This window comes from Onychostoma macrolepis, chromosome 15 (genome assembly GCF_012432095.1).
Source record: "Onychostoma macrolepis isolate SWU-2019 chromosome 15, ASM1243209v1, whole genome shotgun sequence".
NCBI lineage: Eukaryota > Metazoa > Chordata > Actinopteri > Cypriniformes > Cyprinidae > Onychostoma > Onychostoma macrolepis.
Genome location: NC_081169.1, coordinates 28,877,275 through 28,945,597, shown reverse-complemented (window position 1 = coordinate 28,945,597; position 68,323 = coordinate 28,877,275). Strand labels below are relative to the sequence as shown.

The window sequence follows — 68,323 nt, the reverse complement described above, 5'->3', positions numbered from 1 at the left end:
TCAGTATCGCATACAATGAAGATTTATAGTGGCCACGTCTCCTGAAAGCATAAAAAAGAAGTCTGTATGCCTGTGATACTCAACCATTTTGGGCCAGCGCCCCTACCTGTTATCCAGGTCCCTTACCGGCCCTCATCAGATCTAATTGTCTTCACTGAATATTAAAGTTGATAATTATTTTGTGTTTATAATGATGACTATTATATTTACAGTACTGTTCAAATGATGGGGGCCATTACGATATTAAGAAATTGATACTTTAATTCAAGGATCCATTAAATTGCTAAAAAAACAAAGCAAAACTGTAAATTACTTGACCATAATAACATTTATTTACAGAGTTTTACTTCAACAAAGTATCTGAAGTAGAAAGATGGAAACATATGCCCCTCATTGCCAAAATAGATACTATTTTAGTGATGTCCTAACTTATATCCTTATTATAGTCATGAGTCCATTTCAAATCTTGCTTTTTTTTTGGTATTATAATATAATAATAAGAAATGTTTCTTGAGCGGCAATAAGCCTGATTTCTGAAGGATCGTGTGACACTGAAAGCTGGAGTAGCTAATGAAGCTTTAGCATGACAGGATAAATACATTTTAAAATATTTTCAAATAGAAACTAGTTCTTTCAAATAGCATATTTACTGTATTTGTTAACAAATAAATTTGTTGTTTGAACAGAAGAGATTTCTTTCAAAACTGTTAAAAAAAAATCTTACTGAATCCCTTTTGAATGGACTTGTATATTATTATATTTATAATATATATTTTAAAAGCATGTATAGCTCATATATAACAGCCTACATTAATCCATATATAATTTTAGAAACATGACAATGAAGCTCTTATCTACATCATGTCTACACTTTGTTATAAATGAGAGTGGTGTATGAAAATTTCCAATGTTGTTATTTTTCTAATTTTTCATATTTATTTATGCAGTAAATTCCACATTATATTCATTATTCCACAATTATATTCATGTTACTGTCTTTTGTTACTCATATACTCAAGTATTATTCATTTATTCTCTTTTTTATTATTAATTCTATTTATACTCAAATTCCATTTATGTAGTATTTTCCTCTTGATTTGACATGTAAAGTTACTTCTCATTATGATATGTTTGGACAGGATGTTGGAAACTTATGTTTTGCTAAATTTGTCTTTTAGTTTCTCGTGATACTAGATGTTCTTTTCCAAGAGCTGGTTTTTACAAGATGATATTTGAACATTGCATAACTGATGTAAAACCACAACCCATGTCTTTATTTTTATCTGACTTCTACCTACTGCATTTCACAGGTCATGCCAACGTGCGCTTCTGTACTTAATTCAACTCAGGTAGGGGAAATATTTGACAATACGTAGATAATGACATAATGGATATATATATATATATATATACATACAGTCATGGCCAAAAATATCAGCACCCTTGGTAAATATGATCAAAGAAGGCTGTGAAAATTAATCTGCATGGTTAATCCTTTTGATATTTTATTTTAAAAATTCACAAAAATCTTAACCTTTCATTGGATAATAAGAATTTTAAATGGGGGGAAAAATCATTATGAAATAAATGTTTTTCTCAAATACACGTTGGATACAATTATTGGCACCCCTAGAAATTCTTATGAGTAAAATATCTCTGAAGTATATTCCCATTCATATTCACAATTTTGAGCACTCCAGGGTGATTATGAACATGAAATTATCCAGCCATGGCTTCCTGTTTCACAGAAATATAAATAGGAGGGAAAACAAAGCCCAAATTCCCTTAATCATCCATCACAATGAGAAAAACCAAAGAATATATTTCTGATGTGCAGCAAAAGATAATTGAGCTTCACAAATTAGTGAAGTGACTTTAAAAAAAGAGCTAGAGCAGTGAAAATTCCCATTTCCACCATCAGGACAATAATTAAGAATTTACAATCAACATAAAATGTTAGGAAACTGTCTGGAAGAGGACGTGTGTCTATATCGTCCTAATGCACGGTGAGGAGGAGAGTTTGAGTGGCTAAAGACTCTCCAAGGACCACAGCTGGAGAATTGCAGAAAATCTCTGGGTCAGAAAACCTTTTAAAAAAAACAGTGCTGTCAAACAGCATCTACATCACCACATGCTGTTTGGGAGGGTTTCAAAAAGTATTCAATAAAAGTGTGCCGTTAATTGTGGCCAATGTGTATTAGAGAAAAACATTTATTTCATAATGATATTTCCCCCGAGTTTAAATTCTTATTATCCAATGAAAGGTTAGATTTTGGTGAATTTTAATAAAATGATGAATTTAGATGACGTCAGTGTTATTTCAGTGTTAACAAAGAAAAGTTTTTAAAAGTTTTTATTAGTTTTTATTGTTATATTTTCTATTTTTGTTTTAAGGTTTTTTATATACTGGCAGAAATGAGCTTTCACAGAAATGAGATGAGAGGCAACAGGAAAATCTGAGAAAAGTTAGAATTGTGAAATATAAACCCACAACTTCAAGAAAAACTTACAATTGCAAAAAAAGACAGAATTAGGAGATATAAACTTGCATTTGCAAGAAAACAGAATTACAAAGAGATGATGTCAGTGTTAACTATAGTTGTAATATTTTAAATTCGTTTTTGTTTATTTTCTCTTTTCATTTTTTTGTTTTTGTATATATATTTAATTTTGTATTCATTTTTTGCAAGGTAGACAAGAAAATCTGAGAAAAGTCATAATTATGAAATATAAACTCGCAGTTGCAAGAAAAAAAGTCAGAATTGGTAGCTATAAACTTGCAATTCTGAGTAAAAAAGTCAGAAGGATTAAAAATTGCAGTTACTTTTTTTTTTTAATTCAGTGGTGGAAATAAGCTACCACAGAAATGAGATGAGAGGAGATAAGAAAATCATACCAAAAGCTATGCCGTTAATGTTGCATGTGAACTGGAGCGTGCATCCTGAGCGGATATGATATAAAACCACACGCGTAGAGGCCAGTGAACGGCTCTGAAACAGATCAGACCTGCATAACTACAGATAAACAGATGTCAACATTCATTAAGCTGAATGGCATATCTGACCTACATTGATTTAGTTTTATGTTTCTTAAATCACTTCACACTAGAAAGGAGATGTCAGTCTTAAACATTAGGGTTTTTATTAGTTTATTTGTTGCATTTTATGTTTTCATTTAAATTTTTTTTTTTTTTTAGTTTTTTTTTTTTTGTATTAGTCCTTTTATTAATTTTTATATGTCTATTTAGTTTTTATTCATTTTTTCTTTGTCAGTTTAAGTCGTCTACTGCTCCTGTCTCTCACGGTGTTCCTCAGGGTTCTGTTCTTGGGCCTTTACTCTTTATCATCTATATGCTCCCTTTAGGTAACATTATCCGTCATCACGGCTTCAACTTCCATTGCTATGCAGATGACACCCAACATATCAGTTCTCAACACAACTCTCCTTTTCCCACCAACTCCATATCAGCTTGTATTAATGATATAAATGCTTGGATGACCAGTAACTTTCTCAAACTTAGCACTAATAAAACAGATCGTTTGGTGGATGAGCGTTTTGTATCTCTGCCCCCACACTCTGGTACTCTATTCCCAAACACATTTGTGATCTTTCTTCATTATAGGATTTCAGTACCCATCTTAAAACATATCTTTTCCTTTCTTGTTTCTCTGATCTCTGACTGTATGATCTGATTCATGCCATGGATTTCTTGTTTATCTGTATTTAACATGGCTGTCTGCCATGTTCATCTGTTTTGATATTGTAAACCGACCTTGTGTTTGCAGAAAGGCGCTATATAAAATAAACTTATTATTATTATTAACCAACATAAGAGAACTGTGAAAATCTGAAGGTGATGTTACACTCTTGAAATATTAACTTTTGGGAAAAGTTTGGAAATACCTGCTCTACACAAGTACGTGAACACAGATGCAAATTTGCATACTATGCAAGCATGTGTCAGTGTTATTATCGTTAACTAAAACTATTATTATTTACTATTTTATTGTTTGAAAACTGAAAATAAATTAAATGCAAATGGTATAAAAAATTAAAATGACAAAAGCACATAACAAAAAATGACAAATAAATATAACTGATATTTAAAAACAAATTCTAAATAATACTAAAAAATATAATTGTATATAAATTATACTATATGATATTGATTTTGTATATAATGATACAACAGCATGAAATGCTGATCAGATACTGTCATGCAGAACAAGTTAAACTGTTTGATGACTTACTTGTGTATTACTTGTGTAGAGTGTGTTTCTGCATGTGTGTGTGAGTGTATTATGTGTATCTGTGTGTAGCTATAACAGATACGCTGAAGTTTGTGGTGCTGGTTGTGAGTCTGTGCAGCGCTGGCTCTGCATTTTAGTTCACAAAAATGGTTTTGAGTAGTTTTAGATTTTAGATTACAATACTGGGAATTCCCAAACTTTTTTTTTTTTTTGTCAGCCAAACTCCTTTCAGCTAAAATATTCACGGGAAGTCCCTTTGAGATTTTAGGTTAATATTTCAATAATTTACCAACATATTGCATATTCACCATTCTCTGATGTCCGTTAGTGATCAAATAACATGCAGTTAAACACATTAAAAATACATCATATTTTATGTCATGTTGATGGTTTTTATTTTAAAGTTATCTATTTTAATGTTATGATTATGATTTATTAGCTTCTTATCGACTCTTAAACCCTCTGCAGTTCCCTCAAGAGCCCACAGGGGGCGTGAAACCCTGTTCTAGTGGGTTTGGATTGTAGTGCATTATCTAGCACACTAGATAAGTGGTTCCCAAACCTGGTCCTGGAGGCACCTCAGCACTGCACGTTTTGCATGTCTCCTTAATCAAACACACCTGATTCAGGTCACCAGCTCATTAGTAGAGATAGTCCATGGGCCAAGCCAGAATTTGGTACCACCTAAGGTGGCAAAATCTCTTTGGTACCAGTTTGTTTGTAGAGTCCATATAAGTACTTTGAAACATGGTAACCATTTCAAATGAGTAGCTTTACTAATCTTTTGGGACAATCATTATTTTAGCCATTATCGTCCTACAGTATCTGCACAGCAGGTTTGTATGAAGTCTATTGTAAGAGGTAGCCATGCATCCTATATGTTGATTTTTTCAGGACAGTCAGGGCTATCCAGATCTGACATAATTTGACATGATATTTGTTGTATACATTTTATATTAGCCTTCATATTAAATAAAACAATTTTTGGCATCTATTAAATTGTTATATTTGTATATCTATCTCAAAATATATTGATGTTAGGGGGGATATCTTTTCAGATAAGGATAGACAAGACTGTCTGTAATCTGGTGATATCAGAACCATGATGGTGGGACAATCCATGACCTAGCAATTTGAAAAAATATGTATGAACTGTATATGAAATAGTATATTATGCAACAACGCCTGGTGCTAGTTTCAAAACCAGATTACTCCACCATACTTTGTTGTAATGATAAGCCACTAGCATCATCTGAAAAGGTAAGTCCTGCTGTTTATTTTGATATGTGTTACCCTTGGAGGCCACAAGCACTTTGCAACTTATTCAGCTATGACTCAGCTGTGTGAAAATGAGTAAAGAAATGACCGATGATTGCAACTTTGTTTAATTTGATGCATTTTCAAATCAAGATTACTCCGACCATCTTTGTTCTATAAGCAAGGTACTAGTGTCACTGTGAAGCAGAAGGTCCACTCTTTCATTTGATACCTGTTTTATACGATAACAACTTCGTGAATAATTAAAAAAAGATTGAGTGTGTGGAGATGCAGAGATGGAAGTAGTGCAAGACGGCTGAAATTTCATGTGATTTCGAAATTTCACGTTCGATTACTTCACAATACTTTGTTGCACAGACTAACACATAACATAATTGGAAACGGCTAGTCCTGATGCTATTTTTAACACGTCATATTTAAATGTTCCTTGTTCTTGATATACCGGTATTTCTGTTATTTTCAATGTGCGTCACAGAATAGAGAAGTATGGCAGAACAAAGTGCAAGTGTTACAGTCAGAGTGTTTAATACACTGTTCGGATGATGATGACTAACCTTGTGGCACCTATGAATATACAGGTGCATCTCAATAAATTATAATGTTGTGGAAAAGTTCATTTATTTCAGTAATTCAACTCAAATTGTGAAACTCGTGTATTAAATAAATTCAATGCACACAGACTGAAGTAGTTTAATTCTTTGGTTCTTTTAATTGTGATGATTTTGGCTCACATTTAACAAAATTCAACAAATCTCAACAAATTAGAATACTTCATAAGACCAATAAAAAAAATATTTTAAGTGAATTGTTGGCATTCTGGAAAGTATGTTCATTTACTGTATGTGTACTCAATACTTGGTAGGGGCTCCTTTTGCCTGAATTACTGCAGCAATGCGGCGTGGCATGGAGGTGATCAGTTTGTGGCACTGCTGAGGTGTTACGAGAGCCCAGGTTGCTCTGATAGTGGCCTTCAGGTCATCTGCATTGTTGGGTCTGGTGTCTCTCATCTTCCTCTTGACAATACCCCACAGATTCTCTATGGGGTTCAGGTCAGGCGAGTTTGCTGGCCAATCAAGCACAGTAACACTATGGTCATTGAACCAGCTTTTGGTACGTTTGGCAGTGTGGGCAGGTGCCAAGTCCTGCTGGAAAATGAAATCAGCATCTCCATAAAGCTTGTCAACAGAAGGAAGCATGAAGTGCTCTAAAATTTCCTGGTAGATGGCTGCGTTGACTGTGGACTTCAGAAAACACAGTGGACCAACACCAGCAGATGACATGGCAGCCCAAATCATCACTGACTGTGGAAACTTCACACTGGACTTCAAGCAATGTGGATTCTGTGCCTCTCCACTCTTCCTCCAGACTCTGGGACCTTGATTTCCAAATGAAACGTAAAATTTACTTTCATCTGAAAAGAGGACTTTGGACCGCTGAGCAACAGTCCAGTTCTTTTTCTCCACAGCCCAGTTAAGATGCTTCTGACGTTGTCTCTGCTTCAGAAGTGGCTTGGTAGCCCTTTTCCTGAAGACGTCTGAGCGAGGATACTGATGTCATGAAACTAGTTGAATATGATGATGATGATGATGATGATGAATAAACAGAAACAGTTTGCAATGACCAAATAAGCTTATGAACAAGGTAGAATTATGTTGTTTTTCTTTGTATGACATGCTCTGTTCAAATAAAGTTACAAGATATTTTCATTGTCCGGCTCAACGGTTAGTGTCATTGAAGGCTGATTTCTGTGACAAAGCTACCACTAACAAAAGGTTATCATGTTGTAATATCATCTAGAGATATGGACTTAAAAAAAAAAAACTAGAATTTGCCACCTTGGGTGGTACCAATTAGTGAAAAATGTGGCCTGGGCCCATGGACTAAGACTCCAAGACCTGAAATTGGTGTGTCAGTGAAAGGAGACATGCAAAATGTGCAGTGTTGGGGTGCTTCCAGGACCAGGGTTGGGAACCACTGCACTAGATCATCTCCACTATGGCTTCAAACGCCATTTCTGTCAATGTACAACACATGAAAAAGCATTTTGGACACTGTTGCTTTCTCCATAGACTTGCATTAGAAAATGCTTGCATTAGAAAATAGTTGCTGATGAAGGCTCAGTTCAGATCAGAGGAGTGAAGTGTGTTACTGAGCATCAGCCACAAGAGGGCAGAATCCTGCTGGTCATGTTTTGAATGAGTTTTTTGAGGTCTCATTCCCTCTTTCATGCTGCACATTCAGTTGCATTTTATTCTCTGTATGATTTTGTTGTTTATGCATCACTGTGTTCATCTTATATGACCATGTCATGTCCAGTATGTTCTGTGATTACATTTTTTTAACTGGTTTGATAAATAAAAGTTTATTTTTGCATTTCCATCAGTTTCATTGATTCATTTCATTACTCATGTCAAGATGATTTCACACTGAATTTGATCATCCCATGACAGCAACTGACATCCGTGTTCATTATTTACACTCATGATCATGGATGATGAAATGTTTGCATAAGTGCTTCCCTTCATTCATCACTGAATGGAGGAAGTGAAAAAAAAAATTCAACCAATCACATGCCTTCTTGCCCCACTGAATCTGGTTTTGAGTGTGTTTCTCAAGCTTGTGAGAAGCCACATCACTCTGTTGATTCTCTGGAAAGAAAACCCCCCACAAATGTCTAAATATATCAAAACCGTGAATGCACATGTTTGCAGCTGTTTCCTTTTTGGCAGTAATTTTGCCTTTCGCAATTCAGAAAGTTCAAAAGGCATTCATACATGTACCACAATGCTGCTTGCCATAATTTTAAAGGAATGGTTCACCTAAAACTGATCATTTGCTGAAAATCAGCTGGTAGCCAATGGGACGATACCTCACGCCACACACAACTCCAAAACTGAACCTAGAAACGACCCCGGCAACGACCTCTGCCCCTGTGAACCAATCAACAACAACCAGACAAATGAGCTACAAACCACACACTGCCAGACAACCAGCGAAAATTATGAATGAAACGTGTAAATCACAATAACTTTCAGGTAATATATAAACGGAGACCATGAATTCAATAAACTGAATAAAATCAGACTGACCTTTGACCTGAGACTAATGAGATTTATTTTTCACTGGCATACTGCATACTGCACAGTAGTATATGCTATATACTGCATGCTATTTTAAAAATAGTATGCAATGCAGTCTGCAACTAATGTTTCAAACAGTAGTATGCTGTCCATGCATTGAGCTCTGGTTGTCTATATTGCACTTACTATATTTCTGCAAACATTTTGCATACTCTATAAATACTGTATACTACGTATACTATCAAAAAGGGATGATATGCTATTCTAAACACAAAAGTGACAATTGCTTCAGTTCATTTATATCTATGAATTAGATATATGAATTAGAATAATTATCTAGGCTTAAAATAACATTCTAAGACATCAGACATGGCAAATAAAATAAATAAATAATAATAAAGCCCCACTATTTAAAAAATACCAAAGTATGTGAAACAATAATTAAGTACTATGCAAAAATATTTTTACATGACCTAAGTATGTTGCATGTTTAATACGACAAGTTGCATGCAGTTGTAAAATAGAATATAAAAATGAATACAGACACTTTAAAAAAATAATAATAATTTAAATAATATATATTATATATAAATATATTCAAATATATTGAATGTTTAAAAATCTTAACAATAGTTCGTAGCTTCCTGCATATTGAATTATCCCAAAATAGTATTTTAAGAAATACTTCAAATGTTAAAAGAATACAGATTTGGATGTACTAAGTAAATAAGTAAATAAATAAATATTCTCCTCATTTTGAAATTTGGTGGCATTTAACCCAAGCCCTGGCTAATTTGTCAACCTGCTCAATATATAATATAATATAATATAATATAATATAAAATAATATAAAATAATATAAAATATATAAAATAATATAATATAATATAATTAATATAATATAATTAATATAATATAATATAATATAATATAATATAATATAATATAATATAATATAATATAATATAATATAATATAATTAATATAATATAATATTAAATATGCAGCTATAAAAATAAAATTTTGACAGTCCAAAACACAGATGTTCAAAATATATTGATTTGAACATATTTTAAAATACCACTCAGTTGTTGCATTGTGTCTTGCTGAATACTATACGTTTTTAAATTTAATCAAAAGTGTTTGCTGCGCACAGTATGCATTCTATATACTGAAGAAATAGTACCTGTAGTATGCTAGTATGCCATTTCAAACAAAGCCTTTGCTCCATCTGGCCACTAGAGGGCAGGTTCTTTCCAGAATTCCTGCCTTTGTGCATAATAGTGTGGTTTGGTTTCATGGCCTTTCAGTGGCAGCAGGCCACTCAGGACAGTACTGCGTTTATCACTCATCTGCAGACATGGGTGTGTGTTGTGGTTGTTGTTTATCAGTTCTCTGGAAAGCCGTCCTGCCTGATGTCATGTTTATTGAGTATCAGGAAGTAAAACTTATTAAAAAACACAATAACAAACACAGACACATCGCAAGCTGATTTTCATCTTTACTTTTCTTTAAATATCAGGGTGTGCCGGCCGTCAGTAACTCTTAAAAATCCCTCTTTGAGTGCTTTTTACTTCCTTTTTCTATATGAAGGCTTATCACTGAGAGATCTAAAGGAGTTCAGGAAGAATTTCCCTAAAATATTCATGATATGAGAAATGGTGAACACACACACATCAACTATTTGATGTCACTCTGTGTTTGTGTGTGGGGGGGGGGGATGTCTGTGTGAAATAGTGAGTACAAACACTCAATCACAGCTTACTGAGTCATAAACCCTGATAAAATAAGTGACTGATAACAAGAACCATGCTGTAGGATTGAGGGAAGCAGGAAAGGAGGGTTATGGAATAAAGGCGGAGTGAGAATAGAAAGTGAGCGACCAAGAAAAGGAAAAGGATTGCTAAGAAGAAGTGAGTTGGAAATGCCCTAAAATTCCTGAGTTCCAGTAAAGTGTGTCGTCCTGGTGCTGGTGACTAATCATGTGACCAGGTGAGGAGCCTCTGCCTCCTGTCATGTTGTTGGTAACATGACTTTGACTTCCTGGGCAACCTGAAACCATTAGTGATGTTTACTAAGGTAAGTGTCTCTATTATCATGGATATAATCACTCCAGAATGTAATATGGTTATAACTAGCATTAGTGATTTAGAGAGTGGAAAATCTCAGAGGCTTCAGGGTGGAGCGTTTTCACTTTAGATATTAAGAAACCACCTAGCAATCAACGGAATTCCTCAGCAAGCTTGTAGAAATGACATGTCAACCACTCAAAATACTTAAGCACTTAGAAAAATCTGGCTTTCACTCAGAACAGCTTATTAACCACACATAAGTCCCTCATTCAAAACACCTTAGCAACCTTTTAGAACACCCCACATATAAGAACACCTCAGAAACTGCATAGCAACGCCCTGACCACGCCCCAAAACACCCTAGCAACCACTCAGAACACCCAGTGACTGCATAGCAACGCCCTAACACACACCCAGAACACCCTAGCTACCATTCGGAACACCTTAGCAACCATTCAGAACACTGCAGATAACACCCTGACAACTCCTAAAATTCCCTAGCTACTTCTTAGAAGAACTTAGCAACTGCATAGCAACGTCCTGACATCCACTCAGAAGACCCTAGCGACCACTCAAAAACACATTAGCTACTAAACTCCCTAACCACTATTAGAATACCTTAGCAACTGCATAGCAACACCCTAACAACCCCCCCAAACCCCCTAGTGACCACTCAGAGCATTCAGTGACCGCTTAGCAATGCCCTAACAACCACTTAGAAGACCCTAGCGACCACTTAAAAACACATTAGCTACTCAACTCCCTAACCACAGTTAGAATACATTAGCAACTGCATAGCAACACCCTAACAACCCCCCAAACCCCTAGTGACCACTCAGAGCATTCAGTGACCGCTTAGCAATGCCCTAACAACCACTTAGAAGACCCTAGCGACCACTTAAAAACACATTAGCTACTCAACTCCCTAACCACAGTTAGAATACATTAGCAACTGCATAGCAACACCCTAACAACCCCCCAAAACCCCCTAGTGACCACTCAGAGCATTCAGTGACCGCTTAGCAATGCCCTAACAACCACTTAGAAGACCCTAGCGACCACTTAAAAACACATTAGCTACTCAACTCCCTAACCACAGTTACAATACATTAGCAACTGCATAGCAACACCCTAACAACCCCCCAAAACCCCCTAGTGACCACTCAGAGCATTCAGTGACCGCTTAGCAATGCCCTAACAACCACTTAGAAGACCCTAGCGACCACTTAAAAACACATTAGCTACTCAACTCCCTAACCACAGTTAGAATACATTAGCAACTGCATAGCAACACCCTAACAACCCCCCAAACCCCTAGTGACCACTCAGAGCATTCAGTGACCGCTTAGCAATGCCCTAACAACCACTTAGAAGACCCTAGCGACCACTTAAAAACACATTAGCTACTCAACTCCCTAACCACAGTTACAATACATTAGCAACTGCATAGCAACACCCTGACAAACCCCATAACTTATATTGACTATTATTATGTTACTAATTGGTTCTTTTATGACATTTTTGGAGCTTTACAGATTCTAGTCACTGCTTTTGTTGTATGGAAAAGAGCAGTCTGGACATTCAGTCTTATGGGTTTGCAGTGACATGACGGTGAGTACAAAATGACAAACTAGTTATTCATTTAAATTGCTTGTGGAAAGATTATAAGGAGTGTGTATTAAGTAAATGAATTCCTCAGATAATATTACTGGACATTTAGAGATATTAAGAATAGAAGCAAATCAGGTAAGAAATAAACAAATGTCCCGACACAAACAGCCGCTTCAGACATGTTCCTCAGCTCAACATTATGTGAATGCGCTCACTAGACTTATTAACCAGGTTTTCATATCCAGACGTGACCGCATTCCTCCACTCACTGATGTGCCAACCACAATGACATTCTCAAATACCTCTGGATATCATACAACAGGAAGTAAAATCACACAACACATCCCGTAAGAGAAGGACGAACAGAATGTCTGACTGTGAGCAGGTCTGACATTCATGACGTTACTGTAATAACTCAGCCGCTACTCCTAGTAGGCTGTAAAATTGAATGGACATTTTCACTGAAGTTTTGAGATGATTCTACTGGCATCAAGATCTCAGGAGTCTCACACGTGTCTCCTCTATGTTTCAAACTGTGCTTAAATGTAATAACACTTCAAAAAATGTTTTTCTCATTTAGTATTTTTTGTTGTTTTCCAGTACAAATATCCAAACATTCAAGATCAGTTTACTTGGGAATCGAGATAAGAGGTTTAAAAAATCTAAATTTGCTTAAAAGGAAAAAACCTGCCAATGAGGTAAAAAAAAAAAAACTTAATTCAAAGTGAAAATTGGCATATATATATATATATAATAAAAAAATTAAAAAAAATTGTAATTTTTAAGCAAAAACTCACTTAATTTTTATATATTTTCTCTGAAAATAAATCTTAATATTGTATGTGAATTTTGCCTCTCAAGTAAATTAATCTTGATTTAAGAATATTTAGATATTTGTGCTGGAAAAAACCCCAAAAACCATCAAACTATTATTTGCACTGAAAATACATCTGAAATCAGCGGCTCTCAATATCAACTCAAACATTTCTCTTTAAATTCTCAGAAAATCAAATGATCTGTGCTGCTCCATATTTTTAGGACTTTTTGAATCTGATGAATGCATGGATAAAATCTAAGTAAAATATTTAAAGTTGCATCCGGTGTCACACTGCGGTTGTTTACCAGTTTCTCGGGTCAGTATAGTGTGGGTGGATCAATTCTCATAAAGCCAGGAGAAGATAATGAGAAGTGTGTGATCACTGAACTGTTGTCATAATTCAGCCAGGTGTGAAAACATAAATAATCATCGCTCAAGCATGTCATGTGACGTCACATCTGTAAATGAGCTTGCCATGAATCCGTCTCACCTGAATGCACACAAACACAAACATTTGTTTACATTTCATGCAGGAATTTCCCAGTGATGCTTATTGTTATTCAATTAACTAAATTGTAATGTAAAACAACATGTAAGCTGTGGTTCTTCAGGGGACCTTAAGGTACGTCCCCACACCGTCGACAACAAAGCCTCTCTCATAAACATCAGGCAATGATAGAAAAGCAATATAAGCAAAGAAATTAATGAGAAATATATATAAAAAATAATGATTAAATGATCAAATGATAAACTACATGAATGGCTAATGAATATAAATGAATTTAAACAATCCTTCAGATTAATATTTTAAGTTGAAATGACTTGTACACCCAATTTGATTATATTTAATGATAAAATAATAAATTATAATGTAATATAATTTTACATTTTTTTAATGTAAAAGTTTTTAAGTTAACGTAGCCTTAAGTTAACGATTTTTTATTTTATTTATTTTATTTTTTTTTATTTTTTTTACAGTGAGTTTTATTTAATTTAGTAAATTATTGTAGTTTAGCCCATTTTAGTGCAGTATATAGTTCAGTTAAAGAGATTCAGTCATCATTTTGTACCAAACCGTTTTGGCTCCCATTGTGTTTTGTCCATACTATTGAAGTCAGTGGCACCCCAAATCATTTGTGACCCTGGAGCACAAAACCAGTCTTAAGTCGCTGGGGTATATTTGTAGCAATAGCCAAAAATACATTGTATGAGTCAAAATTATACATTTTTCTTTTATGCCAAAAATCATTAGGATATTAAGTAAAGATCATGTTCCATGAAGATATTTTGTAAATTTCTTACCGTAAATGTATACAAACTTCATTTTTGATTAGTAATATGCATTGCTAAGAACTTCATTTGGACAACTTTAAAGGCGATTTTCTCAATATTTTGATTTTTTTGCACCCTCAGATTCCAGATTTTCAAATAGTTGTATCTCAGCCAAATATTGTCCGATCCTAACAAACCATACATCAATGGAAAGCTTATTTATTCAGCTTTCAAGTGATGTATAAATCTCAATTTTGAAAAATTGACACTTAAGACTGGTTTTGTGGTCCAGGGTCACACATTTGGTTACCAGCATTCTTCATATTCCCTCGGTTTCACAGACATGGTTTAAGGCTAGTCCCAGACTAAAATGCATGTCTAAGCTGTCTCAACTGAAAATACCTTGCTCTGACATGTCTTAAAATATGCATTGTTCTGTCTTAAGATGCACACATGTAACGTTTTCTTCTAAGGCATTTTTATAAAAGCTGCTTAAATATCTTAATTTAACTAAGGCCTAGTCCTGGCTTAAACCTAAACCTATCCAGCCCCGCCCCCTGCATCTTTGTTCTGCAGTGAGGGGCTTCTGGTGAAACCGGGTCATTATGTGTTGTGTGTGTGTGTGTGTAATTTTCCCTTAACGTTTACATTAGTCCAGCTTTTCTCGACAATTTCAGACAGTTCTTAATAAACTTATACTATCAAAGTTCAGCTTCAGCAGTATTTGCGTTCATGCACTGCATATCAGTTCTCTTAAACTTGATGTGAAGTTACTCATTTATAATGTGCACTTCCTCTCTCTCTCTCTCTCTTGCTCGCTCACTCTCGCTCATCTTAAGGAACTGTAATATGTGTGTGTTTCATTTCATCTGTTGCTCACTGGAGGAAAAAACCACTAAACTTAGTAAGTGCTCTCTTATTTATTTTATCCTCTTCTTTACAGACACATTTGATCCTTTCACTATTCTTGCTCCACACACACTTGACTTTCACTCGCGCGCTGGTTTATGAAGGCTTCTGGACGCGATCTGTTTAGTCTGACTATGACTGTGTGCTGTGAAGCGTGTCTGGTTTGATCTCTCACCCACATAAGCTGGATAAAGAGTAGTTAAGCTGGCGTTTCTCTTTATTTCTCTTCCCCTTTGTTAGTGTCTGTGATCAGCCCACAGAAGCTTTTATTTCCTTCGATCAGTTCCAGTTTAATGTGGATCATTTATGAAGCTCTTTGATTTCACTGTAAATGTGTCACACGTGAACTCTGAACTATCTCAGATCAGCACAATCATCACAATCATCACAGGAGGTTTAGCACCAGTTTAGTTTGGTTTAGATGAATTCTCTATTAGTTCAGTTTTTACTTTAGTTAAATGTAATAAAATGGCACAGCCAGTTTACTTCAGTTTAATGTCCTCTGTGGTAAAGCAACACAATTGGTTTAGTTTTTAGCTTAATTTAGTTAAGTTGAGTTCTAAAGTAAAGCAACCCAGTTAGTTTAGTCTAGTTTAGTTAAAATAACAGGTACAATAAAATGGCACAAGTCTAGTTTAGTCTAGTTTCGTTTAATGTCCTCTGTGGTAAAACAACACAATTAGTTTAGTTTCGCTTTTTAGCTTAATTTAGTTTAGCTGAGTTCTGTCTTCAGTAAAACAGCCTATGTAGTTTAGTCTAGTTAAAATAATACGTACAGTAAAATAATAAAATGGCACAACAAGTTTGATTTAGTCTAGTTTAGTTTAATGCCCTCTGTGGTAAAACAATACAATTAGATTAGTTTTCAGGCTAAGTTTAGTTTAGTCTAGTTTATTGTAAACATAGTGTAGTCAAAACAATTAGTTTTAGTTTAGTTTAAATTAATGCCATCTGAAGTATATGAGCATTATCAGTTTAGTTTATTTCAGTTTATCCTTACTTTTATTACTTAAGAATAAGTTTAAGTTTATTTCAATTATACTGGTAGTATTTATACTTATATCAGTGTACAGTGTACTACTAACCAAAACAAACTAAGCCGCTTGTACCGTTTCATTGCAGAGAGAGTGTAGCTAAACTAACTGATAGTTCTGCTTTACTGCTAATGCCATTAATCCAAACTAAAGCTTGTTGTGCCATTATTTACTACACTAGACTTGACATTATGTACTACATTAAACTAGAGTCAAATAAATTAAACGTGTTGTTTCACCGTGGAAGACATTAAACTAAATCAAGTTTATTTAAGTGTGCTATTAGTACACTCTAAAAAAAATAAAAAGCTGCTATATAGCACTAAAAGCGGTTCTTGGCTCGTAATCATAGGGGAACCACTTTTGGTGCTATATAGCACCATATCTTTAAAGGTGCTTTACAGCATCTTTGTCAAATGGTGCTATGTAGAACCATAACAGGTGCCATATTGCATTGTATTTCTTCAACAAAAATGGTGCTAAACAGCACCAACAGTGGTTCTTTGGCTCGTAAAGAACCTTTAAAGGGGCTTAACAGGTTCTTTGTACGGCAGTGGTGCTATATAGCACCTTAATCACCCCAAAATTAAGCTAACACTGAAGAACTGCTGAAGAACCATATAGAAGCTTAACATATTCTGTATATGCACTGTAAAAAAAAAAGAAAAAGAAAAAGTTGAGCCAACTTAAACTTAGAACCATATAGGAACTTAACAGATTCTGTATATGCACTGTAAAAAAAAAAGAAAAAAAGAAAAAGTTGAGCCAACTTAAAATTTTAAGGCAACCAGCTTCAGCAGATTTTTGAGTTTTCTCAACTTGTTGTTTTAAGTTTATACAACAAAAATTTGAGAATCTCCCACAAAAATAATTTGAGAAAACTCAAAAATCTGCTGAAGCTGGTTGCCTTAAAATTTTAAGTTGGCTCAACTTTTTCTTTTTTTCTTTTTTTTTTTACAGTGCATATACAGAATCTGTTAAGTTCCTATATGGTTCTAAGTTTAAGTTGGCTCAACTTTTTTTTTTTTTTACCCCTTTATATAGCCCCTTTAGCATGACTGAGGGGCTATATAGCACCGCTACCATATACAGAACCTGTTAAGCTCCTGTATGGTTCTTCAGTGGTTCTTTGGGGTGATTAAGGTGCTATATAACACCACTGCCGTACAAAGAACCTGTTAAGCCCCTTTAAAGGTTCTTTAAGAACCACTGTTGGTGCTGTTTAGCACCATTTGTGTTGAAGAAATACAATGCAATATGGCACCTGTTATGGTTCTTCATAGCACCATTTGACAAAGATGCTGTAAAGCACCTTTAAAGATATGGTGCTATATAGCACCAAAAGTGGTTCTTTTTTTTTTTTTTTAGAGTGTACTAATAGCACACTTAAATAAACTTGATTTAGTTTAATGTCTTCCACGGTGAAACAACACGTTTAATTTATTTGACTCTAGTTTAATGTAGTACATAATGTCAAGTCTAGTGTAGTAAATAATGGCACAACAAGCTTTAGTTTGGATTAATGGCATTAGCAGTAAAGCAGAACTATCAGTTTAGTTTAGCTACACTCTCTCTGCAATGAAACGGTACAAGCGGCTTAGTTTGTTTTGGTTTAATGTATTCTGTAGCAAAGCGACACAATCATTTTAGTTGTTGTTTTTTGTCTATAGCACAACAGGACAATCGGTTTCCTTTCTCTCTCTCTCTGTTCTATATGTCTCTCTCTGTTTAGTTTAGTCGTCTAACGGAGGGTGTGTTTTGTGGAATTCCCTCTGACAGTATCGATATGAAGCAAATGACATCACCTCTCTCCCTTTCTCTCTGTGTAGGCGTGTAGTTCCTGTTTCGAGAGTCTATGCGTACTGCTGAGACAGATGAAGAGGACATGAAGCCAGTCTGCTCTCTGTAAGTGTTTCTGCCGTTCACACATCCATCAGCATGAGTTTACAACTGCGCTGCTTATACACTCACAGGTACAGATACAGATCTCTCTCTCTCTCTCTCTCTCTCTGTGTGTGTGTGTGTGTGTGTGTGTGTGTGTGTGTGTGTGAGGATAACTAGTGATATAGATGATGAGATGTTTTTAAATCTAATGATGTGCACAGATTTCTGAGGGTTGGTTTAAGGGTTTAAGACATAAATATAAGCCTAATTAATCTAATAGAAAAACATTAGAAGATGTCTTCACTAATATAGTTTGATCTCTCTATTTATTTGTGAGAGAGCGTGTTAGTTGCTTATTTCTTGAACTAAGAGAGAAGTACACTTTATAGTGTGGCTGCTCATGTGTTATGTTTGTATTTGTATTTGCATGTACATTTTTAGATCAGGCCAAGAACACCAGGAAATCATTTTTCTTCAGGCGTTTTTTTCCTGCATTGTGCTGCAATGTTTTTTTTTGTTCCTGGTCATTGCATCTTAAAAATGTACTTTCAAGGCTGTGAACACATCAGTCTAAATAATTAAATATCTCCACCAAGCTAATGCCAGATATTCAGATCTCCTGTTTCAGGTCAACATTCACCCATATTGACGTTAATTTATACGTCATTTAATAATGTTGCATCCGCAAAGTCCACAGACCAGAAACAGTTAATCCATCTCTGCTGCACGAGATATGATATCCTCTTTCAATTACTCACAGTATTAGTTTATACTACAAAAAAGTATGCTTGCTTATGAGGAAGTGAGATGCTGAACCATTTGCTTAGTTATTATAAACCTGACCGCATGCAGCAAGAGTTGCACACATGAAAAATAAGGCTTCCAAAATGTTTTTTGCAGAACCCTTTTGGGTTCCAAAAAGAACATTTACATGAATAGTTCTTTTTTATTAGTGTGAAGAACATTCCAAATAACCTTATACAACCTTGGAAAGATTCCGTGAATGTTTATGGTACTTCATGGAACCATCGATGCAAATAATATTTTTTTAATAGAGAGGATCAGCAGTCAACACCACATGTTGTTTAGTGATTAAGGCCCGATGCTGCAGTTATTTTTGTTTAAGCATTACGAAGTGAGTCATGGGAATTTTTTTTTGAGGAATATGCAAATTCACGTGATTGTGAGTGTTCATGTTTGTCTCTAATCGTTGCTCTTGCTTGTGTGTTTTTTTTAGCTTGGCCTTGGTCGTGACCTTGCTGCTGTTAACAGCTACATCTGGTAAGAATAACATTTTGCAGAATTTCACATTTTCACCTGTTAGTGTTTAATGGTAATTTGTTTGAAAGGCCAAACAAGCAGCCACCTTTGAAAACAGTGATTCGAACAGGACTAGCGATCAAAATAATATGCTAAATGAAGAGATTGAAAGAGAAATGTCATGGGAGGTTGGATAAATTTGGATGTAGGGATGAATTACTAGAAGCCGTAGGAGTTGGGGAATGCACCTCCACACTAAGTTAAAAGAACAAGGAAGCAAAACCCGGACAGTAAGAAAAGGACTTATAAACCACTGAAATAAGTCATAGAGAATCACCCTGATTGAAACAAACACACCCACACAAACACATGTTTAGCTATATGGTAACATACCAGAGACTTTGATTATATCTAAATAAACTTAAAACTTAAAAAATAAATAAACACATTGTCACTGCTATCAAAGTTTTCCCTGTTTAAAAGGGAACCTCTATAAAAGCAAAAATAAAATGTGAAAAATAATATATATATTTTTCAGCAATGGTTGAATTACAGGTCTAATAGTGTTTTACTGCTTTTGCTTGGAAATGATAAATTAAGTAATTATCCACATAGTAGCATAATTCTATTCACAGTGCAAACAGCAAAAAGAATATAACACTAATTTATTATATATATATATATGTGTAGAGTTTATTTGCAAAAACAGATAACTCCATTTTTTTTTTACATTTTCAAAAATCATGTTTTTTATTATGTTATCATGTTATTATTGTATTTTCTTGTATTAGTTAGCTGTTTTTTTAAAGTTATTTTTTAACCTAGTCAAAATAACCCAACTGCAGCTAGATTGAAATTAACTGGAATGCACAATGAAAAAACATGATTTCTGAGAATTGTTAAAAACGGAGTTATCTGTTTTTGCAAATGAACTCTTCACAGAAATTGAACTGTAGTGGACAGGTATATTTTCTGTCACAGAACAAAATGTACAAGAAAAATATTGTTAAAATCTGGATGAAACTATTTCTGACATCTTATTTAACTGAAAAATATTTTTTGTACCTGTCTGGTTGTCTGAGAATAAAATTATTTAACACTTATTGCCGAGGTACATGGTGCATCCCCTTTTCCTGCCGCCATTTTGAATATATTATGCAATATCTCAAAAAAATAAAAAATAAAAAAATAGATAAAAAGACAACAATTAAATGGAATCGTAGACAACACTTTGGGGGTTCGCCAGTTGGTGTTTGGGACATGATGCTACATCTTAAATGGTTCAAAATGGCTTCCAAATAGCTGTAGTGTCCACTATGCATCAGAGGGTTAATATTTGTGCAGTTCTGAGACGCGGGTTTGCGCGCTTCTGATGAGTGCAAGCACACATCTTCTCACTGCGCGCGCCAGCTCTCATTCTCAGGCTCTTGGTAAGGCTTAAATGAGTTTAGTTTAAACACAGATATCAACATGTGCTGTTCGCGCTATCAGCACGGTGACGGAATAATTCCAGCATATGGCATTCATTGAACAAGAGTGAATGGTTTGTCCATGTTTTTTTTTTTTCATCGCTGTTGTTGTAATATGCTGGGAAGCTAGAATGCGCATCCATCAACAGAAACATACATTAGCCGAACCCTGTTTGTATTACATGTTATTTATAACAAACCATATTACAGATGCGTTGTCAAATTTAAGTTGAACCGCGGTCCTAGTGCGTGCGGAACCGTATACGGTTCGATTTTTTATTTATTTATTTATTTTTATTATTATTATTATTATTTTTTTTTACCAAGAACCGTTCCACCCCTACTTATTATAATAAACCATAATAATCAGTGTCGACTGAAGTGCTTCTGAGATTTGAGTTGTTTCTGTTGTGTTTGTTGTAGGTAACAGCAAGGTACCAATGAACATCACGGCTGTTTTGGGCCACAGCGTTACATTCAGATGTCCTTCTACCCACAGAGATCTTGTTGAAGGCTTGTACATACAGAAAGTTATAAATGATAAAGATGACTTGTTCATCAACGGGTTTTATAAAAGCCGCGACATGCCAGTTAAACCTGCCTACCTGAGAAGAACCAAAGTGAACAAAATGGAGCTCAGCATGGAAATGAGAAACATCTCAGTCTCTGATGAAGGATTGTACAATTGTGTTGCTTTCGACAACAAATGGGAAAAGACTGATATCTCAGATATTCTCCTCAAAGTCACAGGTATGACACAAGATACAGACAACAGGGTTGGGTTAAATTCAGAACTGAAGAATCGGCACATATCCAGTTCATGAGTGTGAATCTGAAACAAATCGACCACAACAGACAGAAAGTTTAATTAGAATTTGAATCAGAATGACAGAAGGAGGAATTTACTGAAGTGCAATTCAAATGTATTCAACACAATAACAGAAATTGCAACACAATTTCAAGACAATACAAAAATAATTACATTATTCATTTAGGCTAATTCTGCCTGTTTATTACCTGATATGTAGAATATACTTTATCTCAAATGATAACAGCCAAATTATAAATAAATTTTTAAAATTATGTTTGCCAGAACATATCCAAATAATTTTTCAGAAAGTTTCCAGATAATTTTATTAAAAATAATATTAACATGAAAATTAGAATTTATATTTATAAATTAGAGCATTGTGGTAAATTAGTAAATATTTCTGTAAAGACTCAATATTTTATGTATTAGAATACATGTTTGTACTTAATACTGAAATATGAAATGCATTTTTAAAAATGACCATTTTTAAATTTTCTTTTACTTTTATTTTGAAAATTTATTTTAAATTTTATTTTGATGCACCCCATTTAAATGAGCCATTCTCATTTCAGTTCTGAATGATGCATAACCTTGATAAACTCCTACAGTGTGTTTGTGTGGTCGCGTGTGTGTGTGTGAAGCCATTCTGCAAAATTTCATTTGAATATGCGTATGTAGGTTATTTGTGTGTACGTCTGTTGGTTTATTTGCGTATGTAAGTCTGTCTGCGGAGGCGCGCATGCTTGTACGCATTGGAAACTCACTGCTGACTAAGGATTCTGGGATGCTTGTATTGACGTGGGTTTTGGGGAAGTGAAACATTGAGGGGGAATGTCTCCGGATCTCTAAAATGTCACTTATTCCACTGCTCTCTCCTTTTTACAGCTGAGTACAGCGTTCCCACAATCACGACAGACTGCAGTGAACGTAAACGTGGCTATGGCAGCGCAGTACAGAGCTGTCAGTTAAGCTGCTCGGCGGTGGGCGGATACCCACAGAGCACCGTCAGATGGGTGGAGCTTAATCCAAGCCTGACAAGCATCGTTTACAACTGGAGTTCAGCAGATAACGAGTCCAAAACTTGGACCATCAACCAAACCATCATGTACAACTGCGACCAACCAACCAATGTCAGCTGTGCCATAGGGGGCACTGTTTCAGACACCATCACTATATGTAAGTGTGTTGTTGGATGTTACTCCGTAACTGACTCAAAAGTTGTCTTTGAATCTCAGTATTGCATAAAATTACGATTTATAGTGGCCACGTTTCCAAAAAGCATAAAAAGTAGTCTATACACTATATTCCAATTCTTTTGAGGTTTTGCAATTGAACAGGCTGAATTTGAAGTCGTTGTTCACTTGTAATCCTTCCCTTTGCTGCTCTAAAATTTACTTCATGATTATTAATGAGGTTATACATAAATAATGTGTGGGTGAATAACTAATATCAGGATAGTGGACATCATGCGAGTGTAACAGTTGTTAGAGCACCCGCCTCCCATGCCGGAGACCACGGTTTGAATCCTGCTCAGAGCAGGGTGAGTAGGATCGGTTACACGAGGGACCCTATCCCAAAATTTAAAAGGAAAAGGCTGTAACTTTTCATGTATAAAAGACCCAGTTATTAGTATTAGAATTTAATTAGTAGAATTTATACTATACCAATTTTTAATATTATTTGGAGAATAAATCGAATTTTATGTTTTTCTGTTATCTAATTTTTATTGTTTTCTTAATTAGTTATTTTAAACTAATTTCATCTAATTTATTTCTTATTTATTTTAATCTAATTGTTAATTAGATTTTTTTTTATTATTTATTTTAATCTATTTATATATTTATTTTAATCTATTTTATTTTTTCCAGTTTTTTGTTTTTTTGTTTTTTACTTTTCACATTTTGGAAACCCCAGTAACAAGTGCGTCACAAATATTTCTTTTAAAGGAAAAGTTAAATGAACAAATGTTTTTTTTGTTGTCTTTTTGCAGGTGAAACAGAATCTTTCCCACTTGTGGTGATCACAGCTATCATCATCGTGCTCGTGTTTGTCCTGTTACTTATTTTTGTCGTGGTGATAAAGTGCTGCTGTAGAAGACCACCAACATCAGGTACACAAGAACACAGACACACTGAATAATCAGGAGACACCACACTACATGAGTTATAAGTCTTCATCAAACATCTGAACATGTTTTCTCTCTTCCACAGAAGATCAAGCTGGGAGAGTTGACATTCTTTTAGAGTAGGTATCTTCTCACTACGTTCTCATATCACCAAAGCAGTAGTTCACCCAAAAATTACTTTACATTTACTCTCATCTTCTTTCAAATATGAAGTATGAGAAATCTGGCAAATACATGCTATATTAATGCAATTACAATGAATATGTTCTGAAACTCACAAAAGCACAATAGGAATCACCCATACCAGGATAATTAGTTAAATCAAAATTAAAACCATAAAAAATTACTTGAAATAAAATAAATGTTAAATGAAAAAAAAAAAAAAACATTTATTTTAGCTCATTGACAGGAAAGTATTTCTCATTTTGATTTTGTTTAACTTGATGTAATAAGATAAATAAAACTGAAGAAAAAAAAAAAAGTTATACAGTAGGGGTGTGCGATATATATCGTCTGCGATAATATCGTAATTGTTGTTTTAACAGTATTTTGCAAAAACCAAACAAAACACCCATACAGAGAGCACGCATTCATTACGTGAAGTCTAGACTAGATCACAAAATGATCACAAAATTCAAGATATGAGGGCAGAAAATGTGTGTATATATCATATAGTTACAATCACACGAAGAGTGCCGTTTTTTGTTCAAAAATAAGCATGATTGTGATATTGATTTTATACAACAGTTCAATAAACAATAAGTTAATATTAAGAGACTTACGTTTTAGACACCATATTGCCTGTTTTTGCTCCATTTCGTCAACAAAAAATACAGCTTCAGCACTGTTTTGCATCTCTGAGCAACATGACCATGTTTAGTTCCTGAATGAATGAACCGTTTAAATGATTCGGTTCAGTCGCAATGACTCACTTGCTACCACCTGCTGGCGGTTTTAATTTCACATTCAAAGTATCTGTTCATTTTAAAATAATTTCAAATATCAGTATTTAATGTTTTATGTTTAAAATATCAAAACATCATGCATTTAAATTAAGGTTAAAGCACTCTGTGTCCCTCTGAGCGGCATTAAACAGTGTGTAAATACATCTAAACAGTGTGTAAATGCCACTTCAGATGCAACTTCTGCAAAGATTAATTTTGTTGATACTGGTTTCATTTGTTTGGTAACAGCCTAAATGTCTTATTATGCTAATTGACTGATTAAATGTAACAATTTGATTCAAAACATGCACACTTTTAGGGAAAAAAATTGCTTTATTAAAAGTAAAATTGCCCATAAAAGGTAAAAATCAATTTAAATTTATATGAAAAGATTAATTTCTATCAATGATGTGAACTGACCACACAGTATATGAAGAATATCAAAAACTGCAGCTGTCCACGGTAGTCAGATATCAGCACAATAACACACTCGGCAAAATATCGTCTAATTATCGTTATTGAAAAAATCCCCAAAAATATCAAGATATCATTTTTTTTCAATAACGCACACCCCTAATAGTATCTCAACTAGTCCATACAGCTTAAATGCACTATATTCCACATCTTCTGCAGTCATTTGATAACTCTGTGTGAGATGCAGACAGAAATTGAACTCACTGAAAATCTTGACATTGTTTTTGCATGGAAAATAGCCACTAAGACATTTGAATTTACAATTAAAAGTAATTTAAAAAAATTATTTTTGGTTGATTTTTGGGTGAACTGTTCCTTTCATACACAAGTGATGTCATGTAAAGTTGATGCCAAGAATAACCAATGGAATTCCTGTATTTCTAACCAGCGACTGCCATTCACAGCTTCAGCGCGTCTGAGACGTAACGACGAAACTCTGAGGAGATGCGACGAGATTTTCACCGTTCTGACAAGCGGCAGTGCTTCAGCACCCAGAGCTCTCACTACAGACGGACAAATAGGGCAGATTGTCCAGCTGAACGCTGTGTCTTTAAAGCGGCTTCACTTCTGTATAGAAGCAGGCCCTGACAGATGCTTTTACAGAGCGATGCTGGACTGTCCTGGCACATTTGAACAAGCTTTTGAGAACGTTCCCTTCCTTTCCCTTGTCATTCATTTGGAAGAGCATCTTTTCTTTGGCATCCTGAAGATACAGTGGGCAAATTCACAAAGACATTTCAGGTTTACGTTGCTGGAAGAGGGATTTGTAATGGTGCTTATGACAAGATTCAGAGTTTTATGGCTAGAATTGCTCTATATATACTTCACAATCCCATATAGTGTTTCAAATTGTTTGTCTTTATTCCAAGGAGTGGGAATTTTAAAGTTCAGAACTTTTTTAAAGACTGAACTGAAGTAAATATTCTGATTTGGGCCAGTTGTATGGTTGACAAAATAACCGAGACAGTCTTGATGACTGTTGTCTATGTTCATTTAAGAATATGATGTTGAAATGGTCTTACGCTGGCACATTTCATTTGCTTCTAGAAGCTGATATATTTGAAGCTTTATTTTTTAAAGCCAGTTCTCAGACGAGCTAAAGAAACATAATACCTAAAAATCAAACACTGTTACATGATTTTGCTGGTCATTCCCCAAAATGCAATGTTTACCATCGCATTACTGTATGCCAATATGTCCACTTCTGTTTGTTCATGTGTACAGACTAGTACTGACTTCTTTACTTTTCTACAGCACCGCACTGACATTTACTGACATGCTGATTTTTTTTTTTTTTACTGTAAAATTGTTCTCAAGGTAACTGTTAACAGGATATTTAATTTTCAATTAAAATTAATCTGTTTCCGTGTGGAAATGTCTTATGCACTTTGCTTTCTGACTGCTTGAGAGGTCTGTAATTTATGATTAAATTATTCTGTGTGTTTCTCAAAAAAAGATGAAATAAAATAAAAAATAAAAAATACTAAAAAATCTGTTTGTCAATGTTCCCTGACTCTGGTTTCCTAATTAGCATCTCAAATTAAAGATTTTCTGAAGTTAGCTTTTCAGAAACGATTCTTGATGATTTTAGTTTATTTCAAGACTTTTTATTTTTAGATTCGGTTAGTTGACATTCAAAAGACAATTGTATACAGCCCAAAGTATACTTTTACGCTTAAATTAGCATATCGCTAATATTTTTTATAATGTTTCTTGTGCGCATGCGTCGAGCGCCTGTATTCGCGCGCTTTAAAATGAAATATGACAACTTAGGCCTACGCGTAAAAACTATTATCAGCTAAGTTTAATAACTGAATGTGAATAGTTCACATTTAAGTGTGTGTGTGTGTAGCTAGTTTTAACCAGCAGGGGGAGTTCACGTTTAATTAACAGTAAAGTCTATCAGTAGGCCTAGCTAAGTTTTTATCGCAATTAGCATTAGCTAAACGCTAGTTTATCGGTCCCTGAGTTCCACAACATTTCCAAGTGCTTTCTGTAAGTACATTTACAAGACATTGTATTATGAACGATGTAAGTAATTAGCTAGTTTACTAACTCCACTGTTACATGTGTTTTAGGGGCTGTTTACAAAATGCTTTTGGTTAAGTCAGAGTTAATATTAAATTTAATAAGTTATATTGGTTCCTAATAAGATCAGTTAGATCGTAGGGTCATTCCTGAGATTCGGTAACATCTCAACTTGGAATGTTTTTCAACTATGTCATCCCACCTCTGGCATTTACTGACCTTTTATTATTTTCAGTTTTCTTTTCTCCAGATATAGACTCCTTTTTTTCAACTCCGTGACGGACAAAATGGAATTGGTTTAAAAAGTATTTTACACAGAACTTATTATAAAACAAACATCTACTTACTGCTCATGTGTCCCTCATAGCAACTTATTGATAACAAATGTAACATTTATCATAATTTACAAATTTTTATAGGAATGAAGCTAAAAATACTAATTGTGTCTATCTTTATTTTTGCATTAAACATAGTTTTAATTTAGATATTTAACCAAAACCACAATTTTATTGCTTTAGTCCTTAACATGTCAGATGGTTATCAGCAAGAAATTGTCTTCACTGTATTTTTCCAAAAATATTAATGTGACGGGGTTGAAGACTGTAACATATTTGAAGGGATGCATTGCCTTCAATTTTAATTTTTGGTTTTGTTTCTCTCTCATATTGTCTCCTTTTTCTGGGTCAACATATCTGCATGGCCAACATTGTCTTTCTGCTGCATATGTGGGTGCAGTTTCTGATGTATGATTTTTGTCAACGTTTAAGTGGACATATTACATCAAATATTCTATTTATAACAAAAATATGAGTTTTCATGATTTTGGTAAGTATATATTTACTGAAACCATGACTATCTTATATCTATTTCATTAAAATGATTAATAAATTATGTAAATATCTCAACCCTGTCACAAGTTACAACCCCGTGACAATGAGAAATACATATATTTGTAACGGGGTTGTGGTTTTTCACTCAAAATGGCCACTGCTTCTCTTGTAGTGTAAGCGAGTAGTCCATATATGGGAGCAATAAAATAAACACATTGCATATACTTATGAATTAAAATAAAATGTTGAAGCATAACCATTTTCCATGTTAATTTTATGTGACAGGGTTGAGTTGTTAAGCTCGACAGTACTCTCCATGAGTATTGCCTCAAAAACATTAATAAAAAGTATAATACTAACCATTTTCTGCACCACTATTAAAGAGATCTGAATGTCACATATGAGTGGATTATTACGGGCATAAAATGGTTAGTGCGATGGGGTTGAGTTCAGACTGAGGGACATAACTTTAAAGTCTGTCTTTTATCAAATATCTTGCATTTTTTTTTAGAAAAATATTTTTCACAAGAAAGGAACACCAATAAATGCTTACATTATTGCCAAAAATCACAGACACTATGCACATTTTGTTAAGAATTTTCTAAGTACAAACTCAGTGAAGTGCCTCAGGGACATGACAAAATGCTAGGTTTAAGAAAGATATAAGACATTATTTTATGCAAAAAAATATTAAAATGAAATAAATATTTTTATACATTATAATGAGCATACCAAAGTATTGTGAAAAGCTTCTAACAGTTCATTTTGGTGTACCATCTCTTTAGAAACTCTGGGGAACTGAAATATTACCGAATCCCAGGAATGACCCGTAGTAGTTGAATTTAGTAGTAGAGTTTATAACCTTGATTGGTTGGTTGTTAGGCTAAATGGTTATGTATGGATTAAACGTCATTACATGTCGTATGGTGCGAGTAATATGTTAACTTTCCATTTTTATAAGTTTTACTACAAAGTGCAAAAAAATCAAACTTGACAGAGGGGTGTGGGCTGAACTACTAAATCCAACTATATTATAATTTAGTCAAATTAAATGTTAAAACAACAACAGCAACAACAACAAAATGTTAAAACAAAATGATAAATTAGAGATATGCTTCAATTGCATGTTTTTCCCCTCTATTTTTCCCCCCCACAAGAAAGTGGAAATGATGGGCCAAATTAAAGGTCATCACGGGCAAGTTTTGGAAACTTTGCTCTGTTTGACACAATCAAGTCCCACTTTTTCTTTTGTTTCACATTATGACCGTAAACAGATTGCAAATGCCACTTCATGTTGACATTATTTCAAAAGTAGCATTTACTGTTATTGAAGCATATTTCCTGGAAGTTATGCATCCGACCATCAGACAACCATCACAACTATTAAGTGTCTCAAAATGGCAAAACTTTATTTCTGTTTATTATATAAAGAGATACATTTGAAAACTAAATCTTTTAACTACATTTTTAATGGGATGCAACACAAATCTAAAAATAATTTTGATTGCATGTCACTGCAAAAAAGTCTGTTCTCCTCTGATGGGTTCATCTGTAGTGCTTCAAATGACCTGCAGGGAGCAGCATCATATTAGAAACTAGCTGATGTGACATTTTAATCCACAATCATGAGATAAAAACAGGTATTTATTCTAAACTGACCATTTACCCGACTATGCAACTGTTTTGGGCCATGAAATGTGGTCACTTAAAATTCCTATACTGATAATGCACATCTATATTTAGTTTACTCAGCATATTAAAGCATTTCAAGACTAATCATCCATGAAAGAATTATAACCATCTGACATTATTTTACAAAAAAACCCCCACTGAGCCACGTGTGGTGAGGTGACCCCGAGGGGGAAAGTTGGACCGGAGGATAAATCTTTGTCCAAATCATTTCTGGATTTCTGGGTGGAGGAATTTAAAAAAGATCTAAAATAGAGTCAAGCCTCTAATTCTGTGACGAGAGATTTGCTACCTAATGCCCAAAACAATCCTTTAATTCCTGGTCACATAGTGCAGATTTACTAGAGTCACAAGGCATCTGAAGTTGTAAACCTACAGAGGGAGTTTTAATAGAGAACTATACGTAAACTAAAGATGCACATTGAGTCTGGAATTGATTTTCAAAGTTTAATTTTTCATTTGTTACAAAAGCATTCTTAAATAAATTCATTTTTGTTCAGTTTCTTAGTTTTTACAAAGATAAATTAGCATTTCATAACACAAAAATAACACATATTACAGCTACAAACATCAGTTTATGTACAAATCGATCCAGAAGTCCTTCATGAAATTCAGGACTGTACCACCTGCATGTGAGTTTTTGAGGCACTATTTAAAGGTTTAAGAGTTTATCATCGGTCAATACATTCATCGACCCTACGGGAGGCCCGTACGGCACGGTCAGTGATTGTCACATGTCATATTCAGAGTGAATGTGTGTGTCTGACAGCGCAAAAACAAAACAAAAACAAAAGTCCCATCATAGCTTTGTCATATCAAAAATAGAAAGTAACTAAATAGTGAAGGAAATCTCTGCACAATAACTTATAATGTGTTCACGTTTTGTTGAGTTTGACCTGTAAAAACCATTCACGGAAACTCGCTTGAGCATCGTGACGTCGTGCAAGACGTAAAACGACAGCAAAATGTCAACGGTTAAAGTTGGTTTGCAACCTCTACACATAATTCTGACATGCCATTGCACACTTACTTTCTGCTTCAATATTTCGCATTTCCAACACAACTTGAATGTAGCATTAGCGAGTCTCATAAGCATTCCGGCAGCTGTGACGTGTTGCGAGGTAAACGGTGCTGAACGCTGAGGAGTAAAGAACTACGTTTCCCAGAATCGGTTGAGTAGCTCGTCCACAAAAACGAAGGCACTTCAGTGAGAGTTTGACGTAGTGCATATTTACACGGAAAAACTGCTGCACCAGGTCCGTCCAGTGTAAGATCATCTTAAGAACATTTCGCGAAAAAGTGAACGAACGATAGTGCTAAATGGGCGTGGGCGCCTCCGTCTCTTTATCACACAACCGTCTCGTTGCCTTTGCCCGGTTTGACCCAGCCGTTGGCAGTCCGTTTGACACGATTGTTTCGCCCAGTGTGCACGAGTCGGTGGGAACACCGCTGCCACGTGTGAAGCGTTTTGGCGGACCAAACCCACATTCCTGACGTGATTCCCACCAGCAGAGACATAAAAATCCGCAGCATCTCCGCTGCCATGTACGAATCCCTTGCCGACTGGCGAAAGTCAGCCCAATTGGAGATTTCGTAAAAGTAGCACGCAATGACGCAAGTGGCCGGCACCGTGTAGAGCACTGAAAACACGCCAATTTTTACCATCAGCCGCTCTAGCTTGTCCGTCTTTGTCCCGTCCTTTTGCAAATTCGAGCGGATCTTGAACAGCGCAACCAAGCCGGCGGCAATAAACAGCGTCCCAATTACCAAGTACGTAAATAACGGAGCAACTACGAATCCAGTGAGCGCATCTAGGTTCTGGTTGCCCACGTAACACATCCCAGAAAGGTCATCAGCGTCCACCAACCGCATGATGAGGATGACGATGGTCTTGACGGCGGGAATGGCCCAAGCCGCAATGTGGAAGTATGAACTGTGCATTTCGATGGCCTCATGACCCCACTTCAGCCCAGCCGCCAGGAACCACGTGAGCGTCAGGATCACCCACCAGATTGAACTCGCCATGCCGAAGAAATACGTGAGGAGGAAGACGATGGCGCAGCCTGTGTTTTTCAACCCCTCGTGCACTAGCACAGGTACAGCCGCTTCTTCCAAGTCGCAGGAGATGCGCTCGACCGACGGTCAGCCGGACGATGTAGGCCACGCTGTAAATATTGCAGCACATGCTAAGGAAAATAATAGGTCGTTCCGGATAGGAAAACCGCGAGGAGTCCACTAGGAAGGTCAGGACGGTGAACGTGGTGGAGATGAAGCAGAGAACCGCCCACACTGCCATCCACACATCGGTAAAGACTTTGGACTGTCGCCGGTACAATCCCGTGTCGTATCCGCACTGCAGCGAGCAGCTGCCGCTGCGCTTCACCCACACATACTTCTCCACGCCGTCTCCCAGCGCCATGCATTCCTCCTCCTGCGGCGGCATTGGACGGACGGCGTGAAACAGTGGGTCCTCGTCGCCTGGACCCTCCATGCACATGTGGTTCTGGTCATTGGTGGGCGGGAACAGGCTGCAGTTCAAGAGCTCTGGCCACACAAAACCAAACTCCTGCAGGACCGGAAGACACTTCCTCTTTACAGATAAGCACATGCTGCCACACGGGCCGATCGGGATGGGAACCTTCTCCGTACACATGGGAACGTAGACGGAGCATAGGAAGAACTGCAAGAAAGCAAAGCCAGGGAGAGGATTAGATATTTGCAAACACACAAAATATTTCTTGGAAAATCAGGAGAGCTTCTAAATCCTCATAAGCAGCTCAAGTCTGAGACGTGCACGAATTTGTGCTTTTCAGATGTGTTTTCTAGTAATGCATGTTTTTAGAAGCTCTACAGGAGAAAAACACTGGTTTGTCGAATCACGTGTGCAGCATCAGATTTGTTTTCTAGTATTGCATGTTTTTAGAAGCTGTAGGCCAAAATGAGAAGAACTTTGGTTTGTCGCATGATAGACATGCAACACTTGCCATCTGCAGTTTTTCTAGTATTGCATGTTTTTAGAAGCTCTAAATGAGGAGAACATTAGTTTGTCCCATTATAGACATGCAACACATGCCATCTGCAGTTTTTCTAGTATTGCATGTTCTTCTCCTGTAGATCTTCTGAAAACATTGCTTTTGTCACATCATGGGTGCAGCATCAAATGTGTTTTCTAGTATTGCATTTTTTTCAGAAGCTCTAATGGAGAAAAAACATTGCTTTGTCACATTATGTTTGCAGACGACACGTGTTGCATGTCTAATTGGCACAAATTTGTGCTTTTCTATGTGTTTTCTTGTATTGCATGTTTTTCAAAGGTGTAAATGAGAAAAAACATCAATTTGTCGCATTATATGTGTGCAGGTGGCATGTGTTGCATGTCTTAAGTGTCACAATTTAGTGCTTTTTTAAATGTGTGATTCTAGTATTGTACATTTTCTGTGGCTGTAGAGGAGAAAAACACTGGTTTGTCACATTCTATGTGTGCAGATGGCATGCGTTCCAACGGCACAAATTTGGGCTTTTCAACTTTGTTTTCTAGTATAGCGAGTTTTCTGAAGCTCTAAAGGAGAAAAAAAACATTGGTTTGTTGCATTATACATGTGCAGACGGTATGTGTTGCAGGTCTGTTCCAAGTATTTGTGAGTTTTGTATGTTATGGGCTTCCCTGCTGTGTGTACCACAGCTACAGACTTGTGCTGTGGTCATACACTTCAAGAAATCTGCAATTGTGGACTGAAAAACATGCATCAATATGCCATTTTCATATTCAAGAGCAGCTTTGGGCAGAAATGCTCTCGCTTTAAGATGTTTGTGATAACCGGACAGCGTCTAAAGCAGCTTTAATCACGAGATTCTCCAGCAAACACACACGGGAATCCAAGTGGGAGGTTTCTTCTCCGCGCTGAATCAATAAAACAACAACTGCCTCTGTCTTCCATGCTCACACACATACACACACACACACTTTGAGGAGTTCATACTGTCCTCGAATTAATCAACTTGGAATTATGCTTATTAAGATCATTCATATTTATACACTTACAGAAAGCTCCTAGTGTATTAAGAGATCATTTGACCTGTTTATGAGCACCTTTCACTAATGCAGAGACTGCAGACCAGCACAAGTTCGTTTTAAGGCATTTATGAGGACAATTCCAGGAATCTGGTCGTCACAAGTATAATGAGACAAACACACTGTGTGTAGAGCCTGAGTACTCTGTGTGTGTGTGTGTGTGTGTGTGTGTGTGTGTGTGTGTGTGCAAATTCTGGGTAACGTTCTGAATTAGAAGTATTTGATTGGAATGACTGTTTTACATGATTGTTTGTAAACATTACTGGCACCTTAATAATAATAGTAGTAATAATAATTATTATCATAAACATAATAATTAACAGTATTAATATGATTATAAATCATTATTTGAATCTTTCTGTCACAGTAATTATTAATAACAACGATACAATTTTAATGATAATTTAATATATTTATATTTTTATATATTAAATTTTTGTAACTTGATTAATCATAATTTTATAAAGTGTTTTTTTATTATTATTGTGATTATTCGTACTACTATGAATCATTATTTTAATTGTCACAATGATTAATAATTATTTTGTATACCTATTGTTATTTATTATAGTAATTTGTTGTCTGTATATATATATATATATATAGTAATTTATTGTTTTATAATGTAATGATAATTTTAATAATATCATTATAATGTTACTGTTTTTCTTATGTTGTTGCTTTCATATCATGTCAAGATTTAAAAATGTGTGTGTGATGTGTATGTGTAGGGTCTGGTTACAGTGTGTGTGTGTGTGTGTGTGTTGTGAACTCTCACCTTCAGCTGGCTCGAGCAGCCGTACTGTATTAACGGTGTGAATGTGGTCAGTTGCAGCTCGGCGTCGGACTGCAGCACGTTTCCCACCAGGTTCGGCATCTTGGTCACATTGTACCCCAGATCCTGACACATGGAGATGCGGATCGGATCGCAGCTCATCTCCTCCTCGTCCCCAAACGCGTGCGCGAGCCCCACCGCGAGCGCCAGCAGCGCGAGCCCGTAACCGAACCGAGCCATGACGCTATCGGCGGAATTCCAGCGCGAGCTTTCACCGGAGTTCAGACGCGGTCTCGTGCCAGAGTGAGGGGGTCCGTTAAAGTGTGAAACGGCGCCGTGTTCCGTTAGTCCCGTTCCGGAATAAACCTAACGAGCTTCCTTAGAGTCCTGTCTACAAGTAACGATCCGTGGCTTCTGCGTGCTGCGGTGCGTCCGTGGCGCAGTCGCGCGGGTTCTGCCCGGTTGAGGTCTAGACTGAGACGGGACAGCTGCCCCGTCAGCCAATCAGCGCTTCAGCTCCAGAGTGGGGGCGGGGCTTAGAGTAGCCACAATAATAAAACAGAGAAAGTGAGACCACGTCTTTTTTCATCTTTATCACTTAAAGTACATGACTTATTTCAATGTATGTCCTTTTATTTGTAGTATTTCCAATATTATTCGTCCATATTAAACTTTTTTTTTATTAGGCTACTTTTAGTGTTTTTATTAATGAGATAATCAGCTTAAATAGCCTACTATAATTTAGTTTCCTCTTGTCAATTTTTTTTTTTTAGCTTTATTAATAACTTTTAAATCATTAATAGATTTCATGCCAAGCACTAGGTGACTTACATTATAATGTTAAATATTTTAAAGTCTTTCCAATCCATTATAATATCTTAAATTTCTAACACAAATAATTTATTTTCCAAAGTGTTTTTAAAAAAAATAATATTTCCCTGTATGTAGATTTAAACAATTGCTTTACTTTGTTGTTGTAATAAAAAACAGGTGCCAGAAGGTTTTTTCCTGGTTATGCGAACGTTAATGGCGAACATTCAAATTTAGAATTTTGCAAACATTATGGGAATGTTACTTTTGAATGTTCTCTGAATGTTCTGAAACAAGTAGCAACATTTAAAAAGTGTAACAAAACTTTGAGAGAAGACCTTACAGGAACATTCTGAGAACTTTCCCTGTTAGGTGTTTTTTTCTTGAAGCTAGTTATTGAGTTTAGTGCAGCAGGGATCCAAACTCTGATTAAAGTGATCCGTGTGAAGAAACTTCTCTTTTGGACAGAGATTTGGGGGTCTGAACCCAGATTACAAGCGTTAGATTGATGCGTCTCCTCCCTCTGTTTCGCCTCACTGGTCACTAACTATCAGAATAAAACCCCCTGCCCGACACCCGGCCTGCTCCCAACCCCCTCCCGTGACCCCGACGGGCGGAGGTCAGCAGTAATTAGCAGTTTTTAAACGACAGACTGGGAAAAAGGAGACAAGCAGGCTGGTATCCGTGGAGCAGCTATTAAAATGGTAATGAGCCGATAGATTGTGTTGCAATGCTGTCAGGACGGCTATCCCAGCAGCCTTCAGTCGCTTCAGCCGATTGTCCGTGAATATTCTTAGTAATCATGGTTGTAGAATGATAAACATGATGCACAGTATGTAGTGTGTGAGACACAATAGTCTGCTGAGAGACATTAGTGCTTCATGAAGCCATGATGACTTGTCTGGATGTGTGAAACACAATAGACTAATTCAGAGTCATTAGGAGTCAATGATGCACTTCCAAAAATGCTTTAAAATGTGCCATTTTAAATGTGTAAATTAATAAATAATTGCACTAATATAAAGAGGGCTTATGTTAATCACACAACAGCAATCAGTAATGATTAGGTTTTAAATAGCATGTTTGGAAAGTTAATCTGATTTTCTCGTGCCATTGCACGCTCTTCCAATCATTCATTCAGTCATTCTCCCAAATGCATGCACTAAGTGTTTGGATCCAGGTTGAGAGAGCACATTGTTTAATGCAGAAGGTTTCCGTAGAGGGTTTGGGACACTCAGTCGTCATAATCAGCTGTAAATAAAACAATAGGAGTCTGTGGTATGTCCTGATTCAGATAAGTAAACGCATGTGTAGCAGCTGCTCTGGATGGAATCCAAGTTGAAACAGAAGGAACGTTTGAATCAACAGGATAAAAAAAAAACTGTTTGTGTTGTGTCTAATGAAGTGTGTGTGTGTGTGTGTGTGTGTGTGTGTGTACAAGCTGTAGCAGTGTAAAACTTTCCCGTTTAATTAGTACGGTGTCCGAGAAGCATAACCATGGCGACAGGACCTGGCAACAATTTATCTGACGTTGTCATGGACACAAACTCTGAAGCTTATTTACTTCAAACACTTTGTTGTTTAAATAGGTTTATTGATCTGATCTGTTGAATTATAACTGAAAATTCTATTGCTCAGAAGTTGCAAGAGTCTTAATGGAGTTCTTATTAGCGTATCTCATTTTTCACTTCAGATTCATTACGGGAAATTAAAATAGACACAAATAAGTCAGTTGTGTCCGTGTTCATGAGAAACAGTTAGGAGTAGTTGACCCAAAACTGAACATTTGTTGAAAAAGTACTCCCTCTCAGGCCATCCTAGATGTAGATGAGTTTGTTTCTTCATCAGATTTGGAGAAATGTAGCATTGCATCAGTGTCTCAGCAATGGATGCTCTGCAGTGAATGGGTGCCGTCAGAATGAGAGTCCAAACAGCTGATAAAAACATCACAATAATCCACACCACTCCAGTCCATCAGTTAACATCTGGAGAAGACAAAAGCTGAAACAAATCCATCAAAGCTTATTTTTAACGTCAAATACGAATGCATAATCCATAATAACTCTCCTCCGGTGAAAAAGTATTCTGGTCTGAATCAGGAGAGAAATCTGCACAGATCAAGCACCGTTTACAAGACAAAACAGCTCTAAACAAATATGTGAGTGAATTTTGATGTGCGAGACAACAGGAGATGGACTTTTTCTCTGGGGGAAGTGTTATTATGGATTATGGACTTGTATTTTAGTTAAAAACATCTTAATGATGGATTTGTTTCCTACAAACACACAGCTTTTGCTAACCTCTCGGATGGCCTGATGGTGAGGACATTTTCAGCAAATTTTCATTTTTGGGTCAACAATTCCTTTATTGAGATATTATTTGTGATTCAAGATGAAAACACCCTCAGTTATTGCAACCAATCAAATCATTCAGCCAAGCGGTCAGCAAATCAAATTAATAATTTTCTTCAAATCAACCAATTAAACAAGCCAATTTAAGTGTGTGTACGTGTCAGTTGCTGTTTGATAAATGTCTCCTCGAACACATCATAAATCTGAGCTTGTTGGCGAGTTAACCCCCCTCATCCCATAGATATCTTTAGACCCATAAGCCTCCAGTGTGTGTGTGTGTGTGTGTGTTGTGGTTGCATTAGAGTGCTTGTCAGAAATATAGTTGTTTTCTGGGAAGGCTGCCGGGCTGCTTGTGGGTTCATGCGTCTCAGAGCAACAAAACCACAACATCTCTCTCACTCGCTCTCTTCATACAGATGCAGTTTTTTTCTTAAACATTAGTGGAATGTTTCTGTATGATTGAAACTCGGCTGCTGCTTTGATTTTGCTGGTAGCGTGGTTTGTGTGGTCTGCGTGTGTGAAGCTGAAGTTTGCCAAACAACAAGCTACTCATAATTTAAAGTAGTTGAATTACAGTCAAGCAGCCCTTTTAGCACTAAGCTCTTCACAAATGCTGGCAGACTACAGTGAAGCTATCTAAAGGAACGGTATCTGTTTAAATACGGTGAATTGCTGTAAAAAAGCAAAAACAACAACACTTTTTGTCATCTCAGTGTAAAAAAGAAGCACACTTTTACCTTTTTACTTGCTCACCAATGGATGCTCTGCAGTGAATGGGTGCCGTCAGAATGAGAGTCCAAACAGCTGATTAAAAACATCACAATAATCCACACCACTCCAGTCCATCAGTTAACATCTGGAGAAGACAAAAGCTGAAACAAATCCAGCATTAAAATGTTTTAACTTTACACCTTTACTTCTATAAAATTTTGAGTAAATAAACCATAATAACCATAAAAGTCCATCTCCTGTTGTCTCTCACATCAAAATCCAGCCACATATTTGTTTAGAGCTGTTTTGGACCATTTTGGTAAACGGTGATTGATTTGTGCAGATTTCTCTCCTGATTCACACCAGACCACTTTTTCTCCGGAGGAAGCGTTATTATGGATTATGAACAATTTATTTTAGCAATGGTTTAAAGATAAAATGTCTTAATGATGGATTTGTTTCAGCTTTTGTCTTCTCCAGATGTTAACTGATGGACTGGAGTGGTGTGGATTATTGTGATGTTTTTATCAGCTGTTTGGACTCTCATTCTGACGGCACCCATTCACTGCTAAGCATCCATTGCTGAGACACTGATGCAATGCTACATTTCTCCAAATCTGATGAAGAAACAAACTCATCTACTTGTCTAACTCATCTTGGATGGCCTGAGGGTGAAAAAATGTTCAGCAAATGTAAATCTTTGGGTGAACTATTACCTTAAATATTTCACTGTATAAAAGAAGCATGGAAAAATGAATCAGTGAATCATTTATTTGATTCAGTGCATTCAACCTTCCATAAGAACCGATCGATTCAACACCAAAGTAGTGTTTTGTTGTAGAAAAAAATGAACTAACTAAAGACTTTTCAGACCGGTGATGACTAACGCTCAGCGATGTGATGTTTTACAGGTTTCTATTCTGCTGAGTGCAAATTCCACCCCCTCACTGGGGCGTTATACATGCGGCCATATCTCAAAATACACACACTGCCACTGTGTGTAGACGTCTGAACTGCAGTCATGTGCGTCTCTGTTGTTATTCAGTGTGTGGGAGAGTATTTGTGTTGTTGTTGTTGTGTGTGTGTAATGTGCCCTCTGGGTATGTTGTGTGTCTGTGTGCGTTATGGTCAGTATGTTCTCTAGCAGGACAATGGAGACAGGAAATGTCTCTGTGGCGATGGGAAGGGAGTTGCTATGCAGTTTTGTGTGTGTGTGTGTGTGTGTGGTCTCTGATGCTATCAATAGGAAATCCTCCACTATACAGTATGGGTTGGTAAGAACATGGATTGTTGTTAATTTTGTCTGCTGGTGGTTTGGTTTGTTTATCAGACTTAATTAAGAGACCTTTAATCTAAAAATCTGATTACTGTACATTTGAAATGATCCCATATCTCATTGTGGAATCAACCAGCATATAATGTCAACATAAAACAAACAATTTTACTTGCATTATGTGATGTATTTCCAAGTAAAACAGCATATACGATGTGACAAAAATAATATGAATAGAAACGTGGATAATAAGAAAATGTGTGTAATAGAAGTGTAAAATAATTTTAATTGCATTTTGATACTGTTTACCATTGTATCCAATTGAATTATAGTACACAAATACAATGGAAGTCATCAATCACCCCCGAATTTGAACCAGTGACCTTGCTGACCCCGATCCTGAACCATTAGGCCACAGATGGCTGCCTTCAGTGAGTAAGAAACACATCTGTATGTGGAGGTCTGCAGATCCATGTGCATGCTGGGAAAGCAGAGCTTGTGAAGTAAAGGTATGTTTCAAAATATCACACTACTCATACTAGAAGTGCAGTGCATACTATATGCATGCAATTTGCCAACTTGTGCACTTTACAGCTGGAGCATTATGTGAGAAATGATATCCCACAATGCACTGCAGCTCAAACTGATGTTCCATGAATATCAACCACAATGTCACAATGACTCATTATTTGGTCTGACTGCAAAAATTTAAATTTTTACTCAAAATTGGATTAAAGTGCCCCTATTATGGATTTTTGAAAATGAGCTTTCATGCAGTGTGTAACAGTGAACGAAAACATCCTGCCAAGTTTGAAATCTGAAAGTGCACCGTGTATAAAGTTATTGTCTCTCAAAAGAAAGAGTCGACTCTGAATCATTGAAACGAGTCGTTTTTAAAACGAATCCCAAGCCGTTATATGTTGACGTCAACATGAAACATTAGCATATTGCTCACCCACTTGTTGGTCTGAATGAAAATGTAAATTCATTCTTTGCCACTAGGTGCTGCTTTTGGAGCTTTAAAAATAGCAGTTTCCTGGGTAATTCTGTACACAAAGCAGCACTGTGCTCATAAATGCTGCTTTATCAGGCATTACAGGCAAGATGAGATGAAAATGAGACAAATCGGACCAATCACCGCAGATTAGCGTCACGCAAAGGAGGGGTTTGGAAAAATGAATTGAGCGAATCGTTTGGGAGTCGTTGAGCAAGTAAGGTAAAAATAAATGCATATTATAAGACAATGAAAGTGTTTTTTGACGTTGCATGCATGTCAACCTGTTGTTGGGGACTCCCAAAACCAAAATATCAAAATATTCATTACCCATAATAGGGGCACTTTTTATTTTGAGGTTATAACTGCATGCCGCTTGTTGAATTAAAAATGCCACAAACTGTGGTCATGTGAGTTTAAAGTATTTAGTGTTGTATGCTGTTTCATATACTCATTTTTTCTAAGTATACAGCATATAGTATGCCCTTTTGTAGAATTTTCCTCCCAAAATCGGCTCAAATAAATTTGAATAAGCAATTTGAAAATGATAAGCAGATTTTTTTTTTTAGTTGTCTCTAATTGACGGATATAACTCAAGGATGTCATTATGAAATTAAAGTTGGCGTCAGTGGCTAGACAGAATGAGGTAAGCACCTGTTTATATGCACTGAGTGCTGTGATTGGTCAGATGAATATGCTCCACCCCCAAATTTCGTTAGGAATTCCATTAGTGAGCACAGAAGTTGAACATGCATAAAATGATCCTCAAGTTCTAATGAAGGTTTCTATACAGACAAAGACTGCCCTTAGGGTTTAGACTTAAATTAAACAGCTTTAAAATATTTACACATGCAGATCTGATGACTGTCACTTCCCTGACCTGATGACGGGTTTATAGTCATGTGTTTCGCACAACTGGATCGGCTAAACACACACACACACACACACACACACACACACACACACACACACACACACACACACACACACACACACACACACACACACACACTGACTGTGAAGCTTAAATGTGTGTTCACTGGCAGGAAGTCCAAGTGTGTGTCAATGGTTTGCTGATATAATTGACTTATTCATGTAGTTCAGTCTGCGAGCCCCTCCCTCACACACACACACACACACACACACACACACAGCCGGATTTCTGTATTTCCTGTCTTTGTGTAAAAGCTACACCAGACTAAGCATCTCAACACACACACAGGACAGGAAAAATAAAAAATGTCCAGAAACCGAGGAAGTGTCCAGGGTCAAACTCACTGTGTAAACGTCTGTCTGTAAAACAACACGTCTGAGCGGAGATTCTTGAACAGTTTGATATGTTTTGATGAAACTCTTTTAAATATTTGCTATGAAATGATTTCTCTCTATCTGTCTTGGTGCGCCAGTCTTCCACTGTCGTCCAAACATCACTCAGTATTAAAAAAACACACAAAAACTCAAGAAAGTACCACTGCAAAAAGTTGCACAAAAATAATATGCAAAAAACACTAATATGCAAAGCATCAAAAATAACAAATGTACCAATCAAAATAACTAAAGTAACAACAAAATGTATCAAAATAATTCAAATGTAACTAAAAAAGGGTTTTCAGTTGTTGTCAGTATTTTTGATACATTGCATATTAGTTTTTGTGTTACTTTAGTTTTCTTGTAGTGGTACTTTCTTGAGTTGATCTTTAGTGATAGCTTTGTGCTGCCCTTTTGTATTATTTTTGTGCTTATTTAAATCCTGTGTGGTGTTTGGACATCCCAATAAAATGTAACACACATAAAAAACAAAAAAACACTAACATAGTAACTAAAAAATTTACAAAAAGTTACACAACAAAATACAATAACAAAACTAGCATAAAATTACAATAAAAATAATGTCTAGTTATATGTATATGTATATGTCATTGCAAATAGTAAACATTAGTAATAGAATATATCGTATAATACTCAAATTTTGGTTTATCGCTCGCCTTATTAGGCAAGTTACATATAGTTAAACAAATGTAAAACACAAATGTAAGAAAAAATCTAAGAAAGATTGATCAAAATATTACAAAAATAGCCACTAAAGTAATTAAAATGTAGAAAGTTACACAACTAAATATAATACAAACAACAACAATTATGTCTCTCACACACAAATCTATACAACTGTAATTAGTAACCATTAGATGAATATATTTTAATAATATAATCTGTTCATTTAGTTTATGTGCCCTTAAATGCGAGTGTGTAGAACGTTTGCTCGGCATCATCATTAAACAGTGAGATGAACTCTGAGTATATTTACATTTGAAATAGAATAGCGTGTGAGAGCTGTGTGTGCGTGTGTGTGGCGGTCGCTGCGGTTGTGTTTGTTTTGATGATCAGCCATCGTACAGCAGTATTCTGTACAACGCCATAATAAACTAATTACACATACACACGCTGCCAACACGCCGCTCGCTTGTCCAGAAATAACATCGGCTTCCTCACTGATACACTACATTACCACCCAAGAGCCCCAACACACACACACACACAACACTGGATAACACACATCTCAGCATAGATAGTTTAACATGAAGCTGGAGAAAGACTGTGTGTGTGTGTGTGTGTGTGTGTGTGTGTGTTGTACAGGAAGTGCTTTCCACGTTAATGAGGTCACACCGCGTCATTAATCTAGTGTCAGATTCATTCTTTCAAACACACACACACACACAGACACACACACACACACAGTGATTGTATCTCAGTTCTGTAACCAGTTGAGATCATTGCAATTAAGTCTGATTATAATGATTACACAAAATTACTAATAAAAGCTGTAAATGTATTTGTGTGCATGCAGTTTTTGTGTGTCAAGCCCTAAAGGCATCACGCTACCCATCCCACACACACACACACACACACACAAACACACAAAGCAGTACTGCTAGAATTACATTAGAGAGAAACAGACCATTCACTTGACTGAGATTCATTTCAGTCTCATTCAGATAATTGCACATGATTACACACGCATACTCACACACACACACACACACACACACACACACACACACACACACAGAGGAAAACTTGAGTTGTTTATAGACCTGTGCTACATTTAATTACAACAACTACATCAGCTTTTATTGGCCATGTTGGAATTTAAAGACACACACACACACACACACACACACACACAATTAAAAGCTTGAATTACTGGGGAAAACGCACAGTTACACACATGCACCCTATTGTGTGTGTGTGTGTGTGTGTGTGTAATTGCCCCTCAGGACTGTGTTTTTTCTCTCTCTACACATTTGTTGTGTAGATAAACACACAATCAGCTGTGTTACATTCAAGCAATAGACAGTTTAATCTGTTTCGCTGCTTTTCCTGCCTGACTCCAAGTTTCCATTCCATATTTCATGTCTCGTCTTCATGTACAGCGAGACAAACCTCTCTGCTCTTTTCTACATGTGTGTGTTTGATTATACGACCTCATGGAAATTGCAAAAAAGACTCGTAATGAATGCGGGATCATGAAATAATCCAACCTGAAGCACGTGAACATCTGGGACTTGATGAATAAAGGTAGTTAGACAAAAATGTCCATTTACACATCACTGAACATGTTGAAGGGATAGTCACCCAAAAATGAAAATTCTGTCATTTACTGACCCTCGAGTTGTTCCAAACCTTTATGACTTTCTTTGTTCTGTTGAACACAAAAGAAGATATTTTACAAAGTATTGGTAACCAAACAGCTGCTGGCTTGGTAGCCATTGACTTCCATAGAATTAGTCGCCATATAAATCAAAGGCTACCCGAAACTGTTTGGTTACCCACATTCTACAAAATATAATTTTTTTGGTTACAATAGAAACCTGCCATTAAATAGTATATTATAGGCTTTGTAAGCAAAATTATGAAACACAATAATTCATGAAACGCAAAAATCTAACTTCAATGTACAGTAATATCAAACCATTTTTTTTTCAGTATACCAAAGAAACATTGTCAGTAATTAGGATTTACATCATATGTGACAGCTTACTCTAGTAAACAGGCAATAACTGGCCTTACATACAGTATTCACATTTTTTTCTATTCTCACGATAGCCGTGAAAATCACCTGTAACCATAGTGACAGTAACATAAAAAGTGACGGTAACAATAACACGAATTCAGATTGTGTAATGGGAAACATGTTTAAATGGATTTTACTGTGCTTATAGTGCATAATTTGTATCACGAATTGAAACGGTTTCTTTAGAAGACAGCGACTGGATCTAAAATCTTCAGATGATGCATGAAACGCGCGTGTGACGCGGAGTCTTTTGCTTTGTAGGCCTACATTTGATGCGATAGACAAAGACATTTCCACTGATTCCATTCCATTCCATTGATTTTCATTCTTGTACTGATTGATAGCACCACTCAGGTACTGACAGTCTGTGATCTGGGATGCTATCTGGGAGACAGAGAGAGTCATCTGGTCCTGATTTGTAACGTTTTGGCGACTTCTGTATTAAAGCATGTTGAGACTGATTCTTACACAGCTGTTAACACCCACTCTCACACCCACTCTCTCACACGCACGCACGCACGCACACACACACCCACACACACACACACACACACACTCGCTCGCTCGCTCGCTCAGTGACAAGTCCAGGTGGGTTTTACTGCTCTGTGGGAATCAGTTCCTACCGCGGTCCACTTGTTGAACTAATAGGGTATTACTCTGTGTGTGTGTGTGTGTGTGCACTCTATTACGGCTTGTTTTATAGTGTGTGTGGAACTGACTTTAATCGCTAACAGACATTTCCCATAAAACCCAGTTTCTTTCTTTCTTCTGCTACTTTTCCTCTCTCTCTCTGTTCTCAGGCCCGGCCCTCATTACAAGGTCATAGGCTGAGCGGCTCGTCAATCACACACTCATTAGTGCAGTTTAATGACGCTGTGACCCGCCCACCTGCCTCCAGGACTCCAGCAGGGGAAGTGAATGGGTCGTGGGGCAAACGCCTGTATTGTTTCTCCTCGCTGCGCCTCCCTCTCCGAGAGAGTCAATGGATCTGCAGCGACTGTGTGCCGGCGATCAGATGAACAGAACGAAGGTAACAGTGAAGCATTCACACACAATCCTCAAATAAAACTATTCCAAACTTTTTGTTAGCTGAAACAAAGCAGAAATATACTATAATATATGAAGTGTAGATGAAAATGTAGAATAAATATTAGAATAGAAATATTGCCTGACTAACTAAAACTGAACTAAAAGTAAACCTGAAACAAAAATAAATTAAACCTAAATAGTAATATAAAAACTAATCAAAATGACAAAAGCTAAAAGACCAAAAAAAAAAAATACATATATATATATATATATATATATATATATATATATATATATATATATATGTATATGTGTATGTGTATTTAAAAAATATATATATTAATATATATATTAATAATAAACCGAAAATATAAATATAGTAATATTTATAATAATATAAATAATAATATAAAAACAAAAACTAATCAAAATGACAGAAGTGCATAAAATGACTAAAATTAAACAAATTCTAAGATGAAAATATACTAATAAGCTGAAAATGTGAAGTAAAATTTATTGTATTATTAAGAGTAATACTTCATAAAAGTAAAAATCATAAAAATTACAAAAGCACCTAAAATGACTAAATATTAAACAAAATGTAAAATACTTACTAATAATAAACTGAAAATATAAATATAGTAATATGTGTAGTAATATTAATAGTAATCATTTTAAAAAGCCATGACTCATAAAATTGACAAAAGCACATAAAGTTACTAAAAATTCAACTAATTTTTTAATGAAAATATACTAATAATAAATTGAAAGTATAAAGTCAAATTTATAGAATTAGGAATAGTACTGTTTAAGAAAAATAGAAATAAATATATATATATATATATATATATATATATATATATATATATATATATATATATATATATATATATATATATATATATATATAATATTGTAGTAATATTATTAGTGTTATTTAATAACAAAGTAATAAAAAGAACAAAACGCATAACATTACTAAAAATTTGTGCTGTCAAATGATTAATCGCATCCAAAATAGAAGTTTTGTTTGCATAATATACTGCATGTGTGTGTGCTGTGTATATTTATTATGTATATATAAATACATACACATGCATGCATATATTTCAGAAAAATAGGTTATGTTTATATATTAAATATATTTATTTATCATATAAATTATATGAATATAAATGTAGACATGTAAATATTTTCAAAATATATACTGTATGTGTGTGTATTTATATATACATAATAAATATACACAGAACACACACATGCAGTATATTATACAAACAAAAACTTTTATTTTGGATGCGATTAATCGCGATTAATTGTTTGACAGCACTACTAAAAATTAAACAACTTTAAAATGAAAATATACCAATAATAGACTGTAAATATAAAAACTAATTCCAAAAAAATAATAATACACTGATACACACATGGCAAATGCACATGCAGACACACACTGTTTTATGTCATTCGGTGTGCTTTTGAAACATTGTATGAAATATTCATAAATTATGGGATACTCTGGCCGTAGACCAAGGTCATGGCTTAACTTCTCAGAGGAGTGTGTGAAACTGAGCCGTTCATTCATCGTCTCTCTCTCTCTCTCTCTCACACACACTAATTATAATGGCTTGAGCCACTAATAGGCCTGAAACTGTGGATGTGAGTGAGGTCACAGCTCGTGACCTTTCACCCCTGACAGCTCGTTCGCCTCTCCCGCGAAAGGTCACCAAAGAGCACGTCTTCCTGACTGTGAGCTGATTGGCTCCTGGGGAATTCCTCCGAACGCAGGGAGTGGAGGAACATTCCAGCACGCGGAGGAGGGACGCCGAGTGATGGATGATGCAAACACAGTGAGAGGAAAAGAAGACAAATTGTTGCGTTCACTGCGGCATCTCTGACCTCAGCCTCGCTAATCACTGTCTACGGTTTCACGGCGCAGCTGTTGCGTTAGTGGCTAGCAGACGGAAACGCCAAACGCTCACAGACTGAACAGCAGACCGATGCAAATGTCTGTTTCTCAGAAAAGCACAAGGTTATTTTCTGCAATAGAAATGCATGACTTGCAAGAATTCTTGCAGTTCATGCTGTATTGAGATTTTTTATTTTATTTTATGCCATGTATATGAGTATGTAAGTATTCCTGCTATAATCAACAGAACAGTGCCAGTTATGACATACCTTCAGTTGACAGTCATACATTTATTTTTTTGGCTCTTTGCAATCTTATTGTAGCAAACAAAATGATTTTACTTACAAATATAATGTGTACGTTTTTTTTTTATTATTATTTATTTATGAATGAATTTATTTGTTTATTTAAAATAAACTTTTTCATGTATTTATGAATTTATTTTTTATTTATTTTTTCACAAATAAATGTATTTATTTTACTTATTTTCTTATGTATTTATTTTACTTATTTTCTTATGTATTTATTTTACTTATGAATGGATATATTTATGTATTTATTTTACTTATTTTCTTATGTATTTATTGATTTATTTTATTTTACTTATGAATGCACATATTTATGTATCTATTTATGTATTTATTTTACTTATGAATTAATTTATTTTGTTCATTTTTATTTGTTTGTTTGTGCATTATGCATAATGCATGAATTTATTTATGCATGCATTTATTTATTAATGAATGCATGAATTTTCCCCATTCATGAGTGAGTGAATGAATTAATTTATTTACTCATGTATTTATTGATTTACTTTATTTACTTATGAATGGATATATTTATGTATTTATTTTACTTATGAATTAATTTATTTTGTTCATTTTTATTTGTTTGTGCATTTAATTATTTGATAATGCAGGCATTTATTTATTAATGAATGCATGAATTTATGCATGAATTTTCCCCATTTATTCATGAGTGAATAAATGAATTTATGTATTTATTTATTGAATTATCTAATAAATTAATTTATTTTAGTTAGTTATTTACTTAGTTACAATATATAGTTCGTGGTCAGTACACAAATACAAAATATTGAAACTGTGCCACTCACATGAAGCATGTAACGCACTCAACTCACTATTGATACCAACAGAGTTTGGCGAATATGAATATTGCGCAAAATAGTCAATTTTTCAGTATTGAATGAAGCAAAAATATATATAGCCAACATTTGTTTCAGCTTGTCTGCAATAAACCGTGTTTTACCACAGGACACTGGTATAATTGACTTGTCCTGGTTTCTGCAGTGTGTGTTATGCTGAGAGTCTTGTGGTACAGTAATTCTGACTGTGGTTCTGTGGTTACAATGAGCTGTACGACCTTTGACCTCCAGACTTAATGCATTCAACGTCTGTTTCACTGCTCAACATCAGGGCTGAGGAAGAGAGTGTGTGTGCGTGTGTGTGTGTGTGTGTGTGTGTGTGTGTGTGTGCGCGCGCGTGCGCGTGGGAGAGACAGTAACTCTGTTCTTAGTTAGTGAGTCGTCTACACAGACAGCATCCTTCTGAACACAAATGCATCCTCAGAAGAGACTGATCTGAAGTGTTTAACGTAGGCCATATGAAATATGCATTTTTCAGTTAGACTGAACAAGTGGTGTTTTAGTATTATATATAGTGTTAAAGTTTGTATTAATATTAGCTTTTAGTTTTAGATTTTCACTTTAAATTTTAGTTAATTTTATTTAATTGTGTAGTAATTTAGGTAAACTTTGTTTTTATTTTATTTTTAAAACTACTATTTGTGTATTTTGTATAATCAAATAATCAAATAGTCAATTTGTATTTTGTTTATTAATTTGTATTTTCTTATTTTTAAAACATTAATATTATTATAAATATGACTATAATTGTATTTCAGTGTATTGTTAGTATTTTCATTTTCAATTTTAGTTTTGTACTTATGTAATTAATTTTATCTTTTAATATTACTTTTAATATTATTATAAATATGGCTATATTTAAACTTTAGTTTAATACTTAGTAATATTTTTAAAAATTACTATTAATATTACTATATATTTTCAGTGTATTAGTATGTTTGTATGTATATATATATATATATATATATATATATATATATATATATATATATATATATATATATATACATATATAAATATAAATATATATACATATATAAATATAAATATATATAAATATATATATATATATATATATATATATATATATATAAATGAAAAGCCTGAAAATTTTGAAAAAATTAAATTAAAAATGACAAAAGCAAATGACTAAAAATGAAACTATTGCTTAAACTGAACAAATTTTTTTATCAATACCTGTCATATTGAATGACATAAGTATATTTAATCAAACTTTCCTCATATATTAGATGATTTTTTTTATTTATGTAGAAATGCATTCAGGCATTCACCATGCAGGATATAAGCAATTCCACCTTAGAATGTTTCCAAAATAAGTTCTCATAGTAGGCAGCACAATTATAAGCATATATAATTATGCTGCCTACCTTTGAGAAGGTCAGGACCGCACCTATGATGCCTTAAAATGCTGTCTAGATAGGCGGCGTGTGGGTTCAAACAGAGCTAGTGTGTGTGTGCATGTATATATATGTATAAATGGGTGTGTTCAGGTTCATATATCAGTTTTTTTTTCTTGTTTCAGGGGAGTAGGGAGTGACTGGAGGAATTTTGAGATGGACCAGATTACCCATAATTCACGAGGATAACTTAACTGGACCTGTTTCCTGTCTGGAGCCCTGAACAGCTCTATAACCAGCGGATCCGGACCGATCTGAGCAGAGCTGAGAGTTTGGAGCTGGTTTGTCAACTCGTGTGAGTAATGTAAAGAACAACTACACACACAGACGATACACAACTAGTTAAGATACAGATATTTTCTAATACAAAATCCTCATACAAACCTGCTGACGGGATGTTTTTGGCTGATTTATTAGTCTTATAGATATTTTTGACGTTCAGAATGATTTTTTTTTTAGCGGTTTAAGACTTTTCCCCAGTTTGGCACTGCATGTAGACATCTTTACTACTGTTCATATGTCTTGTGTTTGATATCAAAACTGTAGGATGCAACGAAACCCAACAATTTCAAAATGTAAGTGCGTTTTCTTGTGTTGTGGGTTTTTATAATGAGCGGGTTTTTGATAGTTATCAGTGTTTTGTTGTATGTAAACACACTCGACACGCACTGACAGCAGATTGACGCTACAGTTGCTAACATGTTCAGAGCGATTATTATTGGGCCAAAATTGTTGCTAGTTCAGAGTGGTTGCTAGGCAGTTGCTAAGGTGTTTGGAGTGGTCTCTAGCAGTGTTATTATAATTAAGTAAAACCATAAAAATAATTCATGTTAATTCAAATAAAAAAACATTAACTGAAATGCGTATAATAATACAAAACATTAAAATGAGTATTTCAGCTAGTTGCCAAGGCAGTATTTCTCCTTTTCATTTAGTTTGACTTGATGTACTAAAATAGCCAAACTAAAACTAAAATGGAAGTAAAATGACTATATAGAAATATTTTTAAAAGAACAGTAATAAAAATGACAAAAAAGCACAAAAAAGTATTAAAACTTTAACTAACTAAAATAAAAATGGAAAATCTAAAAAATAAAACCTAATTCAAAATATGAATAAAAACTGTAGTGATACTAAAATAGCACTGATTTCTAAAGAGCAGGTTTGTGTGTTTTTGAGTTTAGTTGATACCAGTGTTATTTTAGTATTATGTACTATTATAGTATTTATTCATATTTTTAAAAAATTATATTTTCAGTTTTCATTTTAAGTTTTAGTAATTTCGTGTGCTTTTGAACTTTTTATTATTTATTTTTTTAATATTTCTATTTATCTTTATTTAGTTTTGGTTGCCAAAGAAACATTTCTATTTTTAATTTTTGAAAAGTTTTCATGTAATATTTTATTTTATTTCATTTAATTTCATTTTATACTATATATACAGTAAATGTTTTTTGTTTTATTTTTTATTTTATTTCATTTCATTATTTTATTTTCACTTACTGAACTTTTTTTAATAGTTTCGGTTTTTGTTAACGATCACAAACCCAGGGTATGTTTAGAATAGCATACTAGCGTACTATTCTTACTATCTTTGCAGTTTGCACAGTATTTGATGTCTGTATGCATGTAACGACCGGATGTCAAAATATGCATTATGTGACAAACCAACACTGTATCCCACAATGCAATGCGTCTGACTTGACTTGACTTGACAAAATTTTTATGCTACCCACTATATTAACCATGCCACATTTCATACTCCATACTATTTTATTTTAAATGATCAGCCAGTGTGGAGAGAATAGTGTGCAGTATGTAGTCGTGTCACGTCGGGTCGCTCTGTTTTGGGCTGAATCCAACCTGGTCTAATTGAATCAGAGTTTTTGGCAGTGCACTCCTCGCTCAAACTATCTAATTAATTCACTTAGTTAATTAACTCTCCTCAGCCTGAATCTAATTACGCCGTCCGTTCACAGACGAGTTGCTCTAAACAAACTTGTTTTATTCCCTCATTTACTCTCCGTCTCTCTAGGAACAATTAGAGAAGGAGAGCTTTGTGGTTGGCTCTGCTCTTTGTGTCTGGTCAGTGCACGCAGTGGAATCTACAGCGCACATGCTCAGGTTAATGTTTTCTCCTGAACTTATCTTCTCTGTCTGACCCATTTCCTCTGGCTAATCACTTTTGGGAAAGAATCCCAAAGTCTCTCTCTCTCTCTCTATCAGTCCGTATCTCTCTGCTCCTTCTCCTCTTTTTCCTTCTTCTCTGTAGTGCTTTATGGAACTTGGAGTTTTTTCAGTCTTGTTCTTGGAAGCTTTAAACCCTGTAAAGCCTGCTGTGTTGCATTTGATACACAAGCCTCTAAATGATCAAAAACCTGTCGCACCTGGTGCTTCGAGTCTTTTGCTGTCAAATCTGATTTTGATCAAGTAAACGTCAGAATAACTATAGAGTAATATGTCCAGATGAACACTTGCTGGACTGAAGCAGCTCAGCTTTACTTGATTCTCCATCAATCGTTGTTTTAAGAAAAATCAGTGCGTCTCGAATCTGATCATCAGGATCTTTTGAGGAGCGTTTGTTTCCAGAAGCTTTACTTTCACTGTTCCTCAAAACAAAGCCTCCAAAACATCTCACATCTTCTGAGGAGCGTTTATTTCTCCTTCTCTCATCAGCATTGCATTATATGTTTGGATCATTTCAATCTCATCTTACTAAGACATATTATTGGAGATATAGCGTGACCACTAATATTTATATCATTTTTCTGCTGTACTGTTATAAAGATATCAGTGATTTACATTACAAGCATCAGAAATTCATCACTTTTTGTTCAAATAAATATCAGAATCTGCACCAAATTGCATATTTTTGGTAAGTTTGAGTCTCTAATTAGTACATATTCTCCCTATATTAGACTATATCAGCCATAAAAGCCCGATGTATCAAATATGATACTCAACAAAAAACACACATGCAGCCTTTTTATTTCCAAGGTTTTTTTTGGAAAAAAAAAGGTTCAATAAACTCTTCAATAATAATAATAAAAAAAAAAAAAAAATATATATATATATATATATATTTTTTTTTTTAATAGTTTCATTTGCAACCTGCTATATTTTCAGTGTAGTTTAAAGGACGTAATTGTAAAGTCGTGATTTACTCACACTTATTTCATGTTAGACTTGGAGAACACACTCTGACATGATTATTTGAAGAACATCAACCCAGCTAACAAGGAACGTTCTCAGAACTTGAGCCAATGTTCAGGCAAGGTTCTCTCAAACTTATGAACAGACGTTCTTTCACAAACATTAATAGAATGTTCAGAGTTTTCTGGTCTTTAATAATGTTCCTAAAATGTTAGTACAATACATATTTCATGGAATGTTTTATGGAACGTTCATCTAACGTTTTTTTAAAAAATGTTACTTGTTTTAGAACATTCTGAGAAGATACAAAAGTAACATTTGTATTACAGTATGTTTGGGAAAACTATAAAATGGAATGTTCACTTAACATTTGCATAAACTTTAAAAAGACAATGGACATTTTAAATGCTCAGAGAACAATCAGAAATAACTTTTTATAACTTAATGGGAACATTAGCAAAACGTTCTTAGAACATGTTTTTGTTAGCTGGGAATACATATAATGTTTTGTCTTGTAAAAAGAAAAAAAAATTCAGCTTCAAATTATGCCGTCCCTAATTTTGTGACATATTGTGTAACAGGACACACTGTACAGTGACTATCTGAACGGCGTCCCTTGTACAAACACGCGTGACCTTTGACCCTGCATGTGTTTTGATAGTGGTCATTCCTGGTGGTTTCATCACGCTGCTCTGTTTTAAAACTTTCTGATGACACACACACACACGCACGCGCGTGCACACGCTGCGTCTCCATCTTTCTGTGAGTCACTGGGCTGATGGTTTGTTGCTGTTTGGATAACTGATAAAACATACAGACTCCTGCGTGTGTGTTGAATGATTGACTGTGGTGCCTACAGGTCATGCTTTGTGTATGTCATCACCACACACACACACACGTTTGCTCGAAAGTTTGTTTCTGTAAACACTGATTGTGTATAATGAAACTGCGCATGAAGAGAACACATTTACACACTATATTCAATATTTACAGATGCACACTTGCACGACCTATTCAAACACATAGAAAACTGTGCAGTCATCAAGTTAAACAGATTATTTGGCCATATATACACAGTTTCTACATCCTGTACAAAACTAGGGTGCTGCTAAGTTTCTGTGACAATCTGGTCTCCAGAAATGGTTTGGATCGGTGTTGTTTTATAGTGTCATTTATGTACTACTAATTTTAGTTTAATTCAAATTTTAGTACTTTTTTCATGTGCTTTTGTCATTTTTATTTTTCTAGTAATTTTATAGCTACTTAATTTAAGCGTGTATTTTTTCAGTTAGTAATTTTTAAGCTACAATTAAGTCACAAAGTTATTTTTAAACCAATATTTGTATTTTATTTTAGAGTGAGCTGAGTTTCTCAGTACCAAATGCTTATTATTTATATAAAATATTATTTATTGAACAATAATATTTAATTAACAACAACAGCCATTATAAAAGCTATTCAGTCAGTGGTCTGATAAAGCTTTAAAGTTATATAAAAATATGAAGTTATGAAACTTTGCCCTTAGCCAAAATTATTATAATTTTTTTTTGAGCTGGAATTCAGTTACCGAAAAATGTGAATGTTGACGTTTTGAATAGTTTTAGATAAGTATAACAACACTGATTTGTATTGAAGCTTATTTCTACCATGGAATACAAAAAAAACCCTAAAAAAGGTAATGGTGACTTTTTATCTAACAATTCTTGTTCGCGATAACTGAGATATCACAATTCTATTTTTTTATTCAGTGAGTGAAATAAGCTTTCATACAAGTCTTCTGTGTTTTATCATTCAGCAGCTGAAAATCATAAGTCTGTTTTTAATGAACACAGTGTAATTTCGGACTCTGTCCATGTTTCAGCATGTTCTCACTTCTGTTTTGATACACACACACACACACACACTGAGTGAGAGAGACGCACACAGAAAAGGTCAGATGCTTGACATTATGTTTAGCATGTCAGTCATCCTTCAGTGTCTCTCTCTCTCACACTCAATCCAGTGGGAGCGCTGTGGAATCTGTCCCATAATGCACCATGGGAAACACAGAACTGAGATCTCTTCATTCTGCCACTGGAGAGACGCTCTTATTCCCTCAGTGTGTGTGTATTTGCAGAATCTTCTGGGTTGTCATTTTTCTGAGTACCTCATACATCAATGACAGAAATGAGTTGAACTCCATCCAAAAAGTTGGCCAGCAACATTACGCTACCATTTAAGAATATTAAGTAGTATCACATTTATTCTTTGCAGAAAATATATACATCTACGTCTATACTTTCTATCATTTAATATAATATAATTTTAATTTAATTGAAATACTTAATACATATTACTGTTATATTTTACATTTTTATATTCAATTACATATTTATTTATGCATATACAGTGGGTACGGAAAGTATTCAGACCCCCTTAAATTTTTCACTCTTTGTTATATTGCAGCCATTTGTTAAAATCATTTGTTCATTTTTTTTCCCTCATTAATGTACACACAGCACCCCATATTGACAGAAAAACACAGAATTGTTGACATTTTGCAGATTTATTAAAAAGAAAACTGAAATATCACATGGTCCTAAGTATTCAGACCCTTTGCTCAGTATTTAGTAGAAGCACCCTTTTGATCTAATACAGCCATGAGTCTTTTGGGAAAGATGCAACAAGTTTTTCACACCTGGATTTGGGATCCTCTGCCATTCCTCCTTGCAGATCCTCTCCAGTTCTGTCAGGTTGGATGGTAAAGCGTTGGTGGACAGCCATTTTAGGTCTCTCAGAGATGCTCAATTGGGTTTAAGTCAGGGCTCTGGCTGGGCCATTCAAGAACAGTCACGGAGTTGTTGTGAAGCCACTCCTTCGTTATTTTAGCTGTGTGCTTAGGGTCATTGTCTTGTTGGAAGGTAAACCTTCGGCCCAGTCTGAGGTCCTGAGCACTCTGGAGAAGGTTTTCGTCCAGGATATCCCTGTACTTGGCCACATTCATCTTTCCCTCGATTGCAACCAGTCGTCCTGTCCCTGCAGCTGAAAAACACCCCACAGCATGATGCTGCCACCACCATGCTTCACTGTTGGGACTGTATTGGACAGGTGATGAGCAGTGCCTGGTTTTCTCCACACATACCGCTTAGAATTAAGGCCAAAAAGTTCTATCTTGGTCTCATCAGACCAGAGAATCTTATTCAGGTGTTTTTTAGCAAACTCCATGCGGGCTTTCATGTGTCTTGCACTGAGGAGAGGCTTCCGTCGGGCCACTCTGCCATAAAGCCCCGACTGGTGGAGGGCTGCAGTGATGGTTGACTTTCTACAACTTTCTCCCATCTCCCGACTGCATCTCTGGAGCTCAGCCACAGTGATCTTTGGGTTCTTCTTTACCTCTCTCACCAAGGCTCTTCTCCCCGATAGCTCAGTTTGGCGGACGGCCAGCTCTAGGAAGGGTTCTGGTCGTCCCAAACATCTTCCATTTAAGGATTATGGAGGCCACTGTGCTCTTAGGAACCTTAAGTGCAGCAGAAATGTTTTTGTAACCTTGGCCAGATCTGTGCCTTGCCACAATTCTGTCTCTGAGCTCTTCAGGCAGTTCCTTTGACCTCATGATTCTCATTTGCTCTGACATGCACTGTGAGCTGTAAGGTCTTATATAGACAGGTGTGTGGCTTTCCTAATCAAGTCCAATCAGTATAATCAAACACAGCTGGACTCAAATGAAGGTGTAGAACCATCTCAAGGATGATCAGAAGAAATGGACAGCACCTGAGTTAAATATATGAGTGTCACAGCAAAGGGTCTGAATACTTAGGACCATGTGATATTTCAGTTTTTCTTTTTTAATAAATCTGTGTTTTTCTGTCAATATGGGGTGCTGTGTGTACATTAATGAGGAAAAAAATGAACTTAAATGATTTTAGCAAATGGCTGCAATATAACAAAGAGTGAAAAATTTAAGGGGTCTGAATACTTTCCGTACCCACTGTATGTTTTTATATGAGTTTTTTCTAACATTTTTGTATCTTATGCTTCTTATTGCATTAAGTAATACATTAGTTTAGCAACCTGATAAAATCAAACTTGGACTCCAATGTAAAGCAAATCAAAATACCTTTAAAGCAAGTCAGTTCATTTGGCGGCCGCTCAAGCACAGCTCGTATTTACTTGAACTGTAAAGATGGAAATCTCCAAACCTGTTTGTCGTGATTAAATATCAGTATCACGTTTCAAATCTGCAATAAAATCAACAACAACAGTTTCATATATTTGGCTACTTTAGCTCAATTTAGACTATAAAACTTTTTCTTTGAGCATATCAGGCTAATGCGTGTGTGTTTTAGAGAGTAAACCGTATCAGATATTGGCTTTTATTTCTATGTTGCAGTTCCATTGATTTTCCTTCAAGAGGTTGTCGTCTCCTCATTCTGACTGCAGCTGCTGCCTATGTAGTGTTGAGTTTTTTTGCCCTCTATATAATATAATGCCCTTATTATTCATGTCTCACTTTAATTTACAGTCTGTCTAGGGGTTCCTGTTTTTCTTCTGTTTACTGTGAGCAAAAGTCACAGTTTGTGTGTGTGCAATATGAACAAGTGAAAACAGGAAGCATTTTCAACACAATTGGACAGTTTTATGATGCTAGTGGATACACATATCCATACATACACGCACATATCAATCATTCAAAACCTAATGAATCACAATCTTTGACCTTTGACCTATAACTTTCTCTCCACCCTTTTCCTCCCTTGCTCCACTTCCTGTGACAGAAATAATCATTTCCTGTTTGGCCCTGGCTGCTTAGGCTTCGCTCAGCTCATGTGGAGGTCAGGAATCTAGAAAGGTCCAAAGTAATGTAAATTAGATTGGTAAATCAATAATCAATAAATAGATCAAGAAAGTTAAATATACAAACTTTTTAATTTTTTTTTAAATAACCTGTTGGTTGACTTGTTTGTGAAAATCTTTTATTATTATGAAAAAGCTCTTGTTTTGTGTGTTTATCATCATAAATGAAGCGTCCTACTAGTCCTGTTATTTTAAAATATAAAAAATGAAAATGGAAATATTAGATAGCAACTATAAACTGATTAACTGGAAATAAATACAAAATAAAAAATGAACTAAAACTAATACTTAAATAAATATAAAAGAATTCTCAATAAAAATATAAGAAACTATTAAATGACAAAATCATACAAAATGACTAGAAATGCAACTTAAAATAAAATAGAATATATATATCAAATAAATAACCTGAAAATATAAAAATAAGAGATAATTTAAAATAATAAAAATATGTAATGGTATACAGTACATAAAACTAAAATAACACTTATATGGATCTGATATAATGTTTTGAACAATATTTTTTGTTTTCATGCAGTTTTGCTAAATGATTTGTTTTTAATTTAATTATTTATTGCTTTTATTATTTGATTTAAACTACTTTAGATATTGTATATTTAAAAAAAAAAAACCACAATTAGGCTATAATATCAAATCTGCTTACATGGCAAGATTATTTTTATCTGGATCTAGGCTGTTTCCCAATTCTCATACTTGCACAAAAATGTCCGATCTGTCAGGGGGTTGTGGGTAATATCATCTGAGCATATTTTCAACATACTGCGATTTGGCATGACTTATCTGGCATGTTATTCGGGATGCATTTGGGATATAATGCTTTAGACTCGGAAGTGATGACAATTCAGCTCATTCAGCTCATTCAGCCGAGGGCTCCTGCTAAACAATGACAGAGAAATCAAATACTGCTCTAATCTGTCTAATCTACACCATCACACACACACACACACACACACACACACACAGCCCAGTGTTGACCTGAATGAATGGATCACACACACACCGAGAGGAGGATGTTGGGACAATGGCCTGGTCTCAGGGGCTTCGGTATTGTCTGAGTTTCATGTGGAAGCTGACCCGTCTTTCCCTTCCCACACCCCACCTGAGAGAAACCCGAGCTGCGGCTCTATCAGTATTGCTCTTATTGACATAATTACACTTACTTTTCATCTTTAATTAATGCTACTAAACCATGCTGGCTTAGTCAACCATCTCTAGTACTATTGCTCATTGTATAAATGTTAATCAAACTTCCAACACTAAGTATTTTGAAGGAGGGTCTTGAGATGCATCTAGAGACCAGAATATCACCCATAATGCATTGAGACTGTTCACTTGAGACATGCAAACATGTTCTTGCATGTAAAATCTATAAACGTTAGGCTACTGTTCAAGAGTTTGGGTTTGTAATATTTTTTTAAGTTTTCGAAAGAAGTCTGTTCACCAAGGATGCATTCATTTGTGACCCTGGAGCACAAAACCAGTCTTAAGTCGCTGGGGTATATTTGTAGCAATAGCCAAAAATACACTGTATGGGTCAAAATTATAGATTTTTCTTTTATGCCAAAAATCATTAGGATATTAAGTAAAGATCATGTTCCATGAAGATATTTTGTAAATTTCTTACCATACATATATCAAAACTTCATTTTTGAGTAGAAAGTTCAAAAGATCAACATTTATTTTGAAATAGAGATATTTTGTATCATTAAAAATGTCTTTACGGTCACTTTTGATCAGTCTAATGCATTATTCATTTCCTTAAAAATATCATAAATAATTGTATTTTTACTCGATTAGTTTATCTGTTGGAGTATGTTCATCTTGGTTTTTTAGCATGCATCATGTTCTCATTGTCAGCTGCCCGTCCTGTTAATCAACATGGTTCAGTCACTTTATTGAGGTCAAGCGTTCGTTAAGAACACAAGTGTAATATAATCTGTGTATGTGTATGAAATAAAACACCTATTTGGATTTGATTGACAGAATAAACACAACACATCTCCGCATTTAATCGAAGACAAATTGGGCCCAGATGTAGCGGTAGACACACACACACACACACACACACGCACGAACATGCTCCAATTCCTGCTTTCTCTCTGGAAGATCATGAGCTTTCTGCTGCCAGTAGCTCAACAATAAAACCCTAAATATCCTTTTCCAGTCGTCTTTATTGATCTGTGAGTTGGATGCTGTTGCAGCAGTGTGTGTTTTTGTGTAGTTTGGTGATCTAGATTAAGGATTTATAGTTTGTCATTGACTAGTCATGTGAAGTCATTGCTGTCAGTCAAGGTAATATTAGTGTATTATTTATTATTATATAGTGTAAATGGATATATATACAGTGCCCTCCAAAAGTATTGGAACAGTGAGGCCAATTTCTTTATTTTTGCTGTAGACTGAAAACATTTGGGTTTGACATCAAAAGATGAGTATGAGATGAGAGATCAGCATTTCAGCTTTTATTTCCAGGTATTCATATCTGGATCTGACACACAACTTAGAAGATAGCACCTTTAGTTTGAACCCACTCGTTTTTCATGTGAGCAAAAGTATCGGAACAGATTGACTTAAACTAGATTAAAGTGAATAAGACTTAATATTTAGTTGCAAATCCTTTGCTTTCAATAACTGCATCAAGTCTGTGACCCATTGACATCACCAAACCTTTGCATTCTTCTTTTGTGATGCTTTTCCAGGCTTTCACCGCAGCCTCTTTCAGTTTTGGGGGGTTACTCCCTTCAGTCTCTTCTTTAGCAGGTAAAATGCATACTCTACAGGGTTTAAGTCTGGAGGTTGACTTCTTGCCCTGATGAACTCCTTTGTTGTTTTGTCACTATGTTTTGGGTCATTATCTTGCTGCATGATGAAGGATCTCCCAATCAGTTTGGTTGCATCTTTCTGTAAATTGTCAGACAAAATATTTCTGAAGACTTCTGAGTTAATTTTGCTGCTGCCGTCATGTGTTACATCATTAATGAAGATTATTGAGCCTGTCCCAGAAGAAGCGATGAAAGCCCAAGCCATTACATTACCTGTGTAATGTGTACTATAATGTACACCTGTGTACACTGTGTTTCAGATGAGCTTATATGTTTGGGATCATGAGCAGATCCTTTCTTTCTCTAAACTTTAGCCTTTCCATCACTTTGGTCCATAAAATCAGTCCATAAAACCTCTCAGTCTCCCATTCTTCTCGCTAATGAGTGGTTTGCATCTTCTGGTGTAGCCTCTATACTTTTGTTCATGAAGTCTTCTGCGAACAGTAGATTGCGATACCTTCACTCCTGCCCACTGGAGGTTGTTGTTTTTGAAACATTGACACTTAAGACTGGTTTTGTGGTCCAGGGTCACATATATGTATGAAGACATCACACGCAAAAACCTCTAAGTCTGTCTGTCTGAGAGTTTTTCTTTTAAAATTAGCATTTTTATCAGGCTCTTATGTTTTGGTTCAGTAATTTCACTCTTATGGCAAAGAAAAGGTTATTAGTCAGTTTTTGAATGCCTTATTTTCAAAAATGTCCAATAGGAGCCTGTTAAAAATGGTCAAAATAATAAAAATTATACATAATATAAAAAAGTATAACAACAAACAACAACAACCAAAAAAACTTTTTTTTCTTGACAGATTTCAAACTGTTGCTGTGAAATGCTGCCTGATTCCTGTCAGTGCAGGTAATGTTAGTGTGCGTTAGTGAAGGAGTGCTAGAATCGCTCTCATTGTTGGGTTGATAGCAGCTGTTGGGCAGATCTGTATCGGTCCGTCTCTCTGTCTGTAGGGTCAGTCTGAGGTCAGTGTGCTGCCCACCTGTCAGCAGGTGCTGGGACACAATGACACACCTGTCCCTGCACACACACACACACACACACACACACACTCTGATGAACTTTTGCTCATGATGTGCGTTTGCACTGCCAGGCATGAAATCTATCAGCAAATCAGCACAAACCTACTGAACACATTGAGCATTGATTAATCTATCTGTCTTTATCTCTCTCCTGTCCATCTGTGTGTTTTATTTTCCCAGGGTGCATTGCTGGAATATGTGTGAGAGTGAGCAGGAGATGAGGTCAGAGGAAGTCAAGCCCTGGCTGCAACTGTGTGGAAAAAGGACACTTCCTGTCCGCTTCCCCAATCCGTTATGTGGTAGGTCATTCTCATGTTGAACAGCAATAAATAACAAGTGATTGAATCATGCGTCTCTGGTTTACACCTGATACACACCTGAGATATATATATATATATATATATATATATATATATATATATATATATATATATATATATATATATATATATATATATATATATATATATATATATATATATATATATATATTGACTTTTGCAAGCTATTACATTTTGTCATTATTTTATGTTTATTTTATTATGTCTTATTTTTTAATTCCATTTGGAGACACTTGAGGCAAAGAAATTACACATTATATCTTTAATTCTGATCTGATGTCTAATTGACCTATCGGTAAGCCCCGCCCCCCTTAGTTACTGTTACTCCCTCGGACAAACAAACGAATTACTCACTGTCTTTCAATGACAGCTGCAGTGAAAACCTTGTCCCATGATGTTTTTGCACAATTTTGGACACAGAAGGCCACCAAATGGGAATTAAATATTCCATGGAGGGATTTATAAAATATTTAAAAATAAATACGGTGGGTAACTCGAATCGAGGGTTTACAGATCATAATGTAAGCGGGAGAAGTCTCATATTACGGTCTCATACTACAACATGCAGGATCAACACTGTTCATGTATCGCAGGCTACGATTAAATTAATGTACATTTAACCAGTTTAATATGGAGAGGCACTGAAATGTAGACCTTTGTTTGTGTGTTTTAGACCTACACTGTACAAGACGCGAGAACAGTCCGCTATTTAGGTTTGTACATTAGCATAGACTCACTAACTTTAACGTTAGCTAGTTTAAGCCAGAGATGCACCTTGCTAAAGCACAAGATAACATTAACTTTCTGCTTGAGCAGATGAAAATTATAACTTAATGAGTTTATGACAACCAGAAAATGAACGTTTTTGTCTTAATTTGTATTGGGGGTGAATACTTAGGGACATTTTGCTCTGTTTTGTTTGGATTCAGGAAATGTAATAAAATAAATTATATCGCCCATCCTCTCAGGATACCTGGAATCAGTGTTACAAGTACCCCAGGCACATCGTTTTTCCATTTTTGAAGCATAAACCCCATAAAACCGATGCGAGCTTTGGATCTTCCAGTGTTTCTCTGTGACGCTGAAACCTAAAGATGTCCGAGTTCCGCTCGCCGAGCAACTGATACTCGACTGCCATTGGCTAGTCTGCGTTCGAGGGGAGGGGCTTACCGATAGGTCAATTCTGAAATTGTTTAATTTTTATCTTACAATATTCATATTGTCACGAATCTGGTCTATAAACTTCCGTCAACTCACCACCAGAGGTCACCCGCTCACCACATGGACTCTCACTATACCCTGGACTACATTTCCCATCATCCATTGCACTGATTACACACACACACACACAGCTGAATCCCATCAGACATGCTTTATAAGCCTTGGACTTCCTCTTTCACATCGCCGAGCATTGTTTAGCGTATATCTCTCCTAGCGATAGCTACTTTACGGAGCCAGTTTTCTACCCTAGTTTCTTGTTCTTAAGTCTAGTCTTGCCTTGTGTTGCCTGTTATCTGATTCTTGCCTGTGTATCTTGGATTTACCCTTTGCCTTGCTGTTTCGGACTGTGATTGCACTTCGCCTGGACTATTGCTCATGTTATTGAACTACCCCTCTTCTCAAGCCCTCTGGATATTGTTTGCCTATTGAAGACCCACGCTTGCCTTAGGATTACTCTTTGTCTCGCCTGTGTTATACCTGTTTGCCATTGTTTGACTCTTTCCTTTTTGTGATCACGTCTTGGAATAAAGCTTGCAAATGGATCTGCACGTCTCGTTCACCCTGTAACACACACGTGTGTGTGTGTGTATATATATATATATATATATATATATATATATATATATATATATATATATATATATATATATATATATATATATATATAAAACATTTGCTTAAAAATAAATTAAAAAATCCAAAACAAATTAAATATTGCAATTTTTTTGACAGTTTTCCAAGTGGTTTTCCTAGTCTTTTTTGACAAACCGATGGAAGCTCAAACTAACATGTTTTGACAGTGCAACTAAGTCACAGTGTTTCATTTTTCAGCCTATGAATGGAGCATTAATCTGGAAAAATGATTTTACACAATTACACAAATGGCCTGTCTTTTATTTGCTAGCTTTACGCAAAAAAACTTTTTCCAGGTTGAAAATTTACAACAAACACAGCAGACACACAGTGAGCAAGGAGAAAGGAGTACTGAGTAATCTGCCGTAATGTTCACTTCTTTTCACAGTCACACACACACACACACACACACACACACACACTCGCTGTCTGTGAGAAGCTCTCTGCAGGGAGAAATCCGACCCGGCATAAAAGCTTGGGAAAAATCCCCACAGCTACTAAATGGGTGATTAACATGACTTAGATGCCTGGATTTGTGTGTGTGTGAGTGATGTGTGATTCTGTGTGTGTGTGTGTGTGTCGTCTCTGTCTCTGTCTCTGTCTCTCTGTAGTGTATGATGACAGTGTGTGTCAGTGGTGTATTATTGTGGCTCCAGGTAAGTGAGATCTCATCTGACTGTGTGTGTGTGTGTGTGTGTGTGTGTGTGAGAGATTTGTGTTCACTCTGTCTTCTGATATCACACAGCAGACACCTGTAACACTGCTGGCATCTGAACCATCATCAGACATTAAATCACACACACATTGATGTCTTCAGTAGATTCAGAATGATAGAAAAGGCTCGTTTGGGCATCATTAGCACACTAGCTACTCAAAAGCTGACTAAATGTATAGGTAGGAAAATTATTCTGGTTTCTTAGACACTTAAAAGAATATTTCACCCAAAAATGAAAATTTGCTGAAAATGTCCTCCAAGATGTAGATGAGTTTGTTTCTTCATCAGATTTGGAGAAATGTAGCATTGCATCAGTGTCTCAGCAATGGATGCTCAGCAGTGAATGGGTGCCGTCAGAATGAGAGTCCAAACAGCTGGTAAAAACATCACAATAATCCACACCACTCCAGTCCATCAGTTAACATCTGGAGAAGACAAAAGCTGAAACAAATCCAGTATTAAGACATTTTTAACTTAAAACTAGTGCTGGCAAATGATTAAACGCGATTAATCGCATCCAAAATAAAAGTTTTTGTTTACATAATATATGTATGTGTACTGTTTATTTATTATGTATATATAAATACACACACATACAGTATATATTTAGAAAATATTTACATGTGTATATATATATTTATATAATTATATTTTATATTATATATAAATATATTTAATATATAAACAACATTTTTATTAAATATAAACATGTATGTGTTTGTATTTATATATACTGTACATAATAAATATACAGAGTGCACTCATATATTATGTAAACAAAAACTTTTATTTTGGATGCGATTAATCACGATTAATCATTTGACAGCACTATTTAAAACTGTTGCTTCCAGCTAAATATTGAGTGCAAGGCTGTCAGTCTGCGGGTGAGGATGAAAGCGTCTGTGTGTTCAGAGAGATTGAGACAGCACTGCTGATTGATCAATACTGTCTGCTGTCTGATTTCAAGAAACATTTTTTTGATTTTGTCACTGATGCAAGATCAATGTCTCAACTAATTATAATGTCTGAATGGAGAGACAGACAAACTCTGACCTGACTCTTATCTGTCTATCATCTAATCTTTTTTATTTGCGTACAGAAGACTTAAAACTATGAAAATGTTCATGATGCTTACAGTATGTATTGTGTTCTGCCTTCCTGTGTTTCTATTGGTGGTCTGTTTGTGCCTCAACCTGTCACTCTGGGTTAGTGTGTGTGGGTGTGTTTGCGTGTCATGACCTCTCATTGTTTTCCTGTCATTCTTTCACTGGGTAGAGAGAGCTCAAGAGGTCAGAGGTCAGAAAGTCAAAGTGTGTGTATGTGAGGAGCTGCACTGCTCTCAGACACTCTTCCAGCCTTTCCCACAGAATAACAAGAGTCAGTTTTTTGAAGAAAATATGAATGTGCAAAACTCAGTGCCACAATGTTGGAATGTTGTAGGCAATTCCCGCAATGTTAGTATGTGGTTTCTAGGTGTTTTTTCTCCCTGTCTGACATGAAAAGAGTCCTGCAAACTCAAGTCTCTGTGATCTTCTGGTCTGTGTATAAGGTTATGTGTCTGTGGGATTTTTAAACCAACTCAATTCAACTGCACTGACACTATTGAACAAGAACAAAATTGAACTGAATTGAGCAGAATAATGACATATTGTCTTCTGTAGAGCTGCTTTACAGCTGAAATTGAACTTGTTTTTGATTTATTATTGAAATTTGCTACATCAATGCTGTTGAACTGAACTGAATCAAAATTGAGCTGAATAATAACGGTAGAGCTTCTTTAGAGCTGAACTGAACTTGTTTCCATTTCATAATTAATGAACTTTGCAACATTGACACTGGTTGAATTGAACTGAATCAAAATTAAAATGAATTAAGCTGAATAATGATCCTGTTGTCTTCTGTAGAGCTGCTTATAGCTGAAATTAAACTCGTTTCTGATTCATAACTGATGAACATTAGTGCTGTTATTGAACTGAATTGAATCAACAATGAAATGAATTGAGCTGAAGCTCTGGAGCTGAATAGAACTCGTTTCCATTTCATAATTGGACTTTGCAACACTGACACTTCTTGAACTAAATTACATCAATATTGAACTGAATTGAGCTGAATAATGACATTAACTTTGCAACATTAACAGTTTTTGAACTAAATTGAATCAACATTGAACTGAACTGAATTAAAATGGTCTTCTTTAGAGCTGCTTTTACAGCTGAATTGAACTTGTTTCCTTTTCATAATTGATGTCCTTTGAGTCAGATTCAAGTCTGAATCAACTGAGTTACTGAACTGAATAAAATCAGCAATGAATAGAATTGTGCTGATAAATGTCTGTTTTATAACTGATGAAATTTGCAACACTGACACTTGAGCTGAATCTTATTGAACTGAACTGAATCAACTTTGAGCCAAACTGAGCTGAATCATTACAGTTTCATAACTTTACAACACTGACACTTGAATTAAATCAACATATTATTAAACTGAACTAAATCAACATTGAACTGAATTGTGACCCTGGATGACAAAACCAGTCTTAAGTGTCAATTTTTCCAAAATTGAGATTTATACATAATCTGAAAGCTGAATAAATAAGTTTTCTGTTGATGTATGGTTTGTTAGGATCGGACAATATTTGGCTGAGATACAACTATTTGAAAATCTGGAATCTGAGGGTGCAAAAAAATCTAAATATTGAGAAAATCGCCTTTAAAGTTGTCCAAATGAATTCTCAGCAATGCATATTACTAATCAAAAATGAAGTTTTGATACATTTACGGTAGGAAATTTACAAAATATCTTCATGGAACATGACCTTTACTTAATATCCTAATGATTTTTTACATAAAAGAAAAATGGATAATTTTGACCCATACAGTGTATTTTTGGCTATTGCTACAAATATACCCCAGCGACTTAAGACTGGTTTTGTGCTCCAGGGTCACAATTGAGCTGAACGGTGACACTGCTGTCTTCTGTTGAGCTGCTTTATAGCACTGTACAGATTTACACGTCATATCATGATGAAATTTACTACATTAACACTGATATTTTCATGCTTATTACTGTGAAACTGCTTTGAAACAATCTGTAATGCATAAAGCACTGCAAATAAATGTGACTTGACTTAGACTTGTTT

The 68,323-nt window shown here is 35.4% G+C and overlaps 2 protein-coding genes and 1 long non-coding RNA gene across 9 annotated transcripts; 2 read left to right on the top strand and 1 right to left on the bottom strand.

The window, feature by feature from the left end:
* Window positions 1–15,176: 15,176 nt before the first annotated feature.
* LOC131554002 (cell adhesion molecule 2-like) lies at window positions 15,177–26,783 on the top strand. 4 transcript variants are annotated; one of them, XM_058798999.1, is made up of 8 exons: window positions 15,177–15,284; window positions 18,153–18,228; window positions 19,445–19,488; window positions 21,360–21,686; window positions 22,633–22,923; window positions 23,738–23,857; window positions 23,958–23,991; window positions 25,695–26,783. In XM_058798999.1, the coding sequence occupies exons 2-8, from the start codon at window positions 18,179–18,181 to the stop codon at window positions 25,714–25,716; spliced, it is 888 nt and encodes a 295-aa protein (XP_058654982.1). In that variant the 5' UTR covers window positions 15,177–15,284; window positions 18,153–18,178; the 3' UTR covers window positions 25,717–26,783. The 4 variants fall into 4 exon arrangements, with proteins under 4 accessions (XP_058654982.1, XP_058654980.1, XP_058654983.1 ...); XM_058798997.1 differs by having other exon boundaries at window positions 15,178–15,284; window positions 25,679–26,783; XM_058799000.1 differs by having other exon boundaries at window positions 15,209–15,284; window positions 18,153–18,296; window positions 25,679–26,783.
* Window positions 26,784–27,039: 256 nt separating this feature from the next.
* LOC131520489 (uncharacterized) lies at window positions 27,040–64,392 on the top strand. 4 transcript variants are annotated; one of them, XR_009266074.1, is made up of 7 exons: window positions 27,040–27,285; window positions 40,162–40,338; window positions 45,696–45,925; window positions 50,542–50,711; window positions 52,452–52,540; window positions 62,455–62,573; window positions 64,240–64,392. It is a non-coding gene; the product is annotated as an uncharacterized LOC131520489 (long non-coding RNA). The 4 variants fall into 4 exon arrangements; XR_009266075.1 differs by lacking the exon at window positions 52,452–52,540 and adding an exon at window positions 39,468–39,579; XR_009266072.1 differs by lacking the exon at window positions 52,452–52,540.
* fzd4 (frizzled class receptor 4) lies at window positions 30,271–35,181 on the bottom strand. Its single transcript, XM_058744751.1, is given in 3 exon segments — window positions 30,271–31,971; window positions 31,973–32,517; window positions 34,688–35,181. Coding segments are annotated over 3 exon segments (1,569 nt in total). The 5' UTR covers window positions 34,925–35,181; the 3' UTR covers window positions 30,271–31,184.
* Window positions 64,393–68,323: the final 3,931 nt, after the last annotated feature.

Bases quoted from the DNA above. Each gene is read 5' to 3' on its own strand.
- LOC131554002 (XM_058798997.1), top strand. From the start codon at position 18,179: ATGCGTACTGCTGAGACAGATGAAGAGGACATGAAGCCAGTCTGCTCT. The intron at 21,687-22,632 runs GTATGACACAAG...TCCTTTTTACAG, and splicing joins TATTCTCCTCAAAGTCACAG to CTGAGTACAGCGTTCCCACA. The intron at 23,992-25,678 runs GTAGGTATCTTC...ATTTCTAACCAG, and splicing joins AGAGTTGACATTCTTTTAGA to CGACTGCCATTCACAGCTTC.